Raw genomic sequence first — 72089 nt, 5'->3', positions numbered from 1 at the left:
ACCACAAAGATTAATTTTGCTGGTTGTGAATGTACCATTTCAGAATAAAAATGGCAGACTGTATATATACATTTATATTGGAATGTGACATAAGTAGGAAATAATTGTTTGAAAAAAAAAAGTGCACGTCTCATCTTTAGGAAACAATCAGTCTAGATGACACAGCACAGCTGTGACCAAGGGAGGCATGGGATTTTGTTTTACCATTTCATCAGGCTCAAATGTACCATGGATGGCTCCAGAAATCTTTAATGCCAAATTAATTAGGTTAAAAAAAAACTGCTTTAACCAGCATCTTTTAAGAAACTTTCAGTGCGTCAAGTTCATATGGTATGTAACTCACTTGGGAAAATGCCAGGCATCTGTTTGTAATGGCTTATTGTTTTAATCCAATATATTATGAAATCTGATTCCAAGCATAAACTGTTCAGCTGAGATACTAATCAGACTTAAATACAACATAAGCTAAAAGCGTACGTGTGTTAAATTGAAAACGGCTAGCTGTAGCTTCCAAGACGGCAATATGTCACATTCTTCAGATTCTATCACATAGTGCTTATAATATCACAGCCGTGGATATCTAAATTCAGCTCATGATGTTTCTGTGAAGCACATCTGTGCTGAACCACAAAGATTTGATCCACGGGGAGCTGCAATCAATCAACTCATCCATCAGATCTTTTCTCTAAAAATAAACCGTGTAACAGTTTTCCTCTTGTGAGGCACTGTTTTGTACGCCCAGTTCTACAAGCCAGAAAAGAAGCATAAACAAGCGTATTTAAGTGTTGATTAAGATCGTGTAATCTAAACGCAGTTGATACTGCAGTGCAGATCGAAATGGTGCCTGCACACTTGGGCATTGTCTGGTGCTTTGCTGCCATCATGTGGTTCCACAGTGATTTGTTGGTTGTGAATAAATGTTTTCGGTTTATGCAATGAAGGTTTTGATGTTTAGATTTCTTTCTCAAAGTATCTTAGCACCTTCAAAACACAGAGACATTAAACTTAATGAAATTATCCCAAATCTGAGGATTTGCATGTGAACTGACATCCACTTAACACTAGTTGTCGCTATGATGCAAATAATAATGGTCTTTTTCTAAAGAGTATGGGTGGCCAATCCTGCTAGAGATCTACCTACCTGCAAACCTGATCCAACGCGCCTCTCTGTAATTAACAAGCGCAACTGAAGATCTTAATTAGCTGGTTCAGCTGTATTTGATCAGGGTGAAGCCTGTGTTATACTTTCCGCGTCCGCTAGGAACCGCTATGGTAGATTTTCCTAATGCCTTGAGTTCTCACAATATTGTTTTTCAGTTGTTGTTTTTTTTATATAGTTTGCATGACACTTGCTGTATGAGCAAATATGAAATGAGTTTTTCCCCTAAAAAAAAAAGACAATAAAATAAATAAATTGTTAAATCCGCTTCCTCCCCTGCAGAATGTCTTGAGCACATGGTTTTCCATTTGTGCCCCAAAATGGAATGTTCTTTCTCATCTAGCCATGAATCCGGTTTGGTGCAAATGTGGCATGTATAAACAAAAATGCTGTATTACGACTTCTGATTCATTGATTAGTTTGGAAAATTAATAATTTTTGGGTATGGCCCACACTGACTAAGTGGGCTGTGTTTATTTCTGATAATCAATTTTGCAGTCTTTTTGGACATTTTGAGGGCACACCACTCATTTTGTTGTGTGGCCTAAACTTTACATATATTTAATTGAGACATTTTAAATTCACTATAATTTTTACCAGACCCTGGTAACTGATATTGTGTTAAATGTTACACAATCTGACCTACACCGCCTTCTTAGACAACCTGTTCTACATAATCATCCACATTCCAAATTCAGGCGTGATAAACCAAGAACTAGTTATTCAGTTATATAAATTAAGTTGCGTAACAAGTCTTGTTATACTGACATACAGTAGGCCTACCTTCGAAAAAGTTTACAAAAAGTACTTTCAGATGAAGATTTTGCAGTGCAGGACATTATGGCACAATAATAATGTGACACTAATATATCTGTTATTTCAGTGGCAGAACAAGAACACAAGGAAAAGCATCAAACTTCCCATGTTCTTTCTCCAGTCGAACTGGGAGACTGAAACCGATCAAAGTGTGCACAAAGGTCCAGCATCTGCACAGATCAATGCTGAGATTAGTAGCGGAATTGGACAGCAGAGATGGTGACATTTGCTTTGCCTGTTCTGCCTTTCCAATAAATGAGAATTCCCAGATAACAGTCTACCTGTTGAGGAGAATTGATCACCTGAGTTTGCTGAGGCAATCCTTATTGATTTCGCTCAATAAGTGCTTTTTCGCATGCAGTGCTTTTACAGACTAAGATGATAGATTCAGTGAAGTCTACACAGCCAATTACCATTTCAATTTGATGTGTGTGCACTCGCACATGTGTGTGTGTGTGTGTGTGTGTGGGCATGTTTTTGTGACATATCAGGACACAACTTTGTATAATGACATTGGTATGACACAGGTAATACAAGGAGAGGGTGACTTATGAGGACATAACCCATGTGCCCATTTTTCAAAACGCTTATAAATCATGCAGAATGAGGTTTTTTTGAGAAAGTAAAAATGCACAAAGTTTCCTGTGAGGGTTAGGGGTAGGGTTGGTGAAGGGCGATAGAATATACAGTTTCTACATTCTAAAAACCATAACGCCTATGGGATGTCCCCCACTTTTCACAAAAACAAACATAAGTGTGTGTGTGTGTGCTATATTATTGTTAGAGAAAGCTGCAGGAAGCTTAAGGTACATACTGTATAGATGCCAACCCGTTTTTAACTGATTTTCTGTAGTGGTGTGGATTACTTGTGGAATATTGTGATGTTTTTATCAACTGTTTGGACTCTCAATCTGACGGCACCCATTCACTGCAAAGGACCCACTAGTGAGCAAGTGATGGAATCCTTAACTTCCTCAAATCTTAAAAAAAAAAAAAATCTACATCTTTGCCTTAGGGTTTTAGCAAATTTTGTTTTTGTGGTGTAGTGTACTATTCATTTAAACCACACCTAACAATGTATTAAGGTCATGGAGCACAAAATATCAAACCAAGTACAGTGTAAAAAATTGCAAGCGGTTTCAACTAATTATTATTTAATAACAAGTTCCACAGAAATTTTACATTCAGTCATTTTCTGAAGGTGTTATCTGAATTGATGTTTTTTAGTTGACATAACCTTTAGTGAACTAGTTTAATAGTCCATTCAACTAAAATGTTTTGATTGGTCAAACAATAAGAAGACTACAGTAATTTATGTCAATTAAAATGTAACCGTTTGCTGTGTGTTTTATATGTTACCTTAACCATAATTTATATTTGGGCATCATAAGAAATTGCTGTGGAACTACATAAACATATATTTTTATAGTAAAAAAAAAATTAATGATTAACTGGTACTTATCAATCACTAAAAACAAACACTTTACAACACATAATGCACTTTATTTAATAACAATCTCCATTTATGACATTTTTCGGTAACACTTTAGAATAAGGTTCCATTAGTTAATGTTAGTTAATGTATTAATTAACATGAACAAACAATGAATAATAAATTTATTACTGTATTTATTCATCTTCATTAATGTTAGTTAATGAAAATACACTTATTCATTGTTAGTTCATGGTAATTCACAGTGCATTAACTAATGTTAACAAGCACAACTTTTGATTTAAATAATGCATTAGTAAATGTTGAAATTAACATGAACTAAGACTTATAAATGCTTTAGAAGGATTGTTCTTGCTTAGTTCATGTTAACGAAAGTAGTTAACTAACATTAACTAATGGAACCTTATTCTAAAGTGTTACCCATTTTTCATACAAACTAAACATAAAGGAAATTAAGAAAAAAATGGTCAGTAAATTAACAGCAACATTTTATTTGTGTGCAAACTATCCCTTTAAAGTTCCAGTTGACAAACATTACATCTGTAAAACAACTGCAAACTTCAGTTTAAACTTTGTTTAATGAACTAAGAAAAACCTCTGAGGTCTTCAGAGAGGATCTGTCTCTAGGGCTCATCTAGCTGACATGGTCTCCGCTGACATACAGGGCTGTCGAGGTCATCTCTAGATGCTGATCCACCATCAGGTCTGTACAGACTGGATCTGGATGGCTACATTCATCTCAGAATAAGAATGAAGCAGACTAATATTAGAGTAAGATGCCACTGAGAACAGTAAAGCCCATTGTAATTGTAGTAAAAACTCTAAACATTTACACAAATCACCTGGAATAAAACCAATAAACTCCTAGTCTTTAAAGTGCACACAGTATGTAGTTGCAGCGGAGCAGTCTGGTCATGTGCCAGTGTTGGGTGCCATGGAAAACTGACTGTGTTACATCTGAAATCTTGCAATGATGACAAAACACCAGTGAAACCTTTGGCCACACCTTAATTGAGAAAGAAAAGTACATTTGAATATCATACAACAGGCCAAAATTAGCTAAAAGTCATTAAAGTAACACATCTTTTGACATTACGTGTTTTATGGATTAAACAAGGTGAAATACCACTTTCCCTTTAATACCTTAAATTTCCCTCAGCCATATCATACAACGCTTATTCGATGTTTTTATATATGTACGTTTGTGTATAAGTATATACGTTTTAAATCAAACATTTACACCTTTTAAATATACGTTTTGATAAATTCAGTCTGACGTGAAGTAAGTTACAAATATTTATTCAGTGCCACTTGATTTATGTTACCTAACACCTGAACTTGACATACACTGACTTATACACACTTTTCTTCGGATATACAACTCATAAAACACTTTTTAAAAGTCCACTCAAAAAAAAAAAAAAAAACTAATATCTTTCATGTCTTTGTCGTTAAATTGAGTCAAAAAAAAAAAAAAAACATTTATTTGGTGGGACCTAACTGATGCTAGACCTTGACAAGATGCACTGCACAGGGCACTGCACTGTTTCTCCCGCGAAGTCACTCAGTCTCCTGCACATGTGGAATGATCTCAGTGTTGGCTGGATTTGTTTTTATTAGTTCAGTCAAACACTGGCATTCTGAATGTTGTCTGGATTTGAAAATAAACATTGAGTTAATGTTTTTAAAATGTATTTGTGCAGACTTAATATAATTAGTATTCTCAACTTAGCCCAAGCAATAGAATTAGTTAAATATTTTTGCCCTTCCAACATTTTGTTATTTGGATTTTTTACAGCATCCAGATGGCAACATATTTTCAGGTAATCATTTAAATTAATCTGCATTCCAAAAGAGTTACAAAATGTCATTCTTCTGTGTGTAAAATGTGAAGGCTAATAAGATCATAAGGAGTGACTGAAACTTGTGGGATGAGACTTTGGAGCTCTTGGTTGCACAACCATATGCTTCACCTTGTTGTGATGCTATAAAACAAGAATGTACACACCTACTTAAGCTGCTGCTTTTGTTTTGTTGTGAAGGCTTGACTCAAGACAAGTAATGTCAAACTGCTTTTTTAGATATTTTAATTAATTTAAAATAATTTAGTTGTGCATTTTAGTTGTGCAAACTATTTATCCAACAGTTATCAGTTTTGTATCTTAGATGTTCCCTATTTTTACAGGACCAGTTTCACATAAGAAACCCCTTTGAAACCTTTCCTGCTAAAATAATTATTAATCTGTTTCAGGAAGAAAGAAAAAAAATCATAGGAATGAAGCATTCATTATTTGTCGGATTTTGTTTTTATATGTGACAGTGCATCTTGTTTCTGTCCTCTATTACAGTAATGCCACTCTTTTTGAATAAAAAGGTTTTGAATAAAATTCGGCAAGGATGCAATTGATCAGAAGTGAGAAAAACTGAGTAAAATCCTGAGAAAAACAGTTTCCACAAAAATCTGTTCTTCAAAAAAAAAAAAAAAGGTTTTCAGTTTTAATACTGAAAATTGAAGCATTTAGCGATCACTGGGCATGAAACGCTTTGTGTAGAGGATATAGTTATGTTACAGTTTCTCTTTTCAAACATAATAATATTGTCTCTTCATTTTAACTGTATTGTAATTAAGTCATGTCTGACAACTTGACAAATGTTTTCTGAATTTAGGATATATAAATATGAAGGTATTTTGGAGATTACAGTTTTTTTGAAAACTGATTAGAGGATGGTTTAATACTTTATTAAACTTTATGAAACTATAATGAATGTTATGCATAGTAGATCTATTGAACCATTTACACAGATATATTTTTTTTCCTTCACATTTTTTACTATGTGATCTAAAAGAATTTGTTGTCTTGTGCCTTTTTCTGGTGGAAAACATTACTATAATGGCCTTCATCTCTCATTTCCATTGTTATAAATGACTGACGTATTATAAATTGCTTCTAGCACCCAGAGCATCAGAAAGGTTGGCATGTTTACTTGTTGGAAAAGGCAGAAATATGTAGGCTACTGCAATAAAAAGATGTCATGTCATGCAACTTGACAACTGTTTTTTTATATATATACAGTACAGACCAAAAGTTTGGACACACCTTCTCATTCAAAGAGTTTTCTTTATTTTCATGACTATGAAAATTGTAGATTCACACTGAAGGCATCAAAACTATGAATTAACACATGTGGAATTATGTATGGAATTATATACATAAATAAAGTGTGAAACTAACAGAAAATATGTCATATTGTAGGTTCTTCAAAGTAGCCTCCTTTTGCTTTGATTACTGCTTTGGATATGAAGCACAGTTTTGTTTTTTGTTTTTTACCTCTGTAAAAAATATTTATGTGTTATTTAGACTGATGGAAACCGATAGAAAAATATATTTCTTATCTTGTGGTTCCCTCTAGTGGACAACATTAGTACAATGTGTTGTAGTCCGTTGGCCATTTTGAGTTGGCAAAACTTCTTTTTCGATTTCGTCTTAAACCACTTGACTGATTCTCACATAATTCTCATTTGCATGTATCATCTATAGACACTAATAAATAAGTTAGCAAAGTTATTTTAATTAGTAAAAACTGTTCAGCAAATTAGTTACACATATTACCTGGTACACAAGTTACTGTTCAAAAGTGCAAAAAAGCGTTTTGAAAATGCTAAGTAAATAAATATTCTAAATGTGTATATAGCATGTGAAAGAATTTTTTAGTTTAATTTAAAACAATGACTGCTCTTGACTTTTCAGATACAAGATAGGCATGTACTCTTACACACAGTGCATGATTGCATGGCATAGCATACATAATTTGGATTAGCACAAACTAAACAATTACTATACATTAGATAGATCTAATTTTGATTAGATATTAAAATTCTGCTGTATGAGCTACTTTTGAGGTCACTGAGGTCACCTTGAGATAAGCAGTTATTTGTGTTTTGTGTTGCCCTTTAAGAAAAACAGCAAGCTACTTGAGGTCCAAAGTAATGTGCTATCATTATCGAAGGAATAAAAAATTAATGCTATACTGTAGATCACAAGCTAAGACCTGTTAAATATCTGGAGTTTGGAATGAGATCTGTTAAGGATGATTTGTGTCATGAAGTTACCTGCAAAAGTAATATCCTAAAGTAGACACTAAATCTACAAAAGCTCTAGAAAAAACTTCACCCATATAGACTATGAATGTAGTCTGATAGACTAAACATTAATTAAGTTGATCTTTTTCAGACGTCATTGCTTATAATTATAATAATTGCTTTTTAATTTACATTTCATCGTACGTTACAATTTACATTTCGAACATAAATTACCAGATACAATCAAACAACTGGCCCAACTTGACTAAAATGATATCACAGCCATCATGTGAATTGTTATTGCAGAATTGATTGACAAAAGCTCCACAGAAACATGATTAATATAGGTGTCACTTCATATTGTAAATATTATTAGGGCATACATGAACTAAGTGAAATCATCTTGTGACATTTTATCAGTGAAATGGGAAAGGAAATCTGACACATTTCTTCAGCTGAATTGGGTGTGCTTGATAGTGCATGCAGAGAGACTGTTTAAAACGTCCAGTGTTAAGGGTCCCAAACAACATCATATAGTGTTGGCCCAGATCTGGCCCACATCTGGTCCGCATCTATTCCACACAGGCCAGATGTGGTCCGGATATGGGACAACACTATGATGCTGTCTGGGGTAGTACAGAAAAATAGTTGTAAAATCACTTTTTGTAGAACCCTCTTCTGTTTTCACAGAAGGCTTTTTGAATCAACATATTCTCCTTGCCACTCTCACGGGATGGTTGGGGGGGGGGCGTAAAAAAAACTGTTTTGGAAAGAATGTATTTATTGTGTATTTTTTATTTTTTAGGTTTCCACACTTCCATTCAAAAGTCTGGAGTCGGTCAGATTTTCTTATGTTGACCAACCAAGGCAGCATTTATTTTATTAAGAAACCCACAAATATTATAACAATTTAAATGTGATTACTTTTTTTTCTCTCTTTGAGATCAAAGCTGTTTTCAGCTTCAGTCTTCAGTGTCACATGATCCTTCAGAAATCATTATTATGCTGATTTCATGCTCAAGAAACATTTATTATCAGAGCTCCAAGCAGTTGAATCCAGAGCCCTATTTGTACTGATTTTCTTCGTACTATTATTTCTGCCCCAAAAGTGTGTGAACAGCCAAAACCGTAAAACCTTACAACACCAAATTTGTCAGGATGGTCCCAAACCCCCCAGCCCCCCCCCCCCCACCCCCCCCCCCCCTTCTTTCTTTTTTGTGCCATTCATAAAATTATTAGAACCATTCTTACATGTTCAAACTCCTTCTAGACCATTTGTCCAATTAAAACTAGATTTTGCATCTAGAGACTCTGATGACAAAAAGTTATGAAAAGAATTTGGATTCATCAAATGATTTAGAAAATATAGTTTAATAAGTGCATGGAACCATGGCTACAAAACTAAATGGCATAGCCTACGTCTTTTCTCTCTTTATTTGTCCTATACCTGAATCCACTTTTTGGTCTTTTGGATGTGCACACCTTTTTGAACTAATTTTCACTCTTTGAACTAGTTTTCAAACTTACATTTGATTATCAAAAAGTCAACAGAAGTGCATTCTTTTATATCTTATATTCTTTAATTTCTTTCTCGGAAAATGAGACTCGAAGTGCGAAGAAAACAATGAATAATTAATGTTAATAGCATAGCCTATGTTATGTTGTCAATGCAATATTTTTTTATTATACAGTGCATTCAATGAATGCATATTATCATGGAGTTTTTCTCAATTTTGTTCCAATTACTTTTACAAATGTTCAAGATTTTCATAAAACAGAGAAAATTATCCTGTGATTCATGTTCACTTCTGAACTTTTTAAGTAGTCGACTAGAGAGTCATGGCTATCTGTTTTGTTTCTTATTCCCTGTTGCTCATAAATGAAAAACGACCAGTCAGACCTAACGAATGAATTCATGTGATCTAGAAATTTGCAGTACTTTCGTTGAAACTAACAATGGGCTGATCAATCAATAAAAGGACACGCTGTTCCTCGACAGTTGTGACGTCTGGAATAAGCCACGCCCCTTCGGGAGCGCATTAAAGCCTCTGAGAGAGTCAGCGCTGCACTAGAACAGCAACAGCACCCGCTTTAGAGAAGGTCAGCCGATGGCAAACAGTGATGTTTACTTCTCATAACTACTTCTGTTGTGCGTTATTTCTTTGACACTGACTGCTATTCTGCATTTAAAGTTCAAGGAAAATCCATTTCAGCGCATCTTTTTATTGACAGAGGTGAGTGAAGGACTTTTAATAATTCTGCATGTTTTAACATGTTTTTTTATGTACCGCACTTTTGTCTACAAAAGTTGTTTTAAATGTGCTTTATAAATAAATGTATCATTGAATATTAACAATATTACTGTTAACATCTGTCATTTTCAAACAGTTTGCTAACGCTTCTAGTGAATAGTTTTCAGTAAAGATATTATCACAGATCTTAAGAATTTCTCTGAAGCCATTTACTTAAACCCTTTTTTCCCTTCATTTGTAGATATTTCTCCATCAACCATTATCTTCAGCTGACGTTCTTCTCTCTAATCACAAATGAGCTGCACAAAGTAAGTTCAATAGCTTTCCGCACAAAATAATGCATGTGATATTACAGAAAGTTAACTTGCTGTTTTTAATGAAGTCACAGTACGAGTTAAAATGTATTTTTGGGATATTTGATTACAAAAAACTGTCACATTGCTCCACATTGTTTGAGACCACCAGTGAAAAATGATTTATTTAGCATTGTATCATTGAAATTTTAAGATTACTTTATTATTATTATTATTATTATTATTATAACTGCTATATTACTGCTTTAGTGAAATTAAGAAATTAAATGGCATCCACTTGAAATTCTTTTTTTTTTTTTCAAAACTATAAATTAGATTTTGAGTATATTTTTGGTGTGATCTGTCTTTTGGAGCCAAGCATGTCTCTATACTTTCCAAATTGTCTAATATAGCTTTTCCTCTGTGTTTTCACAGAACATTTGGATTTAGCAGTTACTCTTTACCTGATCGGGTGATGCCGGCGGATCTGGCCATGTATGCGCTGATTAGCATGCCTGCTATCAGGTGCTCCCCACCCAGTGGGTCTTCACCAGAGCTTCAACGGGCCAGGCTTTCACCCCCTTCACCTGCATCTTCACTATCTTCATCCAGCTCTGCCAGCTCCCTGTCCTCGTACTCTCCTAGCACTGGAATGCTACGCAAGAGGAAGCGAGTTGTGTTTGCTGATGCTATAGGTCTCCCGCTCACATCCGTGCGCATCTTCACTGCTGACCCTTCGGAGTTGGAAACAGAAGACGCCCCGCAGCCCGAGGAGCAGTTAAAGCCTAGATCGCCCATTCAGAGCAAGAGACTGCGACTTAAATTTGGTTTTCCACAACCTCTTGTAGACAGTCTAAGAATTAAGGAAACATTGGTGCAGTTGGAGAGCTGTAGCCTGAGTGAAAGGGGGTTGAGCGGGACTGTACGTGTCTGCAACGTTAAATTAGACAAGACTGTCTTCATCCGCATAACTTTTGACTCATGGCGAAGCCATAAAGACATTGCATGCACTTACGTGAGGGAACCAAATGCAACTTCAGAGACTGACTTGTTTTCTTTTAATGTGTCGCTACCGTCCGATCTGGACCCAAAGGAGCGCCTGGAGTTCCTAGTAGTGTTCCGACCCGGCAATAGCAAATTGCATTTCGTGGACAACAACAAAGGTAAAAACTACCACATTCTTGTGGAAAATGCAATACCGGAACCTCAGCTGGTGACGGCAAGCAGGAGAGCCATCATTATACCAAATCCTCAGCATATTTTTGTTTGGCCTGGGGTTAAAGGTCATGAAATGCATAGAATGAAACACCTGGCATGCGAAGGCGCAGCCCACACGGACCGTCTGATAAACAGGACCTGGGGAAGAACGCCAAATGTTACTCCGTTGTGCTAAGATGGGACTGAGACACTGGCGCGGTCCACATTTCCACTTGATTAAGTGCGGATTCAAAGAAGTACAGAAATGCGCCCCCGTGAGGGGCATCATACTTGAATGGACACAGTGCTTGCTGGTTTGCACAAGCTGCTGAAGCAGTAAAATGTGAATTTTTACTATTATTGTACATCTAAATATATTTGAGTTGGATTTAATTTGCACAATATACATTGCTTATACAGTTAAAATGTTTTATGGGAAACTGGCTTGCTTTCCCGATCATCTGCATTTGCTGTGCCTGAAAAGGTAAACCGATATGTAAAAGTGGTGTAAATGAACCCTCTGTATGTATGTATGATAATGTATTTATTTTGAGCTCTTTTATTAAAAGAACGTGCTTTCCATGAACTTTTTGTCTTCCTGTCAAGTGCTATTGAGCAACATTGTAGCACTAACAAGCAGTGGGTACAAGGTGGTACGTGCCTGAGGCATTTTCATGTCTGAACTGGTCTCATAACTTAATGTATTATATCAAGGCAGTCTTTAAGTCTGTTATCTAACTGAAGCCACACCTAGCAACCAGCAAAACAATTAGAGTTAAAGAATGTTCCAGATGTTCTCACAGAAAAGAACATTTCATGCCTACAGTTCTAAAGCTTTTGAGAATGTCAACAGCACACATTCCACCACAACATTTACACTTGACTTTATTTCCCTAATATGACAGCTAAACAATCTGAACAAAATCAGAACAAAAGTTCTGTAATAATACATTATTAAAACTAGTATATATGAAAAATCATTCCAATTTACAATAACAGTTTTCTATAAATATACTTTATTAGATATATAAATATAAATATATCTATAAATATACTTTATGTATATTAAAAGCCATTAAGATGTGTAAATTATTGTAACTGATTCAGAATGGCTTGTGGGTCTTTTGACAAATTGAATGCGGTTTAATAAAACACATCTGGGTTGTATCAACAATAAAAAATAAAAACATAAACATTAAAAACACATAATAAAGTGGTGAAATAGAAGCCGTATGAAAATTGCATATAACTAATATACAACCCAACAATAATGTGATAAACATGAATTAAACACTAAACAATTAAAATAACATAAAGCACCATAACTCAATTTAATTGCAAAAATAATTATACAAATGCATTAGAAATACTTAATTTAATGAGTGACGTACTTTTTGCTTATAAAACAAACAAAAAAAAACATAATTTTACTTTAAAAGTACACATTCGTACTGTATTGTTTTGATGAATAATATATTACAGTTTTTACAAAACACAGCCTGCACATGAGGCATCTTCTTCTTGCTCTACAGTGGATCCATAGACTGTATAAAAACATGGATGTAATGTCCATGACATCACACATTGGTTACCGAAGATCATTTTTGAAGTCAGATGTGGGTGGAGGCGTCCATCGGCATCTTGGCAGCACGTCACCGAGCGTCACTCCCGGTCCCGGATAATCGAAAATGGGCAAAAAGGCGGGAGCTTGTTACTGAAACCACGCCCATCCAGCTCGACGGTGGTGACAGCAACGTCAATCCACCTGTCACTCAAGTGGCTGAGCCCTTAATTATGAAGAACTTTAAGGCTTAATATAATTTAAACGGATGAGTTATAAAAAAAATGTACCCCCCTTACAGTTGTCACTAAGAGCAAAATGTAGCTATATAGACAAAAATAATTTGGGCAGTTTAATATGGGACTGACTCCCTTTTTATACAATCTCAATTAGGAGTGACAACAGTTATACAACACTTATAAGTCGGAGGCGATCATACAGTTCAGGCAAAAAAAAAACAACAACAACAAACAAAAAAAATGTAATGTAAATACTGTTCATTTTTATGCACAAACCAATTGTTTTGTGTTTTTACACATCAATGTATCGTCATCAACCGCAGGGTTTAATTTGTGTATGTTCCTTTTTTTTTTATGTTTTAGCTATGATTCCCATCCATTTGCATTACATGACTAACAGACTACAACATTTTTTTATTTTTAATATCTGTTCAACTGAAGAGACAAAGTCACCTACATCCTGGATGCCCTGGGGGTAAGCAGATAAAAATCAAATTTACATTTTTGTCTAAACTATCCCTTTAAACTCTCAGTCATGCACATCTCCTTGCCATGAGTCAATTCTGCAAGGGTAGCATGAGCGTAGAACCTGATTTTACCAAGTGAGACACGTTCCTGTGACAACATCTTTGTTGACCCTGGAAAAACATTGTGATTAACCAATCAGATTTGAAGAACTAGTTTATAAATTTTGTGAATATTACGCTTACAATCACTGTTTGGTGCTTATACATCAGTGTCATTCATCTATAATTTCCTCTGATTTTAAGGATCACTCATGGTTAAGGTTAGGTTTAGGTGTAGGGATATGGTCAAGACTAAATTTTTTGTAGTTTTTAATGTTGTTCCAGGGTCAACAAAATATGTTGACCTAGGAACACATCTAACTCAGCAATATCAGGACGTGCAGCATGAGCCTGCATGTGGTCCTCTTAAGCAATGGATGTCCTGAGAATCAGTGTTGGGGAAAGATACGTATAAGTAACTATAAGTAATGCATTACAATATTGTGTTTCTTAAAAAAAAAAAAAAAAGTTACTACGTTACTTAAGGAAAGTAACGCATTACATTTCTTAAGCATTACTTTCCTGTTACCTTTTTAATATGAGCAGGGCTTGATTGTTTTTAATATAAGAAGTTCTATTTATAGCAAAAATAAAAGTCCTTTCACACCAAAATGAGTAATTAATAAACCTCAGGCTGAAGAAAAAGCCAACTGACGTCTGTAGAGTAGAATGCAGGAGAGGAAGGTCCAACACTCTTTAGCAATAAAAAAAATTATGGAGCACAATTCAAACCTAATTGTTATTTTATCTAGAGTAATATTTGCTTTTTATCATGGTTGAACTGGATCATCAAAGGTCAGCAGCAAAGGCATTGGTTAATAAAATGGGATTAGATACATTTGTGTTATTTTACATCTTTAATTATTGCAGGTTTGTGTCATATTGTTTTATTTAATTTTGAGTTTGAGTTTGCGAGTGGGATGAATTAATGCACATTCAGATTTATTCTAGAACTAAAGTAACATCATGTTCACACAGCGCACACAACTCCTCTGTACTTCTGATTTCTCCCAATATGGGGACAGGAGACTTGTCAGTCAATAAATGTCAAAACAACGTAACTGGCGCTAATTTTTTGAAAAAGTAACTCAGATATATTCTTGTAAATTAAAAAGTAATGCATTACTCTACTAGTGACTTGATAAAAGTAATCTGATTATGTAACTCGCATTAATTGTAATGCGTTACTCCCAACACTGCAGAGAATACCTCTGCCATGAGTCTTCCCTCATTCACATGCTTTCCTCTCCTACATGTTCTGTGCTAAGGCAATGCTGAGAATCTAAATACCACAGGCACTAGAATAAGTTTCATGCACTGACCGACACGAGGGTAAGGAGGTGAACACCCCTCTCTGTTCTCCACCTCAGCTCCAGCCTTGATTTCGTGAGATTTCGTTTTTAGTTTTTTTTTTTTTTTTTGTCCAGCCCAAAGGAGTGAGACGAACACACACAAACCCAACCTGTCCCTTTAGCTCAGATTGTCTCTTATGAAAACCGGTTCACATTTTTAATGATGTAAGAAGCAAACTTGTTCTATCTGTGAATAACCTCATTTCACCCCTGAACAAAAGTAGTAGACTCTTATACTGACAGCATAGATCATGGAGAGAAAGGAGGGAATATTTCTAGTCTCTTGAAGGGAACAGTGTAATGAAAATGCTAAATCTAATGAAATCCCTTCACAAAGGGCCTGTCTTCAAGCCTTTTAGCACAGTGCACAGACACGGCCACTGATGAGGGGGGCAACTCAAGTTATATGATTTAATATTAACTTAATATTTGATTTGTATATGATTATTATTTATAATACTTATTTGAAATTAATATTATTAATATCATTAAATTTAAATTCATATTATTAGTTTAATGTAAATGATAAATAAATACATATAATCTGATTCCAAATCTAATTTAAAGATAGAAAGAAACATTTAAAAAATAAATAAATAATTCAGCTCTTCAAAAAAAAAAAAAAAGGAGATTGTGCATAGTAATCGCTTATAAATAATTTTATGATGTGACTCATTTTGAGAGAAATTATAGGTTTTACTCAGCTCCCGCTGCATTTCATGACCGGTGGAACAACTAGAATTTCTACCTACAACCAGTCACCTATCATTATACAGTAGACAGTTCTTAGATCCGACAATACGCAATGTACTGGGATTGTGTTTCAGCATGGGAGAAAATAAATGTTGGCCACCATAGTTACCCATTTATTTACCCATATATAGCGGAGAAACTGAAGATCCAATAGATCTAAATACAAAAAAAGTGACTTATTGCATTTTATAAGAAAAATTATTTAAAAAAAAGGATACAGAAATAAAAAACACCATCATTTCATTGTAAGCATGCCTGTTATATGTGCTTCATGTAACAACGATCTGTAAACTAGATTATGGACCATCCAAGCAGAAAGCAGGAGGCTAAAAATGGCTTTCACATGAGTCTTCTGTTTCCTGTCCTGCATGCTTGCATTACATGTCTAACAGACTGCGACGGTTTGTTTGAAAAATCTCTGTTTGTGATCTACTGAAGAAACAAGGTCACCTACATCTCGGTTGCCCTGGGGGTAAGCAGATAAACATCAAATTTCCATATTTGGATGAATCTTCTCTTTAAACTGTAAGTCATGCACATCTCCTTGCATAAACTGCCATGAGTCACTTCTGTAAGGGTAGCATGAGTCTGCATGTGGTCCTCTTGAGCAATGGATGTCCTGAGAATACCTCTGCCATGAGTCTTCCCTCATTCACATGCCTTCCTCTCCTACATGTTCTACAATGCTGAGAATCTAAATACCACAGGCACTGGAATTAGACGTTTCATGCACTTACCGAGACCAGTGTAAGGAGGTGAACACCCCTCTCTGTTCTCCACCTCAGATCCAGCCTTGATTTCGTGAGATTGAGTTATTTTTAGATTTGTCCAGCCCAAAGGAGCGAGATGAACACACTGGAACGCTGTAGGCGTGAGAGTCCGTCACACAAACCCAACCTGTCCCTTTAGCTCAGATTGTCTCTTATGAAAACCAGTTCACACTTTTAATTATGTAAGAAGCAAACTTGTTCTATCTGTGAATAACCTCATTTCACCCCTGAACAAAAGTAGTAGACTCTTATAATGACAGCATAGATCATGGAGAGAAAGGAGGGAATATTTCTAGGCACTCATGAGTCTCTTGAAGGGAACAGTGTAATGAAAATGCTATATTTTCATTATAATTCATCATTATTTTCAAATCCTTAAGCTCAGAGTTACAATAACTTAGGACATTAAGTATGTGACCTCCAAGGAGTTGCCACTGAGGACCTTGTGATGACAAATTGCAAAATATGAGGACAGGGAGCTTTTTTGTAATAATGGCTTTTATCCGTTCACAGGGCAACTTCTTACACATTTCAATATTTCCAAAATTGATATGGGTGGGCTCTTACTCCCGCAGGCCCAATAAGAAGACTAACTATAGAGAACATATTATTAAAGTTTAATGTAAACAATAAATAAATACATCAAATCTGATTCAAATCTATTTTAAGAAAGAAACAACATTTAAACATGTTTGAAAAAAAAAGGTTTTGCACTTTATAAAAAATTAGGAGTGCATAGTAATCTCTATTGTAAATCATTTTATGATGTGACTCATTTTGAGAGAAATTATAGGTTTTACTCAGCTCCCGCTGCACTTCATGACCGGTGGAACAACTAGAATTTCTACCTACAGCCAGTCACCTATCATTATACGGCAGACAGTTCTTCCGTCAATACGCAATGTACTGGGATTATGTTTCAGCATGGGAGAAAATAAATGTTGGTCACCATAGTTACCCATTTATTTACCCAGTTTTCACTATCTGCTCAGTTACTTGGATTTTCACACACAACCATTTCTAGGGTTTACAAAGTCAGTATGTGGCAGTCATGTGGGCGAAAATGCCTTGTTGATGCTAGAGGTCAGAGGAGAATGGGCCGACTGATTCAAGCTGAAAGAAGAGCAACTTTGACTGAAATAACCACTCGATACAACCGAGGTATGCAGCAAAGCATTTGTGAAGCCACAACACGCACAACCTTGAAGCGGATGGGCTACAACAGCTGAAGACCCCACCACTCATCTCCACTACAAATAGGAAAAAGAGGCTACAATTTGCACGAGCTCACCAAAATTGGACAGTTGAAGACTGGAAAAATGTTGCCTGGTCTGATGAGTCTGGATTTCTGTTGACACATTCAGATGGTAGAGTCAGAATTTGGTTTAAACAGAATGAGAACATGGATCCATCATGCCTTGTTACCACTGTGCAGGCTGGTGGTGGTGGTGTAATGGTGTGGGGGATGTTTTCTTGGCACACTTTAGGCCCCTTAGTGCCCATTGGGCATCGTTTAAATGCCACGGCCTACCTGAGCATTGTTTCTGACCATGTCCATCCCTTTATGACCACCATGTTCCCATCCTCTGATGGCTACTTCCAGCAGGATAATGCACCATGTCACAAAGCTTGAATAATTTCAAATTGGTTTCTTGAACATGACAATGAGTTCACTGTACTAAAATGGCCCCCACAGTCACCAGATCTCAACCCAATAGAGCATCTTTTGGATGTGGTGTAATGGGAGCTTCGTGCCCTGGATGTGCATCGCATCAAATCTCAAATCTCCATCAACTGCAAGATGCGATCCTATCAATATGGGCCAACATTTCTAAAGAATGGTTTCAGCACCTTGTTGAATCAATGCAACGTAGAGTTAAGGCAGTTCTGAAGGCGAAAGGGGGTCAAACACAGTATTAGTATGGTGTTCCTAATAATCCTGGTGAGTGTAAATATATATAAAAATACCAAAGGTTTATGTGACTTTTGCACTTTATAAGAAAAATAATCAAAATATTTTTCATGACTGGAAAGCATGCATGTTATATGTGCTTCTTGTGACTCTGTAGAAACCAGAAAGCCCAAAATGGCTTTCACATGAGTCTTCTCTCTTTCCTGTCCTGCAAGCTTGAAAACAGGCACAGAGGAATCATTGTGAGGGTGAACCCACCCGACTCAAGCTGTATTGCGTAAAATGATACCGCTGGCATTCGAGTGAAAGGTTTCGTGCTTGAATGGGGCGAATCAAGTTCCAGCGAGTATACGGCAGGGAATGCCTCTATCTTCTCCACCTCCCACGACTCTGTGTGATTGGTGAACACAATGGAATGTCCTTGTACAAATGACAGTTTGTCATTCATACCTCTCCCTTGTCATCTGAATTGACTGATGTATTTCCGAGGTGTCTCCCCCTTAATCAGTTTATGTTTGTAATGATGTCAGAAACTAGCCTGTTCTCCTCCCAAACCACCTGTACTGTATATACAACCGTCTCGTTCTGTTCCCAAACTCAAGCATTTACATGGGTGTCTTCAGTTATGGGCACAAACACAAATTGTAGTTGTTGTTTTTTTACCTTTATCCAACCAAGGATGCATTCGCTTTTAAATAAATGCTGTTCTATTCTATTCATCAAAGAATCCTGAACATGTTTCTTGAGCAGCAGATCAGCATTATAATGATTTCTGAAGGATCATGTGACACTGAGGACTGGAGTAATGATGCTGAAAATTCAGCTTTGCATCACAGGAATAAATTACATTTTAAGTAAAAAACTGTTATTTGAAATAGTAATAATATTTCACAATATTATTTTTTTTTTACGGTATTTTTTATCAAATTAATGCAGACTTGGCAGCATTAAGAGACATTATATAACTTTACAGACTAATAGTAAGACTGCTAATCACTGAACAGTGAAATACTGAGATTTATGGATTTTGGCGGGAATATCAAACACCATCTGCTATTTCTCTCTGTGACGTCATGCTCTTTGTTAAGTATCTGAGTATGATATGATTCATATAATGATGTGTGAGCAGCAGCTGGCATCATGACGTCTCATCTGCTCTCATCGTGTGTAACAGATCTTTGACAGGCATCAGCCGTCATCAGGCCTCATGATGAAATCATGATGAAGTTTTCATGTTTTCCCACACCAGGGATTGCATGGTGAAATGAAGCAAACAGATGAACTGTAAGAATTGGAAATATGTGTATACTATCTGTAAGAAAGGATCATGTCAGTCAGGGAAAGCCTCTCTCCATTCTCTGCCTTTTTGTGTTTTGGTGATTTCTTCAGTTTAATGAATGAAGCAAGCAGACTGGAATGTCCTTGTGTGAGAGTTTGTATTACAAACTGTTCCTCTCCCTTCTCACCTGAAGTGATTTATGTCATTCTAAGGTGACACGCCTCCAAAGCAGCTTGCATTTTTAATGTTCGGTCTCCTTGCTGATTATTATATGACTCATGATCATATGACTGTCTTTGCACCAGCTGTATGGTGCAGATTCTTACCTACAAACGTCTTGTCTCCTATATTTATGTGTAAATCCGTTCTGAGACAGCGTTTGGTTCTGACAGAATGATTTATTACATTATGTCTTCTAGAGAGATGACTCTGATCATGGGTACATGCTGGATGCCGATGTTCCCTAGGTTTAGCTGAACTCCCCAAAGGCTTCTGGGCCAGCGCCAGAGCTTTTGTTTGTGGCATACGTGATTCCCTGAATGAGGCCTCTCTGTGCTTTAGGAAAAGAGACACTCTCACGTTTTTGATGCAGTAACTTGATAGCACAGGGGAATTTGGGGCTTTGTTTTCTTGGAAACAAACAGGAAAGGAGAGGGGAAGGGGAAAGGAACGGTGATATCAAGCTTTTTTTCTTTCTTTTTTTTTTTGTTAGTATGTCCTGTAGGCTACACATGTTCTTTAACGCAGGAGGTAATGTATTATATGACTCTATAAAATAAAATGTGTCATGTTGAAAGAGCTATTGAAACGCCAATGACTGAACGAAGCAAACGTTCAGGTAACAATGCATGCCAAAAATTATTAATGCATTGCTTAAACACACCCTGCAATCTAATCAACAAATATATGATTTATTAGACATTTTTAATAATTATTTATTTTTTCAGTCTCCATATAAATAGTAATTTATTCAAGATTTTAAAGTATTAATATATAAATTAAAAAGATTTCAAATAAAAATTATGAAAAGTATGATAATATAATAATTTGTTGCATATATATATAGTATTTTACACATAAAAATACTCATTTTAGAATAACATTTTAAAAGGCACTATATATATATATGCACACACACAATTACTATTTTAACTATATATATATATAGATAGAGAGAGAGAGAGAGAGAGAGAGAAAGATAAATAAAATTTGCAATATAATTACAGTGTAGTAATTATAATTTATTAGATTTTTTAAGTATTTAAGTATATGTACAGTGTGTATACATACATAAATACATAAATACAACTTTCATAATTATATTAAAATATATTTTATAATAACATTTTGCTTATTTAGAATACAACTTTAAATTTTGAAATCAAAATGACAAAAAAAACGTATAATATTTTTAAATGTGTGTGTGTGTGTTTGTAGACTAATTACTATAGCTTTTTAGAAGAGAGAGAGAGAGAGAGAGAGAGAGAGATGGACAGATATGAATAAAAAGCAATACAGTTACTATATATATTGTAACTATCATCTTTTAGGACTTAAAAAAATATGCATAAATGCAATATGTATGCAGTGTATATATACATCTATTTTTTGACAGAGAAATCAAAATATCATATCATATATACAAAGCAAGGACTTTGTCATACTTGCCCATGGCCAAACTCAACGAGAGTCACATGAGTCAGAGACAGTTGCTAGGGAACGCATTTTTGCTCTCTGATACAGTATATTTGCCTCACCTTCACATTTTAATATGGGATGGTTTCAATTCTACTTTCTGTCTGTTCACCCTGCTTTGGAATGCCACTGACGCAGTTAGAAAGGTCATTCATGAATTCAAATTCTTTTTAAGGTCAGGATATTTAATTCTGGACAGTATGCTAATGCATGCTTAATGGCATAAAACAGGTTGGCGTTACTATGCAAGCTTGCATATAATCAAACAAAGTTGAAAATACCAACAGTATAATACAGTAAGACTTGTAATAATTATTTTCAAACTGAGAGGTTAAAGTATTCATATCAATTTTTTTTAAGTGATCCTAACCTAATATTGATGTTTTTGCAGCATCTTGCAATATTAAAAAAGGTATTAATTTAGATTTTTTTTTTTTTTTTTTTTTTTTTTAACTGTTTGGTATGGTAATCAACACATTTAAATTAAATCAACTATAGCACTCATAAATCTTCAAACAAAAACATACCACAGTCTGTCTGCTCATTTAGAGATTTATGATTTTCCCCCTCCGGACAGAAGAATTCATATTGCTTTTCTAAGCGGATCTCTTATGGGAGAATAACTCCAAAGACAGTTAAATTAAGTTGATGACATGTTACTGTCAACATGAACTCAAGCATACTCCAAATTCTCAAGAGTCTTCACTCAATTACAAAAACAGCCTCAACTGTATTTTCAATACATTTCAATACAATCAGAAATCAGACTGATAAACTGCTGCATTCTTCCACACAATTCAAATATAAACATATTAGAATTAGTTTAGAATTGTGTTTATACTTAAAAGTATATACAGTATATTTCTCATTTTTGTTTTTGCAAGTATAAACAATTAAATCAGACCTTTTTTCTTCAGTATAGGCCCAGATATTGCATCAGATTATAAACCATACCAAAGTCCTTTTATAAATTGTCTCTGACCTACTTAAAACATATGGATAAAGTTGTTTATAGCGTCTTCTAGTGGTGAACTTTTAAATGAGAATATTTATGAAGGAACCTGGTTAACCTTGTTCACAAAATAACTCAAAGTACACTAAATATATCGGAAGAAATTCCTTTAAAGACCGCTAAAAAGCAGCAAGGTTTATCCACTGACCTACTAACTTGATTTTAACTCCGAAAAAAATCCTCAAGTGAGACCTAAAAAAAATACCAACTTTAAATGACTCACAAAAGTCTGCAAGTACATTATGTCCTTGGCCAACACTTTTACTTCTGCAAATTAAGCATGGTAAGAACCGTAATTTAAAATGTCTAGAAATAAAAAGTTTGAGAGTTCAGAAATACAAATATTCCTGCTGATCTTTGACATCTGCAGTTGTTTCTCTCTCTCTCTCTCTCTCTCGGGCCATTCAAGACAACACCTGCATGCCTTTGTTGCCTTAGAATGTGTCACAATGTGTGCAGATTAGCCGTTAACCCTCAAGCAGTCTGTATTGAATAATTAGGGCTGCAGTTTGTCTTTTGTATTCAGTTCTTAGAAAAGATAGGACAAGGACATTCAGGTTATTTTGTGCAGTGTTCAAGTTGACTGGTGCAGCGGTCCCAAAAATGCTGTTTATAAATCCTATAGTGGTGAGGAACAATATTTTTGAACAATATTTGAAATATCCCAAAAGTAAGATTCATCATATAATAAGAGTGGAAGCATTCAACCAACAGATCGAATGTGGCATAGATTTATTTATCTATTTTTATTTTATTTACCATGAGCACAAAGTATTGAGTGTTTGTCAAAGAAAAATTTAACAGCATATAAATCAAAAATACATTAAAAAAAAGTTTGGATTTGACTAAATTTATAAGGTATTTCTCATTATTTTAACAATGTTTGTATGTTTAAGATAAATATATGTTTTGGAGACAAATATTCTAGTATATATTTTGCAGCATACCCAAGATTTAAATTGCTTAATGTATTTCTTTATTAATTTATTGTATTCAATATTTAGTAACAAAATCATTACATATGAGCAATACATTTGTTAACAGACCTGATCTAACATGAACTAGCACTTAACAGTTGCACTTTTATTAACTTTCTTTGACAAAGATGAATAAATGTTTAAAAATATTAATGGATACAACTTTTGATTTTAATATCTAATGTTGATGTAAATATTTAAATTCAATTAACATGAATAAATGCATCAAATGTGTATTTCATTGTTGTTTTAAATAATGTTAACAAATAGAACCTTACCAAATGTTTCATTTTATGCATTTATTTATATGTATTATTTATTATTGAATGTCTTGCATACAATATATACATTTTTTCTTCTTCTTTTGGATTATCAGTCTATTTATTGACAACATGTAATTTATTATTAGTATTATTATTGCTATTAATATTATTTTTAAGCCACTAACTCTTTTCAGTAGTTAAGACATCAAACACAACTTGTTTGAAGAATGAAGAATGAAACATTCACATGGCCTGGCTGGATGTTTTGCATTGGCACCATTGATCATAAAACCATTAGCATGTTTTTTAAACTGTAATCTTAATTTCTGAAATACACCTGTATTGTAGACAGACCTGTCTGTACTGCACAATTTGCGTCATCTGTGACCTAAATTTTTGTATTTTATATCCATCTCCTGTTCTAATACTCCAGAACACTTTATAGTTGTCATTTTCTTAAGCCTTTATATGACGTGTAATTACTACTACTGAGTAATAACATAAAATTGTTCTCATTTTTCCTGTAATCTAACAACGTGATACTATAAGTAGGGCAAGACACGTTGCATCTACTGCACTTTCCTGGCTTTTTCCTGTCTTGTATGTGTTGGACATGTTGTTCGGGTGGTCTTGGGTTGACTAGCATTTATGCGTTTCATAACAGAGATGAACTTGACAGATCAGCTCATCTGGTGTAATCAATGAGTCCATGACATCCATTATATACCAACACTATATAAATAATCAAGGACCTGCACATAATATCCTGACGATTTCAAAATATCAAGATGCTTTTCCAATATTTTTTTGAAGGTCCCAAAATGTTGAATATGCTGCTTACCCAGAATGTCCAAGGAACAAATCTAAAACTGGGTGAATCATTTATTCAGTGATATTTGATTTCAAAGAATATAACAGAGATTAAGAGTTACATCAAGTCAAGTTGTTTGCAATATTTATTTTGTTCTGCTCTCATGAAAATGCAGATGATTACAAATAAATTAAATAAACACAATGAATTAAAAATATGAACTTTTTTCATGGATTTGAAAGAGTGGAATTAGTTTCGTGAGTGAAACAAAGTTTCTTAAACCCTGAAGTTTTTATATATTTGGCCCAAAACACAAACTGCTGATAACTGGCCTTTTCTGACCAATAAGCTGACTTAAATATCATTATGCTACCAAATAATATATTAATATTTATCTACACACATTTAATAATTTAAACTAAATTAAACAAAGCTCTATTTACACTCATTCCTCACATTCAAAAACACATCTCTTCCTACTATGTGTTTAAAAGTGGAAAACCTCAAAAAGAGTAGATATGTGCTTACCGTCCTGTAAATCTAAGCTATTTCTATGTTTCTGATTAGTTTATACCAAATAAGGTGGAATTCACCTCTAAAGTGCATCTCTGTATATCCCTATTTACAGTAATACTTACTATATAAACCAGCCAGGCTAGACACTTTATAAACCAGCCAGGCTAGACAGAGGTCATGTAAGTTGTGTTGAAATGGTCATGTTTTTCAGATTGGCTTGTACAGCAGGGTTGTGACATATTTCTTCTTATACCGATGTGTGCCACTCAGAACCATTACACCATCCTGTCAGAGAGCCGGAGGAGATACAGTCATCAGAACAGACTTGAAATCAATAGCAGTCAATCTCACAGAGCTCTAAGTTGGTTTTTTTACCTTAATGGACAGAGCGTACAGGTGATTAAGCAGGACGTGATTGGGCTCAGGGAGCAAAGCTGGATCACACTTAGGAAAAAAGAGCATCTCTCCATTAGCCTGAACTCATTTTGATTGACAGAGTCTATTTTGGGCCTTACAATGTAATTATGCAAATTAAACTCTAAGTAATAAATTGTAAAAAAAAAATTTAACTTAAAACAATTATTCTATTTAGATTAGGGCTCCCAATCTTGGTGTCTCTGCCCCCAAAAGGGGTCATGCAGACAGATTTATTTTATAGATTTTAATTTATGCTCATATAAAATTGTAGTTTATCTGCATTATATGTAAAAAGGTGAATATCGGCAGCATATTCACCGATACAGATATATCGGCGACAGGATCATATCGGCCCGATAATATAAGTCTGGTTCTAAAAAAAAAAAAAATAAATACTGTTTTAAATTACTTTTCAATCAATTTTCCAATGAAATACAATTATAAATGTTTTTCCCTAAATTCCATTTTATTGGAATTTCTTCAGATCTTTGTTGTCCGTTTAGATTTTTCTAGATTCGGTAATATTAAATGATAATTAATTAATAAAACATGAAACATCGATTTAATAATCTGCAGTACAACTGCACTTTTGCACATAAACTGGGTTTTAAAAAAAAACTTTTGAAAGTGATATATTTCTTAAAAGTTGTATTATTTTTATTATTATTATTATTACTATTATTTTAAGTGCATTTTACTACACAACAGTAATACATTTCTCATCATTATATTTAATAAAAACCAAACTTTAGTAGTTGTAGAACTTAAATCTGGAATGTCCTCATATAAGAGATTTTTTGATTCATTGTACAGCCTTACTTTTATATATAAATTCTGAGACGCTGCAATTCCATCTGCATTTTTCACTTTGAGAAATTGATATAGTGCTGTATGGAATCAAATCATTTAATAAAATCAATCATTTTATATGATGAAATCAAACCTGTCATAATAACAGCCTTAATGCAATGTCTTTTGTAGATACTCACAGAGATGCCTGTGTCCTTATTGAGGATGACCTGTAGGAGATGAGGGGGCAGAATGGGTGGAGATTTTAACTTCTCCTCCTGTTTGGGCACATAAGCGTCCTGATGGTAATGCCCAGGAGGAGAGCTGGACAGGTCTATAATCAATCAAAACAATGCGTCACAACAACCCATGACACTGACTGTTTTTAAAACCACTTTTGTGTAATCTAAATAATGTAGCAGATCATTATCAGCTTTTTATTATTAAATGGCGGTAAAAAAAGTGTTGCGTTAACCTGACATGTCAGAGCATTTCTGTGAATCCACCATGAGTGCATCGAACACCTCAAAGTCTGTCTTCTTCACCTGGATGATGTTGTTGACTGTGCCGAGCTGGTTGGTCACCACCGGCTAAAGAGACAAAAAATTCAGTGTTGGATTCAAAGTACTAATGGAGGCTGATGATGATTGATGTCTCCATTACCTCTGCTGGGTCATGTGTCCACTGTCCATCCACAAAGAACTTATACTGGTGCTCACCCTCAGGCAAATCCACAATCGCCACAAAGTTGTTTTGACTGTTGAAGAAACAAGTCAAAATGTATGTTAAATGACCTGGATTTGAGCGTTATCTTAAAGATATCAGTAGAATAACTTTAGCAGAAATCTTATGTAACAGTGCTACATTTATGTACTATTATATTTTATCAATATTTATTTTATATAGGAATCAAATGCGATTTTCATGCGCATCTCGTCATTAAGGCACTCCTGTGATTAGTAGTACATCTCCTGCACGTGCGTTCAGATCAGGGTTGCCAGGTTTTCACAACAAAGGCTGCCCAGTTGCTTCCAAAACTAGCCCAATCGAGTTTCCAGGGGGTTCCCCGATAAAAATTGTGTCCCGGGGATAAAAAGCATATTTTTTGGCAGGGTTGTCTTGATAAATTCACATTTTAGGGATTAAATATCACAATATTGTGATTGGGGTCGCTTCAACATGTGTAAATGAAAAACAACCGCAGACTTGGCAACACTGGTTCAGATGGAGCAACTTTTACTACACAGAGCCGTAGTTCACTGACAAGCTACACAAAATCGCTTTCAGAATCGGCAATGAATCGCTTGCGATTTTGAAAATGATTTTGTGTACCTTGTCAGTGAACTACACCTCTGTGTAGTAAAGGCCAACCAGTGTTGCCAAGTCTGCAGTTGTTTTTCATGTCTGCAGGTCGTAGCGACCCCAATCCCAATAACGTGATATTTAGTGCCTACAATGCGAATTTTACCAAGGCTTCCCTGCAACAACATGTATTTTATTTCTCGGAATGAAATGCGACTGGACTAGTTTTGAGAAGCAATTGGAAAGGTTTTGTTTTGGAAACCTGGCAACCCTGATATACTGATCACAGACTTTACTGATGACATGTGCATGAAAATCACATTCGATTGATCGTTTTTCATTTTAGTAAAATTTGTAGTCATTTTATATGTTTTGTTACTATTTAATAAGGCTGTTAATTTAACATATTAATAAAATGCGATGAATTATGGAAATAATAATGCATTAAAATGATTAACATATTTAAAGTACCCGATGTTTTTCTCATTTAACACAATAAGTCAAATTAAGAAAAATGTTTTAATAGTTTCAGTTAATGTTAACTCTTACATACCTCCTTATCAAAGGGATCTTATTGGTCCAATTATTAAAAGAGCCAGAAATATAGACTTCCCTTCCAGCTCCTGTCCACTGAAATACAGTGGGTCGATCTAGAATTAGAACCTCATCATTGGTCTCCAGGTCTGGTCTCCAGTCGATGAATTCCTCTTTTTCTAACGTTGCCTAAAAGACAAGACAGAACACATTATCATCAAATTCTTCATAAATGAACAGATAATGCGAGCCAACACACACACTTTGATGTCCTCTCCATGAAAAATATCAGCATCCTCTGGGCTGTCCATCAGGATTTTAGGACGGTCTCCATCCTTGGTTCCTCGACTATCCCTTCTGTGGGGCTTTTCCTGGCCCATGCCGGCCCTTTCACTGCTTGTGTTCCCCATAGTGCTCCTAACAAGCCTTTCCAGAGGTCACACAGTGTGTGCGGCCAGCTGGTTGGGCTTAAAATTATCTGTAACACAAAACAAAATGATTGGATTGCATGGAATTCCAAGTGGTGTTCATTTCACTGACTCTACAGTTGTGAAAGTTCAGCATGCTTTTGAACTCACTCTTTATACAAGCTTTATACAAGCTTTCTTTGGCCTTTTATTGTGGCCAGCCTAAAGCACACCTGTGCAATAATCATGCTGTCTAATCAGCATCTTGATGTGCCACACCTGTGAGGTGGATGAATTATCTCGGCAAAAGAGAAGTGCTCACTAACACAGATTTAGACAGATTTGGAACAAATATTGGAGAGAAATGGGCCTTTTGTGTACATGGAAAAAGTCTTAGAACTTTGAGATCAGCTCATGAAAAAACATTTATAATTATAATGTTGCATTTATAATTTTGTTCAGTATAGACAAGGTTTGTCCATGAAGGCAATAGATTTGTCGCTCGGCTATTTTGTTAAACATCACTAAGTGGGTCTGAAAAGCTACAAAATCTAGTAAGAAGTTACTAAATTTGAAACACTGCTTATTAACGTTAGTCAGTTGCAGACTGTAAATTTGGAACAGGAACATTCTCATTCTATTGGATAGTTTTATTTTACAAATTGTTTTATTTGCATGAATTCACAATATGCATTAAGTCATAAATGCAAGAATAAATAATTAATTTGTGGTTGGGTCATAAGCTGTGCAATGTTTTTTTTTATTATTATTATTACTTAACAAAAGAAAGATTTAAAAAAAATAATAAATCAAAGATGATTTAAATTAGGTTAGAATGGCTGGTCGTCAGGTTATTTAAATATGCATACTATAGTCTCTCGAAACTGGTAGTTCCTAGTCCAAACTGGTATAAAATCATTTTAAGTCATTTATCTTCAAGCACTGGCATTTCTTTCAAAATATGCAAGTCGGTCCAGCATAAGTTACTCAATAAAACAAGATTTTGAAAGCGTTGACAGCTCCATTTATTTAACTCGTTTCATTTCTAAAGCCTGAGACCTCATAACCTCGAGGCACAGTTTCCACAGCTGTCTTTTTCCACGTTTTTAGAAAATCTTACTTGCAATGTCACTTGATCTCGAAGGACGTCTGACATAAAAAGATAAGGACAGCCATTAACAGCTTAAAGTATCGTTATGATATTTAATGCGAACCGATCTATTTGTTTTTATACAAAGACGTCATCCCAGTTTAAATAAACATCTTCACAGTAATGTGAAAATTTTGCAATCGCCTTAACTGTGCACCCTTATTAATATTACAAACAACCTCATGCTATCGCACACTGTAGCAGTGCTTTACATTGAGCCGCATCTGGCGTTCTTCACATTTTTTCATGTTTGAAACAATGGAATTTCGGTCTTAATGTGAAAAGACTTACATGGTCTTCTGAGCAATACGGTATGAATTCGCTACCGCAATTTTTTCTAGATCACAGTTATTTCATCATTGGAATTTTTTTTTTTTTCACCCAACACAGCTTATCACATACTCAGCATCCACTCCGCCTACCACGGATTGCATCTCCTGCGCATGCGCGAGTTCGCCCACGCCCGCTAGCGGCAGTCTATCTGCGCATGCGCGTGTCGTACAACAAACAAGCGCTAGAGGGACACCGCTAATTATCTATCTAGTTTGGAAGCTAAACCATCATAAAACGTTATCAGGTAGTAATAGAACACTCAGTATGATGGATTCATAAGACTGCAGCAGTTAACACATATTTATTTCTTCCAATGTGGTCATTTCACAGCGTTTGACACAAATTGTGCCGACGGAAATATGTGCAGTGTCTATTAACCGCCACTGGATGGAAACATTTAGCGGTCACTCCACCACTTCTCCTAAAGAAAGCTTAGAGGACACGGTGGCCTCAGGAATTAAATGAACCACTATGCTTTATTGAAATATATTTGTCATTTTATTTGAGATTCCTTTGCTCTGTTTGTAGTTTTATTAACAATCTTTTTAAGTGGAGCGTGCAGGTTTTGTGCACGTACCAGAGTTTTTCGCTGTTAATGTTTTTCCTCCGTCACAGTGTGTCATCAGATTCATTGTCCCATGCAAAGTGCAATTACTCCCCCACTGATTTCCCTTCTGTCATAGCCAGTGCTGCAGACCAATCACCTCAAACACACACATTCATTCCTTCTCCCCTTTCTCACCGCCCGCTTAAATATTCAGCAATAGAAAAAAATGCAGCGTGTTTTGAGTGCATTAGAGGAACACTGCAGTGCAAAAACAAGAGTGTATAAAATCATTTTGCTTTGCAACTCTCCTGTTGTGCTTGTCTGAGTTGAGCGGCGCCTTAAAATCTGACTATCCGAATTTGCATATGTGATCCACTTCAAGTTCATGATATTAGATAGCACACATTTTTGCTCATTTACACGCACACCGGAAAATACTGGAGAAAAAAGAGGGAGACTGATAGATATGTGTGATCAAACCCACAGGACTTTTCAGTTTTTCACAGTCGCTTTGGTGCATTTCTCAGACCAGAAATGTAATTCTCAAAACTACTTGTTCAACCTCCACATCATCTAGTCACTTGTGCATGCCATAAAAGCAGTTTCTCATTCTTTTGAACAAATTGCTTTGGAACGTTGATGCAATTGATTATGTACATTTATATGTGGTTTCCAGCATTATCAGTTGATAATGTCATTTTGCTCAAAATGTATTATATAGTTCTCTGTGCAATACTCTTACCCCTCAAAACATCTAGGCATTAGTTCATCTTATAAGTCATTAAATGCAAAATGGTTGATCTGTCTTAAACTGTCAAAACATATTTTATACACATTTCTATAATACTTTTTGTAAATTTGCCTTTAACTGTGGAGGAGAATCTTGACTTGAAGAGAAATGTAGATCATTCCAATTATAAACCAGTTCTCTGAAATTGCTCAAAGGTGCATCTCATGAACCTTCAATTGGAAAGCATATAGACAGAGTACAAAACAAGAATTACAAATTCTGACATTTGATGAACCTCCAGGAAATGATCAGGATCGTCAGCTGAGAGGAGGAATAGGAGTAAGGATGCAAGGGTGCAAAGGCAAAACAGAGGAAAAGACAGAAGAGGCCAAGGATATCGCATATCAGATGAAATAAGGGCCACTGTGAATCATGTTGTCAATCATGGCAAATACAATGGCTGAGGTGGGTTTCCTGTGTTCGCCTTTGTAAATTTGTATTTTCACAAGTTTTTTTTTTATTATTATTATTTATTTATTTTACTAGTTAAAGTTTTTCTCATGACAAACCAATTCTCTGAAATCTCAAAAGGTGCATCTCATGAACCTTCAATTGGAAAGCAAAGACAGAGGACAACACAAGAGTTACAAATTCTGACAATGGATATTCTGCAACACCTTCTGCTTTCGGTCAAGTTGAAGACAGCCTCATTTACTTATATGGAGTTGTAAGATGGTTCACTTGACTGCAATTCAACGAAGACATTCGTTGTGATGTAGACAAGAATCTGTGGGCCGACAGACTGGCATGTCAGGAGGTGCAGTTCAATTCCTCATACATTGCTGCAAAGTTCTGTCCAAGGCATGTTTCCTGTGTTTGCCTCTATAATTGTCCTTATTTATTTTCTATATCACAATGGCATTGTAAGGTGTGTGTTTTTTTTTTTCAGACCACTAGCAAAATGTAACTGTAAAGCCTATCCAGTTTCTTTCAATCAATATCCCACATACAGTAATGTGCAAATTTGTACTTTTGAAATGGATATGTGGAATACATCACAAGTGCAGGTTTCTGCATTTCAATAAAGTAACTTTCATCCAAACTGTTGCCATAGTTTACATCAGGTAATACAAACAGAGTGCACTGTAATATTGACAACATGACCAAGCGTTTTGACTATCTTGTTTGTGAACAATAACTCAATGACTTTTCATTCTGATGGCACTGATATGTTGACTGACATAAAAACTTTTTGTTTTTGTTTTTTATTTGTACGAATTGTTTTGAGAAATGCACATACTTCTTTGCAAATATTAAGGATGATTCGAGAAATGCACCAAAGCGACTGAGAAAAACTGTAAAGGTAAAAAAAAAAGCTAGCATTATTAGGGTAAAAAAGTTGCAGTTCAACCAGAGTTTAATTTTATATTAATCTTCAATGATGATACCCATAAGCCTCAACAACTTTCGCCTAATAGCAAAAGCAGATTGTTTACAACTGAAACTGCAGACTCTCTATGTCTGTGTCTGACTTCCTTTTAGACATGGACCGTTGAATCTAGCCTACCGTTTATATAAGGCTATTTATGATGTTAACCTAGGTTTACCTCAGTATATACCAATTACTTCTCTTTGTTTTGGACATACAATAGCGAAACATATTTTAGTGAACTTGACAAGTGAGATGGTTTTGGATGGCAATAGGTTTATTCAACTCTTAAGGTAAAATAGAAATGTGAAGTTAAAACAAATACAAAAGAGGTGTTGAAAACCTCTTTCTAAAGAATTCAATTAAAGACAGAACCCTGTGGCACAGAATTCAGGATCAGCATGTGAAGGTGAGGAGTATTTTTGAGGTTGCATTTTGCATTACAGTGTTTTGTCTACTGCATAGGCAAAAGGAGGTCACAGGAGTGCATTCTAGCTGAAATGCTAAAAGAAATTGGATGAATATTTCATGAAATATGGGTTTAAAAATAGAGACAAAGATTGTGTGTGTGTGTGTTCTCATTTTGCATTACAGTAATAAAAAAGTATGGGTGAAATTAGCTTAATTGTCATGAAATCAATACAAAATATCTAAATTGACAAATTAAGCCTAACTTTATTAGAAATTATATGAAATATATGTTTTTCTGTTGATTTGTAACTCAGATGTGTGTGTGTGCGAGCATGTGTGTGTTTTAGGCTACTTTAAATGAACCCTTTTGGTCTTTTGTAGCTGATGTTTTTATGTTGAAAGTTCATGCTTTATTTATATCTTCACAAGAATCCTTAGAAAATAAGCATGAAGAGTGTACAGCTGCTTACATTTCTCTTCTCTTTACTAGGATTTACTGTAACAACAAATTGGCTTCCGCTCTTGAATCTAATTCACACAGACATTCCAAGCTGGCCTATGAGAGCATCAGATGAGTGCGACCTTACAGAGTGTTGAGGCTCGGCATCCTGCCAGACTCTCCTCCTTCTCATCATCGGAGTGATGCCATCCACGACACTGATACGTCTTGAACTCAATGGATCACTGCTTGTGACACAACCTCCCTCAGAATCACAGGAAGGTGCAGTCAGGTGCCAGATTCCAGACTGACATCAGCATGAGCACGAGTGTACAATACTTAATGTGTAAAATCCCCCCAAAAATGAAAATCATGTAATTTATTTACCCTCAAGTTGTTTCAACCCTTTATAAGTTTATTTATTCTGCTTAAAAACTTTTTAGGCATTGTAAGCTCAAAGTTTTCACTTGAAATTCTTCAACATACCATTCCAAATGGCAGCCTGATATTCCAAGAGAATGTCAGATGCGGGACAGGTCCCAAGGGACCGTGCGGAGGCAGTGGCGCTGTGCATTCACAGATGTGTAAAAAGCTCCTTGCCAGGGGCCATGTCTCTCACACCTGCTACTGCAACTCCTCTTTCTGCTCTGAGCTGAACTTTTATTAGGGCCATCACCATTTCCAGCTGTTCCATTACAACAAATACTCTGCACATCATCATCGAGGGACGGCATCACACATCACAGTTTTTAATGGCATGTCACATGATCCAAATTGTGAATGTGTTTTGAGTTCCCTGTAGATAAGAGCATACGGATGGAAGTGAAAATAGTAATATAATAAGTCATTTGTGTGCCAATCGCTCAGTCGAAGGTGTGAGATTGTTTAGGGTGCTATGAGTGGTTTCTTAAGCATTCTGTAAAAGATAGACTGCCACAGAGAGAGAAAGCTACAGTAGACAGACCGACAGACATACAGACAGAGATACAGACAGGCACACAGACAGACAGAAAGACAGACACACAGTCAGACAGACACACAGACAGAGAGACAGACAGATAGACAGACAAACAGACAGAGAGATAGACAGACAGAGAGACAGACAGACACACAGACAGAGATACAGAGACAGACAGACACACACACAGACAGAGATACAGACAGACAGACAGACAGACAGACAGAGATACAGACAGACAGACAGACAGAGAGACAGACAGACACACAGACAGAGATACAGAGACAGACAGACACACACACAGACAGAGATACAGACAGACACACAGACAGAGATACAGACAGACAGACAGACAGAGAGACAGACAGACACACAGACAGAGATACAGAGACAGACAGACACACACACAGACAGAGATACAGACAGACACACAGACAGAGATACAGACAGACAGACAGACAGAGAGACAGACAGACACACAGACAGAGATACAGAGACAGACAGACACACACACAGACAGAGATACAGACAGACACACAGACAGAGATACAGACAGACAGACAGACAGAGAGACAGACAGACACACAGACAGAGATACAGAGACAGACAGACACACACACAGACAGAGATACAGACAGACACACAGACAGAGATACAGACAGACAGACAGACAGAGAGACAGACAGACACACAGACAGAGATACAGAGACAGACAGACACACACACAGACAGAGATACAGACAGACACACAGACAGAGATACAGACAGACAGAAAAACAGACAGACACACAGACAGAGATACAGAGACAGACAGACACACACACAGACAGAGATACAGACAGACAGACAGACAGACAGACAGACAGACAGACAGACAGATAGATAGATAGATAGATAGATAGATAGATAGATAGATAGATAGATAGATAGATAGATAGATAGATAGATAGATAGATAGATAGATAGATCTTTAAACTCAGATGAGATTGTGTTCTCAGTAAATGACTCAGATCCCACACAACTCAAGTGTAATTTTTGAAGTTAATGTCATGCATTTATTTCCAGCACTACCAGCAAAACTCAGAGTATTGCACAGTCCCTTCAAATAATTGCTTTGAGCAATCCAGCACAAATTTACTTTAGCCTTAGCATATACAGTGGATATGACCGTATAAACAATATGTTTCATACCTCTCATACAGTTTGATAAATGAGTGTAAAACCAGATGCCATTTTACAGGAGTGTGCATCATTTACGCCAACAAATAAAAAAAGCTTTATATATTAGAAAGTGTTTTCATCTGCACTGGATCTAAGAACAAATTCAACATGAATAAACAAGGAAGGAAAATCTGTGAGATTTTTTGCTTTTAGGCAGTAGGTTCTAAACCTGGTTATCAACATTTTGATGGCTCTTGCCTTTAAATTAGCATTTCAATGAGTGTTTTGGAAGATTGCATATTTGCATCAGCTGTTTTAGCGAAACACTGAGTAATGTCACTTCTATGTGTGTCACATTTTTACAGATCCAGTAGAATACAACTGAAACTAGTGAGTTAAAAGAAACATCAAATCAAAAATAAAACAACAAGTCATGACAGGTGTGCAAGGAATGATTCTGAACCTTACAGGCCCTGCTTTGTTATCTTATACATAGGGATTCAAATATTTATATAAACGTTATCTTATATATTGTAATTGTGGTTTTACATTCCATTCCATTTACTTTTGCTATTTAAAAGTGAGACTTAATATCAGCATAGTGAGTTGCTTTGTTTTAAGACAGAAGCCTGATGTGAAACCTTAAAAGTGACCAGTCTGATTTGTTTTTTATAGAAACTAATATGATTACTGAAAGAAGCACACAGGATATACATGACTCACAGTTGATTTCAACAGAGTCTGGCATTAGCAGGATGCTAAGCTAACAACAGGATACTCTAACAGGTATAAAAATATCTAACAAATATTTGGGTAAAACAGATCAGAGATCTCTAATTATAATTCTTTTATAATCTTTCAGATTATATCACCACTGAAATAATCATACTTCAAAATCAAACGAGGTATCTTGCAGAAACCTGACTCAAAACTGATTTAAAAACAAAAATATTGAGTAAACAATTTATTTTAATTAGATATTATATACTTTTTTTTAATTAATTTTAGTATTGTAAATCAATGATAATGGTAAAATAGTCAGTGGAATATCTTAATTATGACTTGACTCAATTAATTTCAGTTGTTTGGAATTAGTATGTTCCTAAGCTAAAAATGCATTAGGATAAAATAATGAATTTTAATAATTTTTTTGTGTTTTTAGTTCTGAATCATAACTATTAAAAAGTGACAATGTTCTTAGAATATATCATAATTATGAGACCTAACTCAATTTCAACATTTCAATAGCGTTTGCAAATTTTTTTATTATGGTCAGCTAGTTAATTAATACTCGAAAATAAACATAAATATAACAAATATTGGGTAAAATCATCCTTTTTTTATTTTATTTTTTTATTTTATCTTTTTTATAAAATGTTCACTGTTGATTTGCTCATTTATGCTGCATGTACATTTTAGAACAGATTTTGTTTCAGTAACATGCCTATGGTGCCATGAAATACTGCCTAAGTTGTTATCTCACAAGGTTTTAGAATTGAATATCCTATTTCACAATCCAATCATGTCCTCCTAGGTCAAATTAAATTCCACCCTACTTTTTTTTACATATCATGTTTCACTCAGAAATACAATATGAACATAAAAAAAAAGGAATACACCTTCTCATAATTCTGACTTGCAAATGCAATTCGTCAGGTGGCTGAAAATTCAATTGTATGCCCATCTTCTTACTTCAGAATCTTAATTACAGGTAGAATTTGTCTGTCAGTTACAATTATTCCTTTGTTTTCACATCTTGTAGCTATAGGCCCCTGGCAGACTGGAAGCTCCTTGCCATAACCCATCCCTGAAGATGTGGGAATAAATACACATTCAATATTTCACTTTATATATATATATAGCATCTCACTCGATTTCTGTGTGGCTCTGTTGTTGCCCACTATATCATATTCATATTTTGTGGTGAATGAAATTAGATCAGATATGATTTAACCGCTGCTCTCATATCGATCCATCGATCTCATCTCATCCGGCTAGAGCCGCAACTCAACAATGATACAACACGTTAACATAAAAAACACTAGGCAAACACTGAGGTGCTGTAAATTTGCTATTGTGTAACTGTTTCTCACAGCAGGTTTTCTAATCGAAACAGAGAGACAAGAATCAAAATCATACAAGCTAGAAGTGGTGACAGATGTGCTATTGTTTAGTAGCACTGAATTTGTCAGTGTGACACTAGATTGTGTCGAATCCATTGGAAGAATCCATCGATGGCTTGTACAGTCTTAGTGTGTGGTGGCATACTCGTTTGCGTTTGACTCTGGTGTGACTCGGTTTAGTCCTCAGCACCACTCTCTTGTAAACCCGGACCCGTTAAGCCCCTCTGGAAGTCTCAGGCCATGTGGCCGTGGTTAGAGTGGCAAACGGATGTGCATGGCTGAGCTGTTGGGCCTGGCGGCCAGGATGTAGATAGCACTCTCCATCAGGAAGTTGTCCCAGGTAACCGGTCTGGAAAAAAAGTAACAGTAAAATAGAGTTATCTCAGACAGTTAAACCCACTATTAAACAACAAATTAAAAGCCAAATATTGACATCTGTAATAAATATTGACCTACTAAACCTTGATGGTTTCTAGGATGTATCTATGTGGTGCCTAATATGTTCCAAGTCGTTGCTAGGGTATCTGTGTTGGTAGGGTGTTACAAGGCAGTGTCTATGTTGTGCCTAAATAGCTCAGATCCCTCCTTTATTGTAAGCCTATGTAATTTTTTTTTCCACCATCTGAAAATCATAATAATTGGAGTGGATCATAATGTAACCATTTTAGTATGGCTCTGCCACACACTTGTAGTTTATAAGCGAACACACACACACACACACACACACACACACCAACCTGTTGTCATTCTCCATGGCTTTATCCCTGCTTCTCTCACTGCTGGAACTGGCAGGGCTGCTCTCGGATATTGGACCAACATGGCTGATACTGCAGATGAAGAAAGCAAGCCGAAACACACGCTGTTTCATTCGGTCTCTTTCACACAGACACACACTCTGCCACACAGCTCACAGCAGGCGGCACTTCTATAGTCTCTGGGTTTTCAAACTCTAGTTGTTTGTTCTCAAAGCCCTGAGAGATGATACCCAACCACTGGCAAGACAAAACTAATTCACTCATGAGCAGAAACATGCATTCAGGACTTGAACTGGAAATCAAAATGCATTCTCAGTTCAATTCTGAATGGCCTACAGCCCATGTATATACACTCTCAGCGACTCAAACATCTCGTCCAGAACTGGGACCACTCGGAGTCGAGACTGTCTGCTTTGATCTCAAACCTTGGGTTGATTTTAATGAGCGTAAATTAGAATGCAACTTAGTCATGCCATAAATGCGCCAAACATACACACACAAACAGCCACAACCCCATGCACCCGTGCACTCAGGTGCTCATTTAACCTGCTGTGCCCCTTAAAACTGATGAAAAATATCCTTAAATACTTCTCCAAGAGGAACAAAAGCCCCTCTTTTTGATCTTGACAACAGGAGGGCAAGATCTCATTTAATACAGCCACAGCTGATGTGAGAAAGGCCATTACAGTCAAAACCTACCCAATCTAGCTTTGATATTATTAGCCACTGATTCCTTGGCCTCCATTACAGAATATTTAATAATTGAGGTGATTATAATAATTATAATGAGTATAATGACAATGATGGCCGGGAACGGTGTAAGATGTTTCAAGGGAAGGCCCATGCAGATCGAATGACTTACCCCATACTGAACAAAGGGGAACACAATCCCATGAGTCTGCAGGGCAAATGGACATTTAACAGTGGTGAAACGAATGGAATGATTGGTGAAAAAAAAAACAATAACATGGAGGATGACATTAACAAAAACTGTTCAAATATTCCAAGTATGTTGATAAATCAATCAAAATCTGTTATATAAAAATGTATACCAGGGCTATGCACAGGGGGGTGGCCCTGTTTCTAGATCGACTGCCCCTCTGCCCTCATTGGCTGAGGTGTCCCTCTTGAACCCCACAGCAGCACATTTTTATTAATACACATTATATTTACTAAACATTTAGTACAAAATGTTAAAGACATAAAGATATATAAAATATGAAAAATTAACTATTATACTAATATATATATATATATATATATATATATATATATATATATATATATATATATACCCACAAAATATTTAAATTTAAATATTAATATTTAAAAAATCTAAATTATAAATATATTTAAATTATATTTCTAATAAATGTATTTCTTTTAAACTGTCTATACATCAAGCAATTCAGAATAAAATTGTACCATGGTTTCCACAAAAATATTAAGCAGTACAACCTTATTAGAGCATATTAGAATGATTTCTGAAGGATTTTCTAATAATGATGCTGAAAATTTAGTTTTCCATCACAGGAATGAATTATTTGAAATATTATACTGTTACAGTATTAATATTTCAGAATATTACCGTTCTTAATTGTATTTTTGCTTAAACAGTTTTTACATCTTGATGAGCATGAGAAATTTATTTCTAAAACTTAGCAGTTTTTTACCGACTGCAAACTTTTTAATTTATATATATATATATATATATATATATATATATATATATATATATATATATATATATATATCGGTGTACACACAGTGTACACACACATATATTATGTAAATAGACTTTTTTTATACAATCAATCACGATTAATTCATTTTTACAGCACTTATTGTGAATGAAAGATTTCATTTAACTTCCCCATTTAACAGCAATGCAATCTAGGAGGTAGATCTGAGATTTTAAAGAAGTCACATTTGTGATATTTCTTTCTGGGTGATGGTACTTGAGGAATGAAGGATTCAGTAGGACAAATGATCCATTCGAAATACCTGGCTCCATTTGACCCTACAAATCACTGCAAAAATGCATCATTCTGACTTTTGGGCTCCCCGAGCGAGGTCTGAATTACGATATGACTGGCAAAGAGTGCTCTGTCAAAGTCAGTCCTTGTCCCTGATTTTAGCCTATCACTGAGAAACTTTCCTCTTCCCTTCCACAGATGATTTACCCCACTTGTTATATCATCTAATTTACGTTATGCATTAATCCCAGACACAGAACTGTCAGCAAATGCACTGCTTAAATGATTCATATTCCCTCGGCAGAGTTCCTGAATGTAAAGTTAGCCCATAATTCATGAGAAGAGATGGGGCATATATGCTAATAAAGTGATGGCAGCTTGACATGGCTATAAAAACTGCCAAGCTTGATCCGATTTGTTGCTCCCAGAGGCCAGGCAAATTGAACGAGTCCCTGAAATGATTTTCAAGTGTTTGAAGTCTCTGAAGTTTATTGTTGATTATGCAAGTGGTGATTAAGAATCATTCTTAAACGTCCTGCTAACTATGATTAGCCTTAATGGCTCTCGTATATTTGGCTCACCTGACACTGCAGGACTGCGATTCTTTATTAATCTTGTGGAACCAGGAGGTTTGGGCTTTTCTGGCTTCTCCGGCAGTAATGATCCCATCTTTGTCCTGGTCTATACTCTGAAATACGGCCCGTGTTCGATCCCTCTCCTTCGCTGTGAGGATTCTCACCAGAGAATTCTGAATTGAGGAAAACAGAATCATTTCCACAATGCTTTAAGATGAATGGTTGATTGTTCATTTTAATTTAGCATTTGGAGCGAGAAAAAAAATATATTTTCCACAATGCTTTTAGCTGAATGGTTATAATTTATAATTTATTATCACTATAATTTAACATTTTAAAGTGTTTCTGTATTTTTGGCCAACATAAACAATCAATCAGCCAGTCAGGATAATGAGCTAGATTATTCCATTGAAAGAATTGTGTAAAAAAGGGCAAAAAATGGTTAAACAAAGAAATTACTTTTCATTCGCAAAAACACATACAGTTGATCAAAAGTGTGTGTTACAAAAGATTTCTATTTCAGTCTCATCAGAGCACGGTTTCTATCCAACAAGTCGAAGATAACAAAATCGTCACTTCCTGATAAACTGGCATTAAATATCTCTAAGAAAACTAGCAGAAGCCACTGAATATAATAATTTGTCATATGAAATAAATTATTTGCATTTTAGAGACCAGACGAAACGCAATAAATGCGGTCATTGCTTTTAGAGGTGCATGCCTTCTGTTTGGGAACGCAGTCATGTAAGACAGTCATGTAATTATACAGAAATACTTTGATAGCAGACTTTCCTCAGGCATTTCAGAATGACCAAAACAACATATAGATGTTGTGAACGACATCGGTTCACTGATTAGTAAAGTTAACCCGTCTAAGTGCAAAGTCACATGACTTTTTAAATGTGCATGGTGGAAATTTATTCGGTAAATGTGTTTCCATCGTAGTTTGTGGAATTTTTTTCTTATTGGATAAAAAGTTTATCCTTCTCAATTTTTACAATTTATGCGCATCTTGGCGTTTCCATCCAGCATTTTTTTTATGCGATAATCCAAAATGAGCATAAAAATAGGTGGATAGAAGCCTAGCTAGTGACAGCTTTAAAACAGAAAATGCACCATTTCCAATAATACAAACATGCGAAATGTGTCAATTTCCCACGTTACCTCGGTCCGGAATTTCTGTAGCACTGAAAGTGACTCATGGTAGAGGAAGTCCGACCACTCAATCTGACCCTTCTTGTCTGGATCCAGAGCTGCAAACTGTGCCAGAACCTCCTCTTCCTCCTCATCGGTCAAGTCTCGTTCAAAGAGCTGCTTGGTCACAAAGTGCCTGTACTGCAGGAGTTCATCTGACACCAGGCACGACTCTGAGCAGAAAGTGGGTGAGAGGGGAGTTACTGCATCACCAATCAATGAAACAGTTCAGGCTTAATTACAGTACTGATGTGATTAATTAGTAAACCTTGAATTAGCTTCCTTAATTTACTGCACAAAGGCACATATTTAACCCAGAATCTAGAAGAAGCTGTTAAAATGGGACTGAGAGAGACACCTGGGATGATCTTGCACTGTTTGAAGGTTTCCATGAGGCTGTACATCTCTTCTTCAGTAAGCAGCAGGTTCACATTATCCTGAGGGAGGAAGAGGAAGAGTCTTTCCGTTCTGGTAGTGCAGACACTTCACTTTAAAGAGAATATTCGATTACATTGCTTCCTTGCTTGTGGATTAACCATTGAAACAACTGTATCAACAGGAAATTCATTTTCAATACTAGTAATAATACAGTAAGCATTCTGCATTTGAGTAGCAAATGTAAGATATTTAGAAATGAGTTTAGCATGAACGGGATGATGATACATAATCCACTGTATTATTAAAAGGAATAAAAGGAAATAATTTTCTAATGATCACACAGAATTGAAAATCATGAAAAGGTAAGTTGTTCAGATGTAATAAATCACAGAAATGTTAATGTTTGATTAAAGTAGAGCTGTCAGCCCTATTAAAGTTTTCAGTCCTTTTTCAAACTCACAATATTTACTGATTAATAATCCCAGGCACGCACAGAGAAAAGCCCCCAATCATCATTAAAAACATTATGTGGCAGATTAATAAATCATGGAATGGATTTTACGAAAAGTAGTTTATTTGTTGATCATTATTCAAAAATGAACACATTAAGCTGACAACCCTAGTAAAAAGATGTAAGGGGGGAAAAAAGGCTTAATGAGAAAAACACCCTGCATAAAGCCTCAGGGCTCTTCAGACTGAGCCTTAAAAACACTGTTTCATTAATTATCTTCAGCAGCAGGTGTTTCAATCTCTCTCTCTCCCCTTTTATCTTTCTAAAAAGGCTAACAATCTCTGAACCAAAGGTGAAATGAATGACATGAATAACTCAGCTTTTAAGGAAACCTAATGAGTTTGAAATGTAAGAGGTGCAAGAAGAAGCTCTCATGGATCAAATGTCAGCTTGTCCTTTCATATCAAACTAAGAGCGAGATTTCTTTCCCGGCTCAAGCTCTGCCTTCAGAGCCCAGCAGTGCTGAGAGGAGCTGTATTTTCATTCAGCTTTCCTCAGCCTGATGGGGACTCATCTGAGCAATGGCACTAGAGCAGATGGTAAGGGTACGTCTCAGAGGTACCTCCATTTCCTGTCAGCGGTGACAGTAGGAAACACTCCCCTTTCGAGGATCATCATTGAAATGAGATTGGACTTCATGTCCGTTGTGTTATCCACGACCGATTCTCAACAGACATCGGTCCGAGACCCCAAAAAGAGGTACAAATGATATAAACAATGCTTAGCAAGAGGTGGGATTGATTGTGGTCTCTGAGGCTACAAACATACTGGTCTCATGGTCTCAATGGTAGCTTCTCTGATCCCCTGGAAATATATGATTTGAAGTGTGCTATCTTTGCTGACGAATGCACAGTTATGGGCACTTTTTTTGGAGCCAGTATACACCATATGGCTATATAGCCTAAGGAAAATTACATCATGTCAATACAGATTGGCTGATGGCACCACAACATGTCCAGTCCCAAGTTATGAAATGAAAATGAAACATTTCAGATTCACTTGCTGTTTGTAATAATTCCAGTACACGGCTATATTTGAATGAATGATCAAAGATGTAGAAACTGTTTTTCCCCCAAAATGGTGTAGTTATATTATCCACCAGCAGAGGCTAACTGACAATGCGAAATAGCAAAACCTTGATCTACTACTTGAATTATTGACATTAAAATATATCATACAACCATTTTTTCACCTCAATACATTGTTCAAATGTTGTATTTCAAGAAATGTGTCTGTTTTTTGTCCATAAAACACTCTTGTGTTTTATGGTTAATTTCGTATGCAATCTCATCCCAAGCCTCCACTGCTAATTCCAAAACGTCATTGTAGTCCTAGTAACGGAGGCTTGAGCCGTTGATGGCAGACTAATGCAGTTATTAATGAAGTTATTAGACAGAGAGAGAGAGAGAGAGAGAGAGAGAGATTAAGCATGTGTGATTTAACTGAGTAATTCACTGGCTTACTGGTTGAAATATTAACATTAAATCAGATGTTGACAGTTGGGATGTGTGTACTTTCAGTGGGGGAAAAATTTACATTGACTATTGCCGCTAGTGTAGCAATAAGAAAACCAATGTGAAATATTTTACCTTCAAACAGAAATCCCAATCACTCAAATTACTATTTGAGTATCCAGTTTTAAGCTAGTTCTAAGCTGGCATAAAAAAACAAAGTGCTATCCACAATTTTTTTAAACCCTTGTGGTCGAAATCAAGTTTTTAGAAATTGTTTACATGTCTGTCTAAACGTTAACATACTGTACAGCAGGGGGACTTTAACGTAAAAGCAGGAGTGGCCATTTGTTACTTAGAACTATATCACGATATGTTCTGGTATTTATTGTGATAACAAAATCAATGACGATAAGTAATATGCATCCTTTAAGAAACAAAAAAACTCCTGTTTCTTAAGAGAGGTAAAAATCTTACCAATTTTTTTTCATAAAAAATAATCCAAAACTATTACACTGTTAAACTATTATTATATACAAACTATTACACTATTACTATATACACATTAGGGCTGTCAACGAATATTCTAAATTCGAATATTTATTTGAATAGTTTTTAAAAAAAAATTTCGAAGGTGAAAATTAATATGCGGAAAAAAAAATGTGGAAAAAAATGCCCGCTGTAGTAGAGGCGTGGTTGTCTGTTTTGTGAGTGGGTGCGCTAGCGCGCCTGAGGGTTGAGGAACAGGTCACAGGAGTCGCACTGTCTGGCACAGCATCACTGCTGAAAGTTGACGCGTCTTCATGGAAGATGGCAGCTGGAAGATGGAAGATGGCAGAGAAAGCGAGGTAAAATTGTTGACCCGCGAGATAAAGTTGTATGCAAGCTATTTAAGATACAGTTAGCATACCATTCGACCACTAGTAACATGAGGTCACATCTCAAAAATGTGCACCCAAATGAGCATGGCATAATGTAAAAGCTCTTTGTCTGCAACACGACAAGAGGCCATAACGGATAAAATAATTTTGTACGCTTCAGGGAGTTCTGTCAAGCAATGGACCCGAGGTTTGATTATTTATCGTTTCATGTCAAGGAAAAGTTCCATGTTTACCACAGCAAAGCTCGCTCGGAGCATTCAATGTCAGTTCTATATGCTGTAAAACTTCAATTAATATTAATAATATTTGTTTCAATCACTGAATGAAGCCTGCTATATTTGGGACAACAGTCGCGACCTTAAATTGCTTGCAAAAAAATTTGTTTGTTCATTTAAACCGTTATGCGCAGAGAACGTGAGGGTGAGAGAGCGTGAGGTCTGCAGTCTTGGCCATTAGTTGATTTCCTTGTTTTTGTGTAGGTGTTACGTTGACATATATGTTTAAACTTAAATAGACTATCTATACAAGTAGTTATGTCTCTTTGTATTATTTTGGCTTGTTATTGACGTAATGCGCGTCATTGACAACATGCGCAATCAGAAGTTTGAATATTCATGTATTTTTTAGAGGGAATATTCGAACATCATTTTTGAGCAATTTTGACAGCCCTAATACACATGCAAATCTGTATTGCACACGTGCTACTATAGAAAATTTATTCATTGTACAGACCGATTTTTTGTTGCACTGTACAGCCCTGATCAAATCAGTTTCAAATTGTAAAGTCATACTGGCTTTGGAATAGCACGAGGATGCCTAAATGATGACAGAAGCTTCATTTTTGCATGGACTATGCCTGTAAGCCTTCATGTTTGCTGAAACTCCAAGAGATTTAAATTTCACAGGAAATCCAAAACATGAAACCAGCGTAAAGAACACAAGCAGACCAGAGAAACCACACCACAGTTTCAACACAATGCTCCACTGCTGGGTGACATTGTCAAACCATAAACCTTTTAAGATGTCAGAACGAGAGGGAAAAATCACCTAATTATGTTTAGTAGATATCTAGTAAATAGTAGATAGCTAGCTAACAAAACAACAAAGCTTATCCCTACTGGCCGTGTCTATATTGCTTCAGCTCACAGTTATCATTGTTGACGTTCCCCATCATCCGTGGCATCACTTTATGAGCGTATCTCCACACCAGGTGCATGTCATATCAGTTTGAGCTTCTTCATTGTTGTTTTTGGACGAGTAATAGCTGTATTTATCTGAATTGTCACTTGGCTAATTACAGTGCTGATTCTATTGAATGGCGAAGCCCGCATTTGATGGCAAGTGCCAAAATCAGTTTGACAACCTGGCCTGTACTTTTAATTAATTTTCCACCACAGTCTTCTCGCTAACAATTACTGTTGTTGATTTTCATGCTTGGAGTTCTCCATGCCGCTATCATTTCCCATTAAGCCTCAGTTTGTCCCAGTGCACTGAAATACGCTTGAAAATAATGAATGGTATTACATGAAACAAAACATCAGTGTGCCTTGAAAGCAATATTCAACAGTGTAATCCCCTGTCTGAACATCTCAAGTCCTCGACATGCTCACGCTTACGCACACATGTGGATTGGGTTTTAGCAAGGGCAAAGTGAGAAAATCAGACATAAGCTGTGAATTAACCCTCTAAGGAAATAGCAACAACCCGGCAATGCAGCATGTTTGCAATGCAGTATGGGATGCAACCCATTTGAGGGTGTGAGTCTAGCTGGAAACCAGTGAGCGCGTCTGGAGTGCATGTAGCAGCAGCCTTGAAAATGTCTTACACTCTCAACAAATGAATTAAGCATCAGCGGCCTGCACGACTGAGATAAGCGCTCTACTTCACTTTGAAGGACGCTCGTACGCTTTGACAGCCCGCTCTGTAATTTTAGTGCCAGAGTCCTCTGACGCCGGGAGAAAGAGCACTTTGAACAGATCCCAGACTCTCAAGAATAACACAATCATCTTGACATGTTCATCTTCACGCTGACCTTTGGGAGAAGCTCTACAGGGTAGGGATCTGTGGAAATATACTAGCTAAGTGCTGGTCTATGTATCTGATCACACTATCAGCACTTTCTGCTGGATAAGGATATTAAAAGAAGAGCAAAACTTGAACATATTTACCTCACACATGTTCCTGGTCTTATTGAGTCTAAAATAACTCTGCTCTTCTCCTGATGTATCTATTGGTGGGGTCAGATATACCATGTTTGGTTAATTTTCATGTGCAAAATCCATTCACTTACACAGGAATTCACAGCCATTTTTCCACACTCAGGCTGAATGGTTAAGGAACGGTTCCAGTTGTGTTTCCACTTGAGTTTGGTTTGGCATGGCATTGTGTTCATCAGACTAAGTCTGTTCACTGAAACATATGCAACTAAAATTATTCAATAAATAATTTTTTTATCATTAATCTCTCCTAATGTCTCCTGCTTCTGCTTTTCACTGGCTTTGCTCAGTCAACTTAGACTGAGTATCAGACAGAAGCCTTGTTATGGGAACCAGACAAGACTTGCTGTTAACAGGGTTTTGCTATTAGACAATTCTGCTGACTTATTGCTCTGTTACCAGTCAAAATGGAAATTTTTACACACAATGACAGTTCATAGTGACTACATCCATGCCACAATCAGGTCACTGTCATTTCTTTAAGTCACAGAAATATGCTGCTCATTCCTGCAAACAGATCCTTGTTACTGACTGAAAGACATTTCCTGTGCAGTAATAACTAAAAGAAACAACTACACACAGCCAGTGACTGGAAATGTGCTTGTAAAGATGTCTGCATATGATTGTGTGTATGTATTCATGAGAGGCTAGAGAGAACTCACGCAGTAATAGCAGCTCCAGCCGCTGGTGGTGTGGGCCGTCTCTCTCATCTCCTGTAGGGCTTCAGTGCTCAGGTAACCCATCTCCCGCAGACAGCCGTCGTGGAAGACCCGCGTGCACGTCCGGCAGGGGAACAGATCGTCTGCCGTCCAGACCTCACACACCTCGCATATCTCATCGTTGATGGGCTGAATGCAAAACAGACAAATCATTCCTTACTTAGCAGCCGGACTCTTACTGATTCACTGAAGGAAAGACAATACTGCCCATTGAAAACGCACATGACAGGAAGTGTGGAGACTCGTCGATAAGCTAACACCTCTACAATCAAACTTCTATACCTCCCTCCATTAAATGCTTTTCACTAAAGGTCACCAGGTATGGAAATAATCTCACTTGACATTCCCTGCTCATTTAAAGTCTCCTATGGTGGAGCTGAATCTGCATGCGGTTCACTTTCATGTCATAATATGTGGAAGTCATGCTGCTTTGATGAATGCAGCAGAAGAAAATGTTTTACTGATCCAAGGAGTGAAATTTATTTAAAGTTTTATGAATTCTAAACTGATATAATGTAAATCTATTGTATGTCCATATAGACATCTACTGTCTATACAATCTAAAACTAAAACTTGATTCATTCATTCATTCATTTCTTTAATTACTCTTTTGACGCATTAGAAACAAGCTACTAACAAAAGATAGATTACATTGAAGCAACTTAAGGGGAAATATATATTTTGTAATATATAACTATATAATTCTAATAAAGGATATTTTAGAGTTAAAAAAGAGGGTTTATGAATGAATAACCTATTTCATTTAGTGTGGCAGCAACATTACATTTAAAATTAAATTAATGTACAGAAGAAATAAATAAAAAAGAATACTCTTTGATTTATACAGTACATCTGGGAAAATATTAATGTACAACAGTAATTTGACCAAACATCTTATTACTATAAAAAAAGATGCCACAGGGGAAGTTAACTCGATCGCTTGATTTTATTTTTTTATTATTATTATTTATAATTAGTGTTCTTGTAGCTCAACTGGTAACGCATTGCGATAGCAAGCAAGCAAGCGCAAAGTTGGGGGTTCGATTTCCCCGGGAACACATGATAGGTAAAACTTGATAGCCTGAATGCACCGTAAGTCGCTTTGGATAAAAGCGTCTGCTAAATGCATAAATTTAATTTAATTTAATTGTTTTAAAAAATCAATCCATTTGGTTTCATGAACCATCGAAATTATCAAATTACTAATGAATAATATATAAAAAAAATAACTAAAACCAACACATATTTTTTTAAATGAATAACTTTAAAGATTAAATAAAATATAAATATGAAATAAAACAATTTAAAATGTTTAATTATTATTTATTTATTTTTTTATTTTTTATTTTTTATTTTTTTTTCTGTGGCAACTAACTGAAATAAAAATAAGTTTCTGGTTTAAACATCTGAAGAACTAAAATTGCTCAAATCAAAGCAAGAAATAAATAAAAATGTATTTTTGTAAATTCACAAAATGTTATTTTTAAAAAAAAATAATTATCAAATCACTTCCAAAGATTACTAAAACATAAAGTAAAATTCAAATTAAAACTGAAAATGTTAAAAATAAAAGCTAAGTTAAATAAAAAATAATAATAAATACTATAGCAGTATATAAATAATACTGAAATAACACTGTTGCTACTTTATAATTAGTTCCCTTAAGTAAGTAATGCAAGTGGTAAAGCACTGATAGGAACAACTATCTAACAAACTGCATTTTACTCTGATTTCTGATTTCATGCTGCTCTTCCTCTCTGCAGCGCCTCCCATCTAGAGACAGCCTGTGCAGACTGGACAGAACTATTGACAACCTGTCACATTAACGCAGCTCAGGGTCAGACATTTTAAAGCCTTGGAAACGTGCGGAGACAAAACTGTAGTTCAAAGTTTATATCATTTTCAAGGACTTTTGGGGCAGACCCAAGAGTCTCCACAGGAGTTGGGATGGTTTGAGAGCTGATGACACACGGCCTGGTTACAGCGTGCTGCTGCTAGTTCTGCTGTATGACACAAACATACAATCAGAGCTAAATATTACAATGTGAAAAGAGAGCAGCAGGGGAAAGACGTGGAACATGGAAACCAAGCATTAAATAGCTTTACCTCCAGAACCACTGCTGCTTAATCAACTCATGTAATTAGTTCATTTGGTTATTATTACACACATTTTTAAGTATCGTGGCGCTAGGAAACCAGGGATCAAATTCCCCCTACTGTGGCAGAGGCACCAGACCCACTCAGTCTTTGCTCTTCAGACTGTGACATGTGTCTCTGAGGAGGGTGAGGATTGTGATATGAGCGCGGGGGAGAGAGGTGCTGTATTTAGAAGCGGGACGATCAGAAGAGTCAAAGAACGTCACCTTGCCACTGAGCCTCTGAAGCTGAATCTGACTCAAGCTCTGCATCAGTACTCTCAGCATCATTCTATACTCTATACACTGTGTGACCTAAAAATAAACATCCTCATTTTTATTTCTTTTAAGGACAGAGTTTATTTATTTAGCAAAAGTTTTCATTCCCACAATTATATTCCTGTCACTAGTGCCTTTTTGTTTATCCATTTTCCTGAACCATATTTGAACATCAGCAAATGCATCTAGACATAACTCACAAAGACGAGCCAAATTTCATCTCATTCTGCCTGCTCTTATGTCTTTTATATCTGCTGAGAGAGAGAGACTGAGGATAAACAAAAGCGTTCTGTTGAGTGGAGTTGTGTGGAGTGACTCTTCTCCGGCTCGTTATGAGGCCTGGCCCCATCACCGCAAGCTTCAGTGACCCAATTCATTTCAGACTGATCCCAGACGCCAGCGCAGCTCACACAGCCAGGTTTTTCCAGCACAGCCTATACCTGCTGCCCACACACTGTCAACAAACCTGAGCTGCCATTTAGGCTGAGCTGGGAACAGCTTCCCTTACTCACAATCTTGACATTTTCTCACATCCATGTGTCACAGAACAGGTTTCAGCTCCGAATGGAAGGATAACTTTTTTAGCTGGAAGGAAAGCCAGACTAGTCTGTATATATTTTAGTTTTAGTATAAGTTATTATTACTATATGCAGTTGTAGGTAAATAACCAGATATGAAGGTTAAGGTTAAGAGAAGTTGTTCGAGAGGTGTGGAGCTCACGATTGTTGCTATAATGTCTCATTTTTTAGGCTTGGTGTCCAATATAGTCAAAATAAATAAATAAATAAATCAAATATATTTACAAATGTAATTCTGTAATATGTAAGTATATACAATCATGTAATATATAAGTGTATAAAAATATAGTATATAAAAATTAATTACCACAAATACATATGTATAAATATGTATCATATAACACCCCCCCCCAAAAAAATAAATAAAAAAATGAATAAATAATAAAAAAATAAAAAAATTTAATGCTGATTTGGCTGTTTAATGTACTTAAATAAAATGTTACTTTTTATCACAAAAATATAATAATTATAATAATAAAAAAGAATACAAATAAATAAAAATATAATCAAATACAATAAAATAAAAAAATAATAATAAAATAAAAATAATTCAATATTTTTTTTACAATTGTCTATTTAATAAAAAAATAAAAAAGATAAAAATGACAAAAATTTATTTAGAATATTTAATTATAATGTCAATTACCATTATAAATTATAAACATTAATAATAATTGGATAATAATCCAAACAGCTTGTCCAATGTATGGTTAAAGGGATATAATGAAATAACATGAATTTATAAAATATTTAATCAAATTTTTATAATAATCATTTTTAATACCAGTTAATACCAGATAAATAAATTTAAAAAATCTATTTAATAAAAATGTACAAATAAATAAAATTATGCTGTCAATTACCATTATAAATATATTTAAGATAATTATTCATCCATCCATCCATTCATTTATTCATTCATTCTACAAACCGCATGTCCTACTAGATGCAGGATCAAAGGGGACATAAAAAAAAAATATGATCATATGATGTGATTTCAAGTTGACCTATCGCTTTGGAGTGTTACAAGCTGACTGTGCACAGATAAGATCCCTGAAGTTGGAAAGACTAAAGACTCAAACCCAAAGAGATATTCTTTATCAAAGTTAAGACTCTGCCACGCCCCCCTAAAATGCTTCATTCAAACACCCCCCACATGTCTACGTCATGATGTGAAAATATTTGCGTAATGCTGCCCAAGTGTTCACATAAAGAAAGAAGGCGTTGGTTTCAGTAACCACAGTTAGTGTTGAAGCAGTCATGTCAGGGAGATGCTGTGTGTATCTAGATGAAATCAAAAGCAATTTATTTGGCCTTCTGAAAGTAGATGCATTTAGGAATCTTTAAGATTACTTACAACAGAACAGCAACGCATTTTTTTGGATTACCATTTGGTTAACCTAGGAGAGGAGGTCATTCTGACTTTGCTGCGAAGATCTGGCGCTTCTGAATCAGCTACTGTAAGTATGTTTGCTACTGACTGTTCAAATGTGGAGTTTTGCACAGTGTGTGTGTGATTGTGTGTCACAGGCACACATGTGAGAGAGAGAGAGAGAGAGAGAGAGAGGGTCACAGTGTAGTCTGTGGCTTGTGTACTGAAACACATACGAGTTTCATCACGGTGTCTGTCACGTGACTCTGTTCCCCTTTTGGGCTTGAACTGGTGGTAAAACTAAGGACATTATTAACTGTCTTTACATTTATTTTGAAAGATGAAGCTCTGGATTATGGAAAGGGGCGTTACATTTCTAATGAGTGCGTGGGGTGTTCGGCCAATCACAATGCACTGGGTCGGTTGGCCAATCAGAGCAGGCGGCGCTTGTCAGAACGAGGGACTTTGTAGAAAACGACACGTTTGAGAGAGACGGGGCATAGTACCTACAATAATGTACAGTATTTGAAAAATAATGTGTTTTTTGAACATTACATCATGTCAACATATTCTGTTACACCAAATACACAAAATAATGATCTTCAAAAAAAGCATCATATTACCCCTTAAAAAATGATATATTAATGATATATATGATATATCCCAAAATTTTTATATATGTAACTATTTATTTTTTACTTTAATATGCACGAAAAGATGTGCATAAGTAAAAGATAAATACTTCTATAATAAACATACTTCTGATAACAGATGAGCAGGAATATAGAAGACCCCCCAAAAAATGTAATGTTTTATTTTAGCCATATTACCTGCTCTCTTTGCTCAAGTGGCACATCTACCGGTTGGTCGTCGTTGGCCTCTCTCTTTGGCCGCACAAACGCAGGAGGAATGAGCTGATGTGCCTTCTTTAGATCCTCAGGCTCCACCCCCTTCCCATCACGGAGCCGCCCCCAAGCCTCCTGATTGGCCTTATGCTCTTCTCTGGGCAGAGCTGAGGGCTGCTGATTTGGTAATGACCCTGGTTTGCTGTCCTCGTCTTTCTGTTCAGTGTGCTCTTTGTTAGTCTGGTGGGATCCATCAGCAGATCCATCTCCGTTCTCGACTATGACCTCTTCAGTGTGAGCCACAGCCGCTGGAGCCGGCCGGTCCTTCAGACTGTCTTTAAATGCAGACACCACCGCGCTGCACTTCTGCACCTTCTCCACCTGCTGCTTCTTGGACATCAGCACACCCATGGCTGCAATACAGTAACACAGCAGAAGCTATTTTCAACATGAGACATTATCATATCATATCAGGCAATGCAATCACCTATGGTGGTTATTTCAGCAGGTTAAGCTTTAAAATCCACATTATATTAATCAAGTAAAGAGAGACGGTTCTCATTCATGCTGCGTCAGTGTTAGCACCCTGTTGCGTAACAAATAATAAGGTTGAAAACAAGACATGCTCTATCGACTTTGTCTCTAAATCATTGCTCTGGCAAAATACGCCCACATGCTGGATTAAGCAGATTTTGTGAACCACAGCAAATGTGCTGCAAATCACCTCACTAGAGCTTTCTTAACACAGATCGCTCATATTATTGATCATTGGGAGGCTTGGTGTATCTCGTATTGGTCTGCTGCCATCACAGATCATCATTCACAATAGTCCCAATCCCTAAATACTGTTGCAGATTACAACACGCGACTCCAACAATAAAGTTAGAAGCTGTGTAGAAAGAATCTCTCACGGCAAGTCACTAATGCACGTCTTCTCAACTAATATGAATACAAAACACAGATGTGAACTAAGAACATCGACATACAAGAGAACTAGCTACAGCCTGTCCACACACAAAACTTCTCTCCTGCGTCAATGTGAGTCCTTTTACAGAATTATGCACACAACTGCAAATTATTGGCAAACTGAATGGGTGAACACACACAAATTCACAGGCACGTCATGCCAGAGACAGCCTGGATAACATGTTACTGCTTAAAGGGATAGTTTACCCAAAAAGGAAAATTATGTCATTAATAACTTACCCTCATGTCGTTCCAAACCCGTAAGTCCTCCGTTCATATTCGGAACACAGTTTAAGATATTTTAGATTTAGTCAGAGAGCCTTCTGTCCCTCCATTGAAAACCTATGTACGGTCTACTGTCCATTTCCAGAAAGGTAAGAAAAACATCTTCAAAGTAGTCCATGTGACATCAGAGGGTGAGTTAGAATTTGTTGAAGCATTGAAAATACATTTTGGTCCAAAAATAGCAAAAACTACGACTTTATTCAGCATTGTATTCTCTTCCGTGTCTGTTGGGTTCACGAGTCAAGAACCGTTTCTGTCAGACACGTCCGATTCGAGAACCGAGGAGCTGATGATACTGCGCATGTGTGATTCAGCGTGGAGCAGAACGACACACAGAGCGTCTGAACCGAACTGATACTTTTGGTGATTGATTCTGAACTGATTCTGTGCTAATGTTATGAGCGTGGGTAAACCGAAGGCTTGAATCAAGGGCAATCATCGCAAATGACGTCATTACGTCGAGCGCAAAAGAACCGGTGAACCATTTTCTTCAACCGGTTTATTGAATTGAACTGTCCGAAAGAACCGGTTCGCGGAAAAGAACCGAACATCCCATCACTACTGGTGACCCGAAAACTGATGCAACCAGATCTTGACTCGAGAACGAGTCAATCTTTTGTTCGTCATCGGGCTCGGCTTCATGTTCATTTTCAGTTCTCTCTTCACATGAGTTCAATCAGTGTACTGTTCGAGTAAATGAATTATTCTGGGATATTGGTTTGTTTTAATTCAGAGGGAGTGTCAGCTACATTAAACAAGTTAACAGCTTAAGTCATTTGTGGATGAATGCTTATTTGAGACGAGAACCGTTTCAAACGATTCAGTTCAATTTGGTGAACTGGTTCAAGAAGATCCGGTTACATCGAATGATTCGTTCACAAACTGTATATCACTACACTGCAGTGAACGCGCTCACAACAGACCCGGAAGAGAAGACAATGCTGAATAAAGTCGTAGTTTTAGCTATTTTTGGACCAAAATTTATTTTCGATGCTTCAACAAATTCTAACTGGGAGGCATACATATAGATAGATAGATAGATAGATAGATAGATAGATAGATAGATAGATAGATAGATAGATAGATAGATAGATAGATAGATAGATAGATAGATAGATAGATAGATAGATAGATAGATAGATAGATAGATAGATAGGTATAGATAATGTACATACTTTACTGTAAGTTCCTTTTTCAGTTTCCATTTCGGTTCAAATTCAAACTCATTAACTGCAAGGGAGCCAATTCTCAAATTATGATCTTTTTCCAACCCTGTTGGAACGAATTTGAAGCATTTAGCTTGGTGCATTCCATTCTAGTGTTGGACATTAACTGTGGTTTAGCTTGTCCAAAGCAGACATCAGATAATCTTGAATGTTTTCTCCATCCATTCAGCCTTTTCTCGGGGTAATGGTGTGAAACTGCTTAAGTTGGCATTCTCTCGCCTTCTAAATGCACAGTACATGCCTCTGAATTTCAATGGATATTTCCTTCCCTCATTTATTCTTAATTCCTCTGACCTGTCACGTTCTTCTCTGTACCCACCTAAACAATCCACTCTGTTTGTGCTTTTTGTGCCATTTGTTCCTGCAGGCAGCATCTGAAAATGAACTTTAATTATGAGGGAAATCAAGGAGGCAGTGCTGAGTCTGCTCTCATCAAAGCTCTGGGAGTGACAGAGGTTTTTGCAGTAATTACCCCCGTCAGTATGATGTACTGTACCCTGCTACAGCTCAGCGTGTTCTGATAGATGTCACATCAGCTGGCTGAGGGAGGTTTAATGTCTTGTCACCAAACTAATGAATGTGTATCTTTTAGGCACAATCTCAAAGCTGGCAGCTAACTGCATATATTACAGTCTGGGAATAACATTACTTCTCTCTTAAGTCAATAAGCTACTTTAAAACTGTAGCTTGTTTCTAAATTACATCCAGGCAACCGTTCAGAAAACAACCAGGATTGCCAGTTAGGGTGACAGAATTAATCACTATTTAAACATATTTATTTACATCAAATACCACCAATAAAGCTATCAAAGGTGATTTAGCTGGAATTTGACTCATTTTAATATTGTTTTTTAAAACAAAGAAAATTTAATGGATTAGTGCCAAAAGAATCTGTGATTTTTTTTTTATGTATTAATTAAAACCTTTGAAATGGCTTTTCTTTTTGAAATGGAAGACTTTTCTGCCACAGACAGTTAATTTCAACTTCTTTTCTCACAATTCTACGTTTGTTGTTGTTGTTGTTTTTCAAAAAAGTCCATTAAAGTTAGATAATAAAGTCATTTTCAACTTTTTTCTTGCAATTGTGAATTCATCTTAAAATTCAGACTATTCTTCTCAGAATTTTGTGTTTATGTATTGAAATCATGAGATAACATATCTCACTACTTTTTTTCGCAGAATTGCAAGTTTATATCTCACAAATCTGTGTTTATATCTCACAATTATGAGTTTATATCACACAATTGTCTGTCACGAATCCAGTCTACGCACTTCCGTTCACTCACCACCAGAGGTCAGCCGCTCACTACATGGACACTACAAAGACTGTTACACTATACCCAGGACTACATTTCCCATCATCCATTGAACACTGATTGCACACAGCTGTAACCAATCACATGCTCACCTGAACAAAACGCCTACCCAATCCTACTCAAGTCGTTGCGTATTGTTCTGTATTTACCACTCTCCCTGTGTTAGCGTCATGTTTAGTCATAGTTTCGTCTTGCCTGTTTTCCTGTGTTCAGATTCTTGCCTGTGATCTTGGATTACCCTTCTGTCTTGCTGTTTTGGACACCATTTGCCCCTGCCTGGATTATTGCTGTGTACCTGGATTATCTCTCTTTGCCTTGCCCTGTTGGATATTGTTCACTGTCAACCGAACCATGCCTGTTTACTGGAATGCTCTTGTGTTTTTCCCATGCCATACCTGTTTTACTGGTGTTTGTGACCTAGTCTTTTAATAAAAAGCATGCATATGGATCCTCACGTCACATTCGCCCTGTTTCACAATCACTCAGAAGAGTAAGATAGAATTGTGAGATGAAAAGATAAAACTTTTCAAGCTTCCATACCAACATAAATATTGACTATTCACAATCAAATGGATAAAACACTTTAAAACTTTCAAACAATTAATAATTTTAAAAACGTCCGTATGATTTTCAAATTTCAAACTTTCATTTCTCTTTGGAGTGTTACAAGCTGTCTGTGCATAGGTAAGATCCTTAAAATTGCCAAGACTACAGTTTCATTACCAGAGAAATATCTTTCTAAAAGTTAAGACTCGTCCCTCTAAAACACCTCGTTTAAACACGTTTATGTCACTGTGTGGGACGATTTGCATAACACCACCCAAATGTTCACACAAAAAGGTGTAACTTTGATTTTCACTGTAGTATTGTTGCCACCGCCGTGTAGTGAAGATATGATCATATCATGCATTCCCATTTGGAAGCACTCATTGCATCAGCCTGGGAAAGTGTAAATGCAATTTTGTTTCCCGGCAGACCTGCACACCCGATGAGTGGAAATTGCATAGAAGCTAGACAATCAGTTCATAGAGCTGGTGATTTCAGCAGGCAATATGCATCAGAACATATGAGTGCATAAACACTCTGATGCTAGAACTAGAACTGTGGCACAGACGTAAAACTGTGACTATGCAGGGATGGATGAAGAGTCCTCAGAGACAGGAGGCAGAGGAAGACAGAGGTCATCGCAGGTCTCCTCGAGGAGAATAAAAGACGAGAATCTCTTGGGCTACAGAGCCCCTGTAATAATGTCTGAGCCAGTCCCTTTGTGAAACCTTTATGAAAATGACTTCTGGCTAGAAATCCTACTGGATCCCAAAACTCACACAGATTATAACATGTTTATTCCAGTGACGGTCGATGCTTTCGGACGCAGGGAAAGCAATAACTGCCAAACAGAGAAATTACTCAATGGAAATAACTGCCTAGACTGAGTACTAGACTTTTTATATTTTATGAATTTTTTGTCTTTTCCATTTATTATTTATTTTTATGTTCATGATTTTAAAATGGATTTGTAAGTTTTTTGCTCTCTCTTTATAATGCTAATGTAAAGCACTTTCATTTATTATTGTGTATGCTGTAAAAATACAGTTGTCGTGCCTACGGATAAAAGAAAAGATTCTGAACATTAAATTGATGTATTATGACTGGCAAAAATACATCAGATTACAAAAATAAAATTGTTTGGGATGCAAAATGCTCAATAAGCAATCAGATTCTGACTGTTTTCTTAAAGTGCCAATATTATGTCATTTTGAATATTGCCTTGTAAGCAGTGTAACGTAGCTGTACAGTATGTGAATGTAAACGAACTGCAAAGCTGTCAAGTCGGAAGTGCATGATAAGTAGTTATTGTCTCACAAAAGAAATAATCAACTTTTAACAGCCTAAATGAGTCATCAGTAAATCGAATCCCACACTACAGGGTAATGTATTTGCATAACGCCCGCCTTGGTACTATTACTTGATCTGCTCTCTTAAACACTGTGGCTTATTCATTATCATGTCAAGAAGGTAGGGATGTAACAATGCACCGCTGGTTGAAAATCGATACAAATATGTGACGATTCAAGTTGTTTGAGATGTTAAACAAATAATGATACATTTGGTTTGGGGGTTTATATGAACGTATCTCTGAGAAGAACTGTCTTTAGAAAAGTTTAGATGATATTTTCTTTTCATCTTGCCTCTCTTTAATGCATAATATTTAAAAGTGCAGGACTTCTTTGTTTACAGCTGCAACCAAGGAAATGCTGTATCTGCTGTTCCATAAGCGCCATCTGCTGTCAGAGAGTAAATTTGCATCTTATTCAGCCCTTCTGCTGTGTTTGTTTCATTCAGATATGTTTATCACATATAGCATAATTTCACTAAAGTCAGACCATTATGTTTTTTGTTTAAAATTTTTAATTTATCAATACAATCTAATTTAAATAAAAAAAAATGCTTCTGGTTTGTGTTTAAAATGCATTTTAAATAGAGCACAGGCAAAGCCTTAGTTTCAGATTTCAGAGAGATTGCTTTCATTTGAATTATTTATTTGATTTGAGATTTGTTTTAAATTTTCTATTTAGTTTTGAAATTTGCTATGCTTCATTTTTTTTTACGAATAAATGTTCAGCATTTTGTCTGAAAAATAATTAAAGGACACCTTTTCATTTATAATTAGTCTTAAATCTCATTTTGTAAAAAATGTGAGAAAATCGTATTGTGAAATCAGTATCGTGAATCGTATCGCATTGTGAGTTGAGCGAATCGTTGCATCCCTAGTTATTACATTTTTATTTTCACTTCCGAATTATGAGGTTGCAAAGAATCAGTGGTTAATTTTTTTTCTCAATGTACCATTGAGAGGAGGGTTTTAGAGAGACTCTAAACTTAGAACTGCTTAGAATTAATATTTTGAGTATCAATGGAAAATGGGGTGATATTAAATGCATATTTTGATTCAATGAAAGTGTATTTTGACCTTGCATGCATGTAAACCTATTTTAGAACACTCCCAAAACAATATTAGGAACCTTAAAAAGGGCATAATGGGGCACTTTAAATCTCTGCAAGGATGTTGCCTCTGGAAATAGAAAGAACAGCATTTGTATTCTGGGCCACACTTGTGAATTTTAAATGAAAGATTTGCAAATATCCCATTTTATGGTGAGTTTGACACAAGAGCTGTAACCACTTTGCCAGGATTGTAATAATAAGAGAATCAAATATTGGTCGACTGCTCATTTGAATATGGAGATGGAGGTCTATGGTGATTGACACCTGAGAAAACGCTTTTTCCGTAACCGATGGGCTTCCCAAGGTATGTGATTCAGCGAATGGATTTTATTAAAACCAACCTGAATGTTGTCCTATATCCAGAAGTAAAGATTTGAAATTTATCTTCGGAATATTAAGATGCTTTACTAATTAAAATAAGGCATTACTATAGTTGACGCACTAGGCTGATTATTAAACTGGAACAGGTAATGTGTGACACCTCAAGGAAAGCATGAAATAAATTATCCATTATTAAAACCCCTGCACAAGCAAATACAATACTGAATTCATATACAAGACAATTATCATTTTTTATTATTATTACACAGGGGAAAATCAAAGTCCCTGAGAGTGATTAGATTTTAAGTTTTGCACTAAAGGGTCAGCAATCTCACAGAAATAAAAGAGATCTCAAAGGATTCAGTGTATTTTTGGGCAACAGCTGTCTCACCAACACAGATCACTAACAGGCCAGCTATACTTCCCTGAAAAATTTAGATGACTCTCCTGAAAAAGAAATGAAGTTGGGGGCGGTGGGGAGTCATGTACAAAAACTCACAGCCATGTACACAGCTCAGCTGTCTCTGTTTCTCTCTACTTGACATTTGACTCAGACATAAATATATAAATATATTTTTATATTTATCTTCATTTTATATATATTTATATTTTAATACAGTAATGTGTCAGAACAGAAATGTGTTAGTTTTACTTTTTATATGGACAGACAGATAGACAGATTTGTGGACCTCAGAGAACAGTACAATATAATAAAAAAGGCAGTTCATGACCCCTTTAAATCACATTCATCCTTTGAAGCACTGGTTATTATCTACGCTTGTTTTCAATATCATGTTGACATATACGTGTCCTCTTGGAGTTTATAGGCAATTATCAATCTGAGTGAGGCATCTGTCTGCACAGATGTTCAGTACAGATGTTCAGATGTTTCAGATGTTCAGATGTACATTTACTTCATATAAAGGTAACCATTGCCTCTTCTAAGTGCTCATTGTACATCTTTATACCAAACAAAGTTGATGAAAAAAGAAAGAGAAACAAAAAAGAATAGCTCCAATACCTTTTATTCGTATCTTGTAAGCTAAATATTTTGTCAAAAGGCAGCAAGAGATGTAGAGAATGAATCATTTGTGAATCTGACTAATCTGAACGTTTTTATGAATTCAGGAAATTCTCCAGTACTCAAACAATTGAAAAATAGCGTATATTTGGGGAAAAAAATACTGTACATTCTTGAAAATACCTCCTTTGTTGAAGAAAGAAATTCCTGCGGCAATACAAAGGTGACTACATGTACAGTACATAGACCTTTGGATGAACTGTCCCTTTAAATTCAGAGTAACTTGTAGCATGGTGAGTTACAGTTTCAATAATTGAATCATTACAGAAGTTATACTTATTTACTACAGCAAAACACAAATGTTATGCATTGCAACTACATGTGCACCAGCCTTTGTTTTTCCCTCTAATATTATTTTAATACCATGTTTCACAAATCCACTTCGCACTGTCAAGCTGTTGCTGACTCGAATCCAAACAAACCCTGCCCAAACCCTCCCTGATGGCGACAAAGCATTCTATTTTCCATAGGAATGTTTCCCATTGAAGTGAATATCCCAACCCCAAAGGCCTGGAACTAATCACACTAACAAGTTCACGAAGGCCACCTTCTGCCAGTGATTGGAATCACAAACACCCACCAATAAAAAATAAACAGCCAAACTTCAAAAATGAAATCGCCAACACTCTCTGTAACACTCTCGGCTTGTGCCACTTTGGGAACATTTATGAGCGCATAAATGCCATCGTGTCCCACAATGCCTGACCTTAGACAATCAGCGGCCTAAAAGCAAAGTATGCTGGACAAACTATGAGCACAGGGAGTTGAGATTCCTCTCGCACACAGTCCTATGGGTACGGAGGCGTCGCAATCTGGAGGAATTTGAATCTTAATGCATCTAGAGAGAGGAGCCCCCACGTTGGCATTCAGTTCCTGTCAGGCACAGAGTCCGTGCCAGGCTCTCTTCTGAGAGGAGGTGACAATGAGAGCTGCGAGAGAGATGAGGGAACCTAGAGTGTCTGCTGGGTTCCAGACCAGACATTCATGGTGCATTGTGGGTAGGAGGGCAGACAGGAGAGAACAAACAGGAGGGACCTGAAGAAAGGAGGACAGGGCTAATAGCAGAGACTTATTTCAGATAAATCAACTGAACTAATACTAATACTGAACCATTTTGAATAGCATGGAATATGATCGTCAAGAGTCTGATTTGGAAAAGGCTCACAAGGTAAAATGTACAGAAAGTTCAAATAATTCAGTACACTCCTATTAACCTGTATGTTTGGATTAGACCAGTTTTATTTTCTTTATGTTCTCTATTGTTAGCATTTGCATTATCAATAATATAGTTTCTTTTATGAAGAATGATTAATTATTATCATCATTATTATCATCAAGCTCTGGTTTATCAACTTTATATTCATATAACAAAAGATTATTTTAAGTGATATTCAAGTTATTCAAAAAATATTATTTAGCATCACTGAATCAACCTAAACAAATCAACAAATCAAACTGTTACGGGTTAAATCAGGAAGAAATAGCTTGCTAAGGAAATTAATGAAAATAATAGAAAATTAATAATAATAACAATATAGTTATAATTGTTTCTGTTGTTGTTGATATTATAGTAGAACTAGTACAAGTATCATTTCATTTATTATTATTATTATTATTATTATTATTATGCAGGTAGTAATATTGTAATATTTATATAGCTCCTTAAATCTGAAATAATATTACTTACAATATTTATTAAATAATGTTACATTTAGTCATATTTAATATTTTTGTATCACATTATTAATTATTAATAATAATGGTGATTATTGTTGTTGATGATGATGGAGATGATGATGATGATGATGATGATGATGTTATCATTATTTAATAATATGCAGGTTGCAATACCATAATAATGCTCTTCAATTAGGAAATAAGATTGCTTACAATAATTAAATGTACATTTCGTAATAACAATAAAATTATTTATTATTAATATTAATGATTAAAATACTGGTATCTAAAATAAACAAATAAATGGTCAGTTAAAAAAATAATAAAAGGCTATCAGTTTAAATTCTATAAAATCTATAGAAAAAAGTATCTAAATGATTCTCTGAATGCAAGCAGCTCACTTCATCTAATGACTACATAACATCCTGCTGGCTCCTGGACTGTGACGTCAGAAGTGATGCACAAAGGTCTCACACAGAGACCGCAACTGATCCAGAAAAACTTACCTCTGCAGTGCTGTTCACGGGAGCAAGTACACTTTACCACGCGCAAGTTATCGTGTGAAACGTTTCACAGCACATCCAAAACTGTAAATACGTAACGTGCGACATTCAGTGTCAGTGTAAGAAAAGTTAATGCGTAAAGTCTGGCTGCTGCCTATCAAACAGCCTCGTTACACCACTGTAGAACATGATGCAATATAATGCATGGTTCTCATCCCTACCCTTCAAACAGTACTGACCTAGATTGGGATATTTTTCTACACCCACACAAAACTGATGCATGAATGATCCGTCTCGTGAAATTTGCGTCCATGCACAGTAAGTTGCCTGCGTTTATGAACATCAATTTGAATGCATGTTCCATGTTGCACACAATGCATGTCCTACAAGATATTCTAATCGAGGTTGAATGTGGACTGTAAAAATCACAACTGGGCTGATTTAGTTAGTATTAGAAAAGAACTAAGACTAACCTGAAGGAAATGGGATGGTGCTCCGGTACTAGGGACTCGATTTACTTCTGCTCCTCTCACGCGGTGCCAGCAGTCATTTCAAGGTGTTTGCTTTTCGTCAGTGAAGGCGGTCACTGTACAGTGTGGAACCCCGTCAAACAAATATTCCGCAGCCGTGCAAACAGCGTTGTTTGTGAGGCGTGGAGACTGGACAGCTCCGGTGCTGAATTCTGCTCAACTTTGCTGTGGACACTGTACAGTTCGAGTAAATAACACAAGCCTAGTAAAAGTTGTGCCTGCTGCTGCTTCTGACTAGCCCGCTAGATTCGAGAGGGTCCAGTGTTCTTCCAGCCTCTTCAGGGAACTAGTTTTCAGCCTGCGAAAGGAGACGTTTCATTGGTCTGTTCAAATGACGTTGGCACTGGGAGATGAGATGAGCCAATCCATGGAGTATGGAACCAAGACATGTACATACATCGCCTTGTTGATTTGGGGGTTGTAGATTATTCTACTATATTTCCAAAAACCAATGCTGGATATCTAGACAACATGATGTGCACGTACAGTCTTGGCTAATTATATACAATTAATTAAACTCACCTATATGCTCCAAAACGGTCATAATGTAGTCACATTATATGTTGTCTTAAACAGACCTTAAAGAGCATGTCATATGGTATTTTAAAATGTCCTAATATTGTGTTGGAGTCCCCTACAACAGGTTTAAATGAATCTAAGATCAGAAAACATTGTAATTTTCTCAGAATATGCATTTAATATTAGAGTCATTTGCCAGTGATTCCAAAATGATTCGTTCCTAGCAAGTTCGGAGCATACATCACATTAGCACAAAAACTGTTTTTGAGCACTCAATTGAAAATGTACACAATGTTATCAATCGTACTACTTATTTGCTTGTTGGTCCAAATTAAGAAGATTCGAAGCCAACGAAGATACAAGCCAAGATTAGCGAAACAGTCCTTGATAAAATGACAATCACACAACAAAAGGTTTGAATTGTATTTCTGTGGTATGCTTGAACACAGCATCTTCTCAGCATGATGTAAACACATTACCCTAACTAGCGGAAGTGTTTGTGTGCAGGTCAAATTTTTTATTTCGCGGGCAGGCAAGGATTATGCAAATGTGTTACCAGGTGATGTATACCTGTAACAGGCAAAAGATTCTAAATTATAAAGGCCATTCAGAACCAACTCTCTCTTTTGAGAGAAAATATCTTTATTTTTAATGCACTTTTTTTTATTAACAACCTTGCAGATTGTTTTAATTTAAGGAAAACCCATATGACCTGCTCTTTAAGCCTATGATACATGGGCAACATTGCCATGACTGATCTAGATATGCAGATAGAAATTCATTGTCCATTCTCAATCAAAAAGTGCCCAAGAAACATTGCTCAAAAAAGCTGCCCAGTGTCTCATCACCTTTATTTAGGTGAGCACCATATTTTTAACTTTTTACAGGAACGAAAGTGATGCTGCGGGGGACTGACGTACAGTCCATTCGTTGGATTTTTCTATTGTTAAACGACATCCCAATGAAAACAATAGTTGTGAGTTGTTAAATTATGTGATTTAGGACCTTTATACAGTGTGTGTCATTGTAAAAACTGTAAGTTTATTCTTCAGAGCCTCGTTTTCATCCATGTTAAATTCAATATGGCGTCTAACTCAATTAAGGTCGATAAGCTATTTTCTACACATTTTAAACAATAAAACAATGATGAAAAACAGAATAAATGAATATAATTTGCATGTTAAATATTTCAGTCAAAATATCAATAATGAAAAATGTGTCAATCTATCACCAATAATCATCATGAACAAAGTTAGGTTGAGGCTTTACAAAATGAGGCTTGAAAAATTAATTATCCAAAAACCCCCTAATTTGTCACATTTTGTTCTTGTTTCTATAGGTAATAATTATGACCACCAAACGTTTATGGAATTCTTTCTGAACATATAAACTTTCATCAAGATCTCAAAGACCCATGGACATTTAATCCTGCATAGTTATGTTCAACACTTCCCAGTATGAGGTCCCAATGCATGCTGGGTCAAATGGAGACACATGCATTATTCATTCTGAGGTAAATGCACATTGAACGATGGATCTCATGGGGACCACTACACCTTACTGTCAAAAAGGAAATGAGAGAGAACACTGTGTGCTTATAAATTAGACCCTGTAGCAAGCCCAAACTCATGTTCAAGTGAATTTTACTTTATTGATATCACAGGCAACATGGAGAGGCTAATAATGCTTATGAGACTTTGTTTGGGTCATTTTAGCCGATTATTAATAAGACTCTTGTTACTTTTTTGTCACTATTGAACAAATTAAACAAAAGAGTCGGGGTATAGCTGATGTCAGTGTCTTCAATGGACTGTACTGTTGTCTAACAAGGTTAGCGAGGTTATGAGGCACTTAGAATGGAAATTAATTGTGGGCCCATTTTGGGTGGATTTATAAACACTAACATTAATTCTTCTCATAAAATGTGTCTTTTTCAAGAGGTTATTCTTGACATTTTTATGGTTGTTTTATAGATTGTAGGAGGTATGTTGTCATTGCAATGTAAATGAACATTTGAATAGTATGCATGTTTTCACACTAGCGTCACATTAATATATTATTCACATATTATTTACTTCATGCTGCAATGCAATTTAAATGTTTAAAAACAGAGTGGTGCAGGTATGACATCAGAACCTGAAACACTAATTTGCCGCTGGTTCCTTTGAAATTTTCCTCTGGGGAGGAACTGCACACACCCATTACGAAAATGCACATTTTGAAGCTGTTACGATTATTTTTGAAAACATGTATTTCTAGATAAGACAGTTTGGGGTGTGATTTTGTGATTTTGTTTATGTGATCGTCAAGTTATGTTTACCACAGGCTTTATTTTACTCAGGTTTTTTTAAATAAGAGAAGGGGAAAATATAATTTAAGGTTTATTCAGCGTTGTCAATCAAGCTTAAAACCGGACCCAGCATATTTCTTTAAAATGATAATCACCATCTATTATACCCACACAAAAGTGTTAGGCTGGAACATTATAGTGAAAAGTCACTATTTGTTGTAATTTTAAGTGTCTAAATTCGGTTATTTTGTATTTGTGTTTGCTTCATTTAAAATATGACACATAATCAATAGCTGGTTATAGTTTGGCTAATTTTTTTGTGTTGTCTGCTGGCAAAAAGCTACATCTTTGTCAAGTTCATATTGCGCGGAAAGATGTCATAAACGCTTCAAGGGCAGCCATACTTTAGTCTTTCAACAAGTGCTTCATGAACACTTTAATATAGACAAATGTTCCTGACAAGAGCAGAGGCACAGTGGAGCCAGACTCTGTGCTTTCACATCGAATAGCAGAGAAGACAGCCGTTGCGCTAGCTCCATCACCATTAGCAGCCCATCCACAGCGTGATCTCTTGGCCATTAGTGTTCATTTGGCAGGACTCTGGGGAGGAGCTCGCCATCAGCCTCTCTGCTAACAATCAGATGAATGAGAATGCAGTGCTGAAAGATGTAGTAATGGAGACTTCTGTTTGGTGGGCATTTGTTGTGGACTGTTTATGCAATGTTTGGACCCAAAGGATGAATAGGACACACGGAGATGTTCTGTAATAATAGCACTATAATAATATGGCTCTAAAAGCATGTTTTATTTTCATTAATAGAGGTTTAATAAGGTTTTCAATATCAATTCAGAATTAGCTTGGTTTTTCTTCTTTTATTGCAGTGTGTGCAGACACACAAGGAATTTGTTGTGTTTTTTAGGAGCTCTTGGTACATACATGCATACATACTTCATACAGTACATGCATACATGACATGAGAACAGAAAGAACAATTAATTAATACTAAAGAAAAAAACTAAAATAAATAATAATGTGGTAAAAATTGAGAGAAGATTTATGTACAGATTTATGCATTATTTACTGTAATGTTGTATAAATAGAAATAGTCATATGTATTTACATAAAACTTGAAAGACAGGTACTTGCTGGAGGTGTAGTAATGAATCACAGAAAACAGGTAATCATTTCTTTGTTGGCTGTTTTAGATGGAGTTGGCATGGAGGGAATAATGTTTTTATGCCCAAATCCCTGGTTTGTGCAGATGTTTGTCCAGATGTTGGAGGATGATTGGGTATGGGGTGAGAGACCAGGCTTTTCAAAGCTGCAGTAGAACACGTTCAGGTCTTTAGACATTTGTTGGTTGGCCTCAGTGCTGGGGGATGGGGTCTTGTAGCTGATAATGGCTTTCAGGCCCTTCTACACTGAAGCAGGTTCGTTGCTTGAAACCAGTTTTTTCAGCTTTTCAGAGTAGCTTCCCTTAGCTACTCTTATCTCCCTATTCAGTGTGTATTTGGCCTGTTCATACAAGGCTTTGTCCCCACTCCTGTATGCGTCCTCTTTGGCCTGCTGAAGCTGGCTGAGTTTTGCGCTGAACCAAGGTTTGTCGTTGTTAAATGTTAAAAAGGTCCTGGTGGAAACACACGTCCTCAGAAACTGATGTAGGATGGCAATGTATCAGTGAGCTCATCCAGATCAGCGGCTTTAGCCTCAGAAACACTTCAATCAGTGCAGTAGCCACGCTCACACGCATTTCAGGAGGAATGTACGCACTCACCAGAACAAATGAATAAAAAAGGTGAATAAAAAGAAAACAAAAAATATATATTTTATAGATTTGAAGTGAGCTACCTCTTGGAGTTTTGTGATGTAAGGTCTTGATTTGTATCGTATGAGATTTTGAATGTGAATATCATTATATACAGTTCTTAATATTGCAATAGCAATCAAGCAATAGTACCATAAATAATCAAGAAGCAGAAATTCTGTCTTGCAGTATGGCAAATCTACATGCAAAATTAAGATATCAATGTTTCATATTACTCTACAAAATACCACAAAACATCAACAAGATTTTCAGGCAAAATATCACATCATGCATTCATTTACTTGTACAGTATATTTGTGCAATAACCAGTTCTCAGTCTGTATGACATATGTGTGCACTACAAGTCTAGCCCAAGCTAAAATCCTATAATTACTACATAAGGGAATTTATTCACAGTGTTTTGAAAATTAACATCTTACAGTGAGTGAATGGGTCAAAGGCTATTTCACTTTACTGTTTACTGCACTCCACAAAAAATGAATTAATTTAGATCTGGCACACTGCGAGGCACTGCTGCAGAAAAAACGAAATTTTGATGCCAAGTTTGTTGCCTAGCAACTCTCTCTCTCTCTCTCTCATTCTGCCTCGTTTACTTCTGTCCCATTTGTGAAAATAAAATAGAAAAAAAAAAAAAGTTTCACAGAGAACTCCCCTTTTCATTTTACTCAGACTCTATTTGCTGTAACATCCCATTTTAGGTGAACCTAAGTTACTGGTTTCTAGCAGGTCATTAGTTGGTTGACAAGCCCCTGTCTTTCCAAAACCAGCCTGACTAACTCACATTGTTACGAAAAGCTGGAAGCTTGTTTGAGTTGGTTTGTGAGCTGCTAGAAACCAGTTACCATCAGGATTTAATGTCACAGATTAATATTCAGCTCACTGCATCCTTATTGTTTGGCCTCTACCAATAAAAGTCCAATTAAAAATGCTGCAAATGTAATTTGTTTTCTAGCACTTCATACAGTGCTTAATATGCAGTGCAGTTCACTGCATTTTCAGAAGCAGGATATGCTTCCCTATTTCACATCAACAAATGGCATCGTAATTGTATTACAGCAACAATGTAGAAATCTGATCACACTGGTTGACCTGTAATATTTCCTCCTTTTCCTCTTTATCCTGATTCCTGCAACAGCAGTCCAGTAGTACAAAAACTCCTGTGTGCTCAGGTCAGGTCACTAATTTTATATATAATCAGAAGTACATTGTTTTGCTAACGTCATCAAAGACATCAAGACACTAATCAGAATATTAGATATGTCCATTATGCAGGGCAAGAGACCATTTGTGTTAATAAGCACATATCTGTACCAAAAACCTTAAATGAATGTGATTTAGAATTTGAATATGATAATAATATCACTTAGCAACAAATGTTACTGTCTCAGCAAACTTTGCCGTCACTCTCCAACAAAATTTTTGGTCTCTAATATCATACATTATACTATCATGTTTCCAAGTTTTCCAACAGTTCATTCAAAGACCGTTTTGGGAACGAAAAACCAAAGTTGTTCTGTGAGTGGGCATTTGTCAGTGACTCATTGAACAGACAACAACCAGAAAACCTTTAACATTTGATTATTTATTTAAACATGCTGTTGACTTTGTGTTTATGAGGTATCGTGTGGCACATTATTTTCCTTTAGAATAATTGAGGGCAGATGCTTCCAACGGTTATAAGTCTAGTCTCTAATAAGACCTTTCCATGCAGTTTATAATTATTAAGACAAGACAAACTATTGATTTCTTCAAAAAGGTGTAAATGGCAACAAATATCAACATTTATAATTTTGACTAGACTACCACATGTGTGTCCCAACAGTTCAATCTGGTAAAGTGTTTTATTTGCTCCTCTGGAGATGGAAAGCTGTTTATAAATGCTCCAGCTCCAAAACCCAAACCCAATGGATCTGTCTGCACTGATTTGATTGGAATGGTGACATAAGCTGGATTTGGGAAGTACGACCTTGACTGAATTTTATGCAGAGCTTAAATGCAAGACAGTTTGACAAGATGACCTGACATTCAGCCGTGGCGGAGCACAGATGTCCATTAGAGGTGTTAGAAAGAATGACAGGATGAGTTTCTGACAGAAGCTCCAGTCAGTTTTTTCTTTAATTAAATGCCCGTTTAGGCCTTATAGTCTTATAGTGCTAGAACACATTGCATTATTTGGCTGCAATCAGAAAAAAAACATGCATAAAGGTAAGGGTAAAATGTCTATCTATCTATCTATCTATCTATCTATCTATCTATCTGTCTGTCTGTCTGTCTGTCTGTCTAATTACAGGTAAATGAACCTTATACAATATATAGCAGTATATAGCCTATTTCAGGGATCTCTGCAAATTGATTCCAATCATTAACGACAGCAAATATGAAAGCAGAGAGAAGATCAGAAGGATGTAATTGGTTGGAAGATGTGGGTTCGATTTATAGTTAAATGCGTGTTACACTGCATGTACATCTGCTATATGACACAAATATAATGAATGGTCCACATAACAAACATGTCTTGTAAGTCTCCACATTTTCACAGAGGATGGTCATGCTGGTGTTGGAGGTGTATCAAAGCATTTCTGCAGGATTTTAGATGAATGCCTCGGGCTCAGACTACATCAAACATAGTCATGCTCTGGATGTTTTCACCATCCTTACTTAGAGGCAGATATGGGGTTTTCACCTCATATATAAATGCATGGGCTTTTAAATATATTTTTTGGTGTCACTCACTACCACTGAAATCAGATAAGGGAGAGTGGGCAGTGGGGTAAGATGTGCCTGCCATGTGTAATATAGCAACCAGCATTATTTTTGTCATATCACCATATATTCAGAAAGGGCCCATCATATGCAGCTGCCTGTGACGGAGAGATTAACACGAGTGCTAAGCATTTCTATGCTAAAAACTTTATCCAGAGCAGTGTCCGAATATGCCTACTTCCATACTATGCAAAAAAACAATATGTGAACAGAGTAGTATTCCTTTGA

At 36.0% G+C, this 72089-nt stretch overlaps 3 protein-coding genes across 4 annotated transcripts; 1 reads left to right on the top strand and 2 right to left on the bottom strand.

Moving 5' to 3' along the window:
- Positions 1-9585: 9585 nt before the first annotated feature.
- Positions 9586-11837, top strand: LOC113054142 (protein phosphatase 1 regulatory subunit 3C-B). The gene is made up of 3 exons (XM_026219491.1): positions 9586-9743; positions 10003-10069; positions 10490-11837. Exons 2-3 carry the CDS (start codon positions 10056-10058, stop codon positions 11445-11447), a joined length of 972 nt encoding a protein of 323 aa, XP_026075276.1. The 5' UTR covers positions 9586-9743; positions 10003-10055; the 3' UTR covers positions 11448-11837.
- A 12662-nt stretch (positions 11838-24499) lies between these two features.
- On the bottom strand, positions 24500-30002 carry LOC113054146 (5'-AMP-activated protein kinase subunit beta-1-like). Its single transcript, XM_026219493.1, has 8 exons — positions 29848-30002; positions 28263-28477; positions 28019-28188; positions 26827-26920; positions 26639-26753; positions 26364-26497; positions 25333-25401; positions 24500-25242 (listed from the first exon to the last, which is right to left on the bottom strand). Exons 2-8 carry the CDS (start codon positions 28407-28409, stop codon positions 25165-25167), a joined length of 807 nt encoding a protein of 268 aa, XP_026075278.1. The 5' UTR covers positions 28410-28477; positions 29848-30002; the 3' UTR covers positions 24500-25164.
- A 5428-nt stretch (positions 30003-35430) lies between these two features.
- phf24 (PHD finger protein 24) lies at positions 35431-64765 on the bottom strand. Of its 2 annotated transcripts, XM_026219478.1 has the most exons (9): positions 64407-64765; positions 53538-53965; positions 48287-48472; positions 42546-42624; positions 42158-42360; positions 41000-41166; positions 39305-39340; positions 38425-38514; positions 35431-38036 (listed from the first exon to the last, which is right to left on the bottom strand). In XM_026219478.1, the coding sequence occupies exons 2-9, from the start codon at positions 53961-53963 to the stop codon at positions 37940-37942; spliced, it is 1284 nt and encodes a 427-aa protein (XP_026075263.1). In that variant the 5' UTR covers positions 53964-53965; positions 64407-64765; the 3' UTR covers positions 35431-37939. The 2 variants fall into 2 exon arrangements, with proteins under 2 accessions (XP_026075263.1, XP_026075264.1); XM_026219479.1 differs by lacking the exon at positions 39305-39340.
- Positions 64766-72089: the final 7324 nt, after the last annotated feature.

The sequence above is a fragment of the Carassius auratus genome, chromosome 35, assembly GCF_003368295.1.
Source record: "Carassius auratus strain Wakin chromosome 35, ASM336829v1, whole genome shotgun sequence".
In the NCBI taxonomy this organism is placed as follows: Eukaryota; Metazoa; Chordata; class Actinopteri; order Cypriniformes; family Cyprinidae; genus Carassius; species Carassius auratus.
This window is presented reverse-complemented; position numbering and strand designations above follow the sequence as displayed.

Bases quoted from the DNA above. Each gene is read 5' to 3' on its own strand.
- LOC113054146 (XM_026219493.1), bottom strand. From the start codon at position 28,409: ATGGGGAACACAAGCAGTGAAAGGGCCGGCATGGGCCAGGAAAAGCCC. The intron at 26,921-28,018 runs GTATGTAAGAGT...TTTCTTCAACAG, and splicing joins AAGATCCCTTTGATAAGGAG to TCAAAACAACTTTGTGGCGA. The intron at 25,243-25,332 runs GTAAAAAAACCA...GCTCTCTGACAG, and splicing joins TGTACGCTCTGTCCATTAAG to GATGGTGTAATGGTTCTGAG.
- phf24 (XM_026219478.1), bottom strand. From the start codon at position 53,963: ATGGGTGTGCTGATGTCCAAGAAGCAGCAGGTGGAGAAGGTGCAGAAG. The intron at 41,167-42,157 runs GTAACGTGGGAA...TCCTCAATTCAG, and splicing joins TACAGAAATTCCGGACCGAG to AATTCTCTGGTGAGAATCCT. The intron at 38,515-39,304 runs GTAAGTCATTCG...CTTCATCTGCAG, and splicing joins TCCCCTTTGTTCAGTATGGG to TATCAGCCATGTTGGTCCAA.